Raw genomic sequence first — 53,770 nt, forward strand, 5'->3', positions numbered from 1 at the left:
TAATACTTTTAATGGAAACCCTAATAAACGGCACATGCTACAAAGGGTGCTTCATAGGTTACATCACTCAAACTTTCCAGTCTACACATCTGATCCCAGTAATTGCCCCTGTGATGTGGTAGAAGATAGCTGGAAGGGCAAGATCATGCAAGAATGGCATGAGCCATTCATTGTCACAAGAAAGGTATGGCAGCCAGGTATGATGGTAAGCAAACCCTGCCAGCTAGCATGAACAGAATTACTTGAATTTAGGACTTGTTTTGTTTGAGGGATGGTGACTTGGTGGGCACAACTTGAAAATATATTTTTTTAGTATTCAATATAAAGGAATGTTTTTAAAAACTGGGTTGTGAATCCCTGCAATAAAATTGCATGTGACATTTTTAGCATATTTAACTGGCAACAAAAATCTAAACCACTTATTAAAATAAAATAAAACATGACTGTTAAAACATATCTATTTAACTTTATTTGCATTTTGCTGGTACCAATTTTTCACTATTATAAGTATCACTGTGGTGAACATCCTCATAATATCATTTATTTTGTGTAACTCTGGTTACTTCTTTAGGGTTAAAATATTTTAAACCCCTACTTACACATTGCCAAACTGCCTTCTGGAAGACTCCTAATTTATACTGCGGCAAACTCTTTACAAAAGTTTTCATTTTATAATTTCATAGTCAACACTGGACTGGCTGCCTTCCTTTCTTCTTCCCTCCCTCCTTCTCTTCCTTCTTTCCCTCTCTCTTCCTTCCTTTTCCTTTTTTTTTTTCCTCTTTCTTTCTTATTTATCAGTTTGATGGGTTTACAATAGCAACTATTCTGTTTACATTTACTTACTAATTAAGTTGATCCTTTATATGTTTTATGGCTACTTTTAAATTTTTGTGGGTTTTTCTAAAATGCTTAAGGAATTTTAACATTTATTTTTAAGTCTCTGTATTTTATGTCAACACTGTCTATATGTATATGTAGAAAATATTTTGAAAGTTTGCTAATTTGATATATGTATACATACACTTATATGTATACAGATAGTTGTTATCATTATGGAATTCAGTATTCAAATTTTTGTGTTGTGAGTTCTCCATTTTTATAATCGATTATGAAATTTAACCCGGGAATCATATGAATATTCATCCATATTTGTTCTTGCTGCTTTAGGTTTAAAATTTTATATGGCACTTATTTTTCATTCTAGAATTTATTCTGCTGTATGCTGTCCTGTAAGGCTTTAGTTTTTCTCCCAAAGTAAGTAACCAACTGCTTCAGATAATTTTCAAATCGTGTTTACTATTGAATTGAGATGTCATCTTTATCACATAATAAATGCACATTTATGAACATTTTCTCTTGGCTTCTCACTCTGGTCCATAAATCAGTCTGTATATTCCTGCACCAATACCTCCTTATTTGCACTAGTGATATTTTAACATCATTTATTTCATAATGTTGCAATCTATCTTTCCAGAAATTTGCCACAGATAAAAAAGTTTGGAGTTCACCTTCAAATAGGCTGTTGTGGTTTTAAAATTTGTCTACAGATTTTTTAATACTCCTTCCTTTACAAGGTGGAGCCCAATACCCTCCCTTTGAGTGGGGCTGTACTTCTAGCAAATAGAATGTGGCAGAAGTGATACCCTCTGACTTCTGAGGCTCGGTCATAAACTAGATTGTGGCTGCAAGCTCTTCCTCATATTATTCACTCTGGGATAAGCTCCCATGTCCTGAGAAAGATCAAGAAGCCCTCTGGAGAGGTCCATGCGGTGAGGAACTGAGGCCTTTTGCCAACAGCCACGTGAGTGGACCATCTTGGGCACAGGTCCTGCAGTCCCAGTCAAGCCTTCAGATGACTACATCTCTAGCTGACATTCTGACTGCTACCTCCTGAAACACTCTAAGCCAAAACTACCCAGAGAAGCTGCTCCCAGACTCCTGATCCTCCAAAGCTTCATGAGATAATATATGGTTTGAATTTTAAGCTGCTCCGTTTTGAAGTAATTGTGCAGCAATAGGTCACTAACACAGCGTGTTAGTGAACATAGCCCCCACCACCTTGGGGGTGATTGGAATGAACACAGCCTCATGACAAGCTGCATTGTAGGGGGATTTTACATGCACGTGGCCTACAGTCCACCACGGAAATCAGGGCATGTCCTTACCAAAGATAAGCTCCAAAATTCCAAAGCTTTCCCAGGTCTCCTCTGATTCTGTCTCATCCTGACATACCATGATATAAACACAGATAGTGGGGCTAGTGGTGACTATTTGAAGGGAGAAAAACTTTTATCCTGTAAGGTTTGACTTTTGTTTCAAGAGGTTTCTTCACTGATCTTACCCAAAAAGCCTTGTCTCCTATCCCTTGGCCCCTGCGGGAACTTATTTTCCAAAAATAACTGTGGTGACACAACCCCTCCCATGTGTTCTCCTCATATTGTGATTTTAACACTCTTCCCATTCATAGGTGGGGTCCATCTGTCCTCCCCCAAATTTGGGGGGGCCTAGGGCATAAGTGATGCTATAGAACTTTTAAGACTAGGTCATAAAAAGGGGATACACTTGGTGAAGGGGGGAGCCTAGTAAACATAATGTCCTTCATGTAATTGTAGATTAATGATACCAAAATTAAAAAATAAAAAAATAATAATAATAAATAGGGGGATACACCTCCAAGTGGCCCTTCTGGGACACTTGCTCTTAGACCCCAGCCCCCATGCTGTGCATAAAGCAAGAAACCACAGAGAAAAGCCCACCCGGAAGTGCTCTGGCTGAAAAAATCACTGAGGTCCCAGCTGACAGGTAGCACCAACTGCCAGATAGAGTGAGACTTCACATGATTCCAGCAACTAAGCAGTGCTACCTGGAGCAGAGATAAGCTGTTCCCACGGTGTCCTGGCTGAACTGCAGATTCATTAGTGAAATAAATCAGTATTATTTTAATCCACTGAGTTTGGGACAGTTTGTTTTATGTATTAGAAAACTGCAACATCCCAAGTTAACCATCAAAGTCCTCAGTGTCTTGTGCTTTACATTATGGGCAACTTAACTCACTTAATGAGAAAGAAACAAAAGAAACCTTAATGTAGGCATCTCCTCAATCAGTTTTTCTGTGTCAAGTGGCCACTAATCGATGAGAGGAGCAAGTGTGCCTGAGTTCTTAAATATCCTTTTACTTTATGTCGGGCTTCTGCATGGTTGTTAATAGAATGCCTCGAGACTTTTCATAGTGTTCATGGAATTTTGGTTAATTTTCAGATTTTGTTGAACAAGTCTCTCTTCCTTTTGCAAGGTTTGATCAAAAAAAGAGAGACAGCCACAGTCCCTCAGGAGAGCAGTCTCAGCAAACAGTCTCAATCTTTCTTTGCTTTCCCCGACTGCCCCAGGAAAAAGCCAGAAACCAGAAGCTAACCTACCCCCCCTCACTTAGGTGTGGGGAAACATGGAAATCTAATTCCCGAAACATGCTACCAGTAAGCCTTGCTAGCACAGGGAGTTAGTCAACAGAGGCTGCTTCAACTTTCATAGGACTTCCTCCCTTCTTCCCTATGTTCTTCTTAGTCCTCCTGTGATCGCATTTCCCCATTTCTTTGGCACCAGCCATTGCCAGTAAAATGGGTAAGGATGTATTGTGAATGGGATTCTGCCACCCAACCCTGTTCTGGTGATTCTGTAAGAACTACAGGAAACCAAGGCACAGAGATACTAAAGGGCACCTGAAGAGGACCTGGACCTCCAAGGTGTGTGAACACAATTCCCAGTTAATTTTTTATTTTGGCGTTTCTTTTCTGTGTATCGGTTTATGATGAAAAGAACTAAAAAATGTTTGAACACTTAAGTGTTGAAGTAGACAAAGTGGTGAGAATAAAATGCTGAATAAGGAATATATAGCTTCTTCCCTCAATCACTTATCCTCAGTGGGAGGGGCCCACAAAGGTGGGAGTCATCACCCCTTTCCTGGGTTGTAGATAAATGATGAGGGGAATAGCTTTCTAGGCCCTCATCCCTGCCCTGCAATGGTCAGAGAATGAAAAGGAAATAATGCAAGCAATGGCACTGTGAGTTCCCCAAACCCCTTACCAGTTGAGGAATAAAGTGTGCACCAAAACTGGTCTTCTTCTTTTATTCTCCAATGCCATGAATACCCTGGAAAGCCACCATATTTTGTCACCTCTAAAAGACAGCCAACCTCATACTAATACAAGAAGGATGTCCCTATAAGCCATCCCACTGTCAAGGCCTGGAGCACTGAGCTGCCCTTCTGGGAGCCATGGCAGAAGAGTGGGCCTGCACGTTCTCTCACTCATTCCTCATTCTCCTTTTAATGACCCTTCACCGTTTCACCTAGTGAAATTTCCTTTTCATCTTTAAATGGTATAAAAACAGATACTTAACCTTTAAAATATTTTCTCCTTATACTGTCCGAATTCATTTTGGATACCCCCAGTGTTCACACATACATTGTGGTTGGCTGAGAAAATGCCTCCCCTTACCCCCCAGAGATGTCCATGTCCTGGAGCCTCTGAATCTCAGAACCTCTATGTTACTTTACATGGTGAAAGGGATTTTGCAGATATGATTAAGGAACCTGAGATGGGGAGATTATCCTGGACTATCCAGGTGCACCCACTATTATCACAAGAGTCTTGGTATGAGGGACACAGGAGGGAGGGAGAGAAAAATTAATGAGAGGAGAGTTAGAAAGGGGGAAGGAGAGATTTTGGAACATGCTATGCTGCTGGCTTTGATGATGGAGGATGGGGCCACAAGGCAAGGAATGCAAGCCAACTCTAGAAGCTAAAGAAACTTAAGAAAACAGATTCTTTCCTAGAGCCTCCAGAAGGACCAGTACTGTAACCCATTGGACTCTGACCTCCAGAACCAGAATAAACTTGTGTTGTTTCAAACCACTAAGTTGTGGCAATTTGTTACAGCAGCAACAGGAAATTAATATACTACAGTTCAGCACTTAACTCGTACTAATCAACTATCCAGTTCTTGCTCAGGACATTTTATGTAACAGATTCTCAACTTTTTACATAACAGATTGTCCACAAATATGTACTGAATTGAATCTTCTGAAAAAATTAGTGTTCAATATACATGTTTGTTGAAACGTGATTTTCAGCGACTCATTCAAATATATTACAAGCATGTGTCAAAGATTTATTTCATCAGTGAAAGAACCTACAGAGTGGTAAAACTGATTCAAAAGAGAAAGTAAGAAACCATCAGTTATACATAGTAGGAAAAAAATGCTGGGATTGTGATCCAAAAGTTAAATATGCAGTTAATGTCTGGCAGGGCAATAAAACTGTTCCCTTTGGGATTATCTCTTCTACCAAAATGAAATCATCTCCACCAAACAAAAATAATTTGCAACTTATCAGTCTTCCACAAATTAACATCTAACTTTACTGACTCTAGGACTTAAACAGTAAATACTAAGTCCAACAAAGGTACCTCCCCCTGGAACTTCAAATGACCTTTCAGCTGGATTGTCAGATAATGCTCTTATTTTAATGTTGAAAAGGCACACAAAATCTTTTTTCCTATTTCCAAGTTGTATCTAATTTTTCAAAACAGACTTGTTCTGGCTGTCTATTAGTGAGTAATAAACTACTCCAAAATCTTACAGCTTAAAGCCATAACCATTTTATTATATATCACATTATTATGGTTCAGGAATCTGGGAAAGGCTCAGTTGAGTGATTCTTCTGCTCCACATGGTGTTGCATGGTGTTGCTCAGTGATTTTCAGCTCATGCTGAGCCAGTCTAGAGAGGCCAAGACAGTTTTGTTCACTTGTCTGGTGTCTTTACTGGGATAGCTAGTAAACTGGATTTGGCTGGATTCCTCCCCCTTTCATGTCTCAGGGTCTTTCCACGTGATCTCTTCAGCAACGTAACTGGGCATCTTATATGGACTAATACTGTCACTCTTCTTGAAGACTACATGCAGAACTGGCATAGTTATCACCTCCCCCATAATCCATCTGTCAAAGTAGTCAAAGTCCAGTCCAGATTCATGGAGAGAAAGAACAAAAATCCACCTCTTGATGGGAGAACTGTCAAAGAATCTACAGCCTTGTTTAATCCACCACAAGTTTTACCCTGTGAATTTTTATTTCCATGATATTGCTTATCTTTTTGTCCTGATATCTGTAGCACTGAAGGTTTCCGTAACTTTCTGGGACATTTGCCATAACACGGTTGACTATGTGAGAGATGAGCCTCTGGGCAGCCCACTGCTCTTTTTCCTCCCTACAACCCTTGGCAAGCATTCATGGACAATGTCTTAAAGCAATGCTTATCAAAGTAGAACCAATAACATCAGTATCACCTGGGAACTTGTCATAAACACAGTTAATTCTCAGGTCCCACTTCAGAGCTACTGAATCAGAAACTCTGTGTTGGGGCCCAGCAGTCCGTGTTTAAACAAGCCCTCTTGGTGATGTAGAGACATGGATTTAGAGTTGTACGTTACTTAATGAAAATTAGTACCATCTGAAACTAGTCTCACAAGAAAGTGTTTTATGTTTCCTACATATTAAAAAATTAAAGTTTTACAATTATTAAAAAAATGTAGAACCTGTAAATACCACCATGGATTATTTGCATTTCACAGAAAAAGGACAGACAACACCAAAGAATGCCCAGTGGCTTTCTCTAATTGGTGCCCTCTCTCAGCTGTGAAAGTCCTCTTCCACCTACCCCCTCCTACAAACAGGAAGGACTACTCTTTCAGCCTACTCAAGGAACGCTCTCCAGAGCTGTCATACCTTATTTCTAAAGAGTCACTTGTGCAAAGAACTGGTACCCTATCCATCTTTAAAATGGGCCTGTGACACAACTTAAAAAAAAAAAACATTATTCCTTCAAAGAGACTCCCATAACTTTGTTGATCCTCTCCACCTTGTTTTCTGTTTCTTTGATTTTGTATTTCATTATTTCTTTCCTTCCACTTTCTTCAGCTTTATCCCATTCATTTATATTCAGGCTTTCCAATTTTCTTATATACACTGCCTTAGCTATACCCCAAAAATCTTGATATGTTGATAAATGATAAACATTCTGTTCTAAATATTTTCAACTTTCCATTATGTTTTGTTTCTTACGTAGTTTGTGAATTAGATTTTTTTCAAATTTCTCATTTTGAACATAATGATCAGAAAACATGACCTGCATTATCAAGGATCAGCAAACTTTCTGTAGATGATCAGATAGTAAATATTTTAGGCTTTTTGACCAAATGGTCTCCATTTTTAAGTACTCACCTCCACCTTTGTTGCCCTAAAGCAACCAAAGACAGCATGTTAATAAATTAGGGTAGCTGTAGTCCAACATAACTTGACTTACAGCAAGTAACTGGCCATATTCAGCCAAGGACCACAGTTTCCCAATCCTTGTCTATATGCCACCAATAAGTTGGTCATTGTTGCTGTTATCTAGAGCTCGTTTTGTAACTTTCCATGCATGCTTGAAACCATCATCTTACCCTTGTGCTGCTCCACTCTTTAAAAGTTCAGGCCTGGAAAAAGATGGCAGCGTGAGAGGATTGACAGAGGCTTCCTCCTAAAACTGGATACAATTAGAAAATTTGATTGGTGCAACTAATCCTGAGAGAGCAACAGGAAAGAGGATGCGTCAGACTGCACACACCTGGAGAAAAGAGCAGACCTCACAGAACCAGGTAACGTACCAGAGCTGTGGCTCCATGGGACCCGAGCCCTTAACCAACCCAGCTCACCAGCGGGAGGAAGAGAAATGGAGCAGGGAGGGAGTGGAATGCTTGGGACTGCTGAATACCTAGCTTTGGAGATCTGCTCTGGGAGCACAAACCTACATTTCATGGTGCTTTCTTGAGACTCGCATGACTACTGGGTTGGAAAGTTAATACAGGCAGAGTTCCTGGGCAGACGGATTCCGGCTGCTTGTGGAAAGCATGGATTCATATCTGGATGCTCTGGGACAAAAACTTATACCTGTGTAACCAGCCCACTGGCTCAGGCAGTGGAGACAGGCACAGCAGCAGGGAGGCGGGGAACAGCTCTTTCCTACGCCAAGTACCGCTCCCCTGCGGCCCCCGACATTGCTTCCTCCCTACAACCCTTGGCAAGCATTCATGGAGCTTCTGGACACTAGAGGGCGCCATATAAAAACATGAAAGGCCAAAGGAACCTTGTCCAGAGTAAAATTGTTAATACAGCTCCCGAGAAAGATTTAAATGATATGGACCTTGTGACTCTTCCTGAAAGGGAGTTCAAAGTAAAAATCATTAACATCCTAATGAAGGTACGGAAAGACATCCAAGAACTCAGGAATGAATTCAGTTCAGAGATTCAATCGTTAAAGAACACGATGGAGAGTATTAAAAGCAGGTTGGATATGGTGGAGGAGACAATAAATGAAATAGAAACTAGAGAAGAGGAATACAAAGAAGCTGAGGCACAGAGAGAAAAAAGGATGTCTAAAAATGAAAGAATATTGAGAGAACTGAGAGGCCAATCCAAGCGGAACAATATTCGCATTATAGGGATACCAGAAGAAGAAGAAGAAGAAGAGAGAGAAAGGGATAGAAAGTGTCTTTGAGGAGGTAGTTGCTGAAAACTTCCCCAATCTGGGGAAGAAGATAGTCTCTCAGGCCATGGAGATCCACAGATCCCCCTACACAAGGGACCCAAGGAAGACAACAGCAAGACACATAGTAATTAAAATGGGAAAGATCAATGATAAGGACAGACTGTTAAAAGCAGCCAGAGACAGAAATAAGACCACATACAAAGGAAAGCCCATCAGGCTAACATCAGACTTCTCAGCAGAAACCTTACAGGCCAGAAGGGAGTGGCATGATGTACTTAATGCCATGAAGCAGAAGGGCCTGGAACCAAGATTACTTTATCTGACAAGATTATCATTTAAATTTGAAGGAGGGATTAAATAATTTCCAGATAAGCAAAAGATGAGAGAATTTACCTCCCACAGACCATCTCTGCAGTCTATTTTGGAGGGACTGCTATAGATGGAAGTGTTCCTAGGGTTAGACAGCTATCACCACAGGTAGTAAAATCACAGTAGGGAGGGTGGAGCAGCTGATTGCAAGACAAATGCATAATTAAATTGACTATCCCCAAAGTCAATCAAGGGATAGAGAAAAAGTATAGAATTTGATACCTAATATATAAAGAATGAAGGAGGAAGAAAAAGGAGGAGAAATAGAAAAGAACCTTTAGATTGTGTTTGTAACAGCATACTAAGTGAGTTAAGCTAGACTCTTAGATAGTAAGGAAAGTAAACTGGAACCTTTGATAACCACAAATCTAAAGGCTGAAATGGCAATAAGTACATACCTATCAATAATCACCCTAAATGTAAATGGACTGAATGCACCAATCAAAATACATAGAGTCACTGAATGGATAAAAAAACAAGACCCATCTATATGCTGCTTCCAAGAGACTCACCTCAAACCCAAAGACATGCACAGACTAAAAGTCAGGGGATGGAAAAAGATATTTCATGCAAACAATAGGGAGAAAAAAGCAGGTGTTGCAGTCCTAGTATCAGACAAAATAGAGTTCAAAACAAAGAAAGTAACAAGAGATAAAGAAGGACACTACATAATGATAAACGGCTCAGTCCAACAAGAAGATATAACAATTATAAATATATATGCACCCAACACAGGAGCAACAGCATATGTGAAACAAATACTAACAGAACTAAAGGAGGAAATAGACTGCAATGCATTCATTTTAGGAGACTTCAACACACCATTCACTCCAAAGGACAGATCCACCAGACAGAAAATAAGTAAGGACACAGAGGCACTGAACAACACACTAGAACAGATGGACCTAATAGACATCTACAGAACTCTACACCCAAAAGCAACAGGATACACATTCTTCTCAAGTGCACATGGAACATTCTCCAGAATAGACCACATACTAGGCCACAAAGAGAGCCTCAGAAAATTCCAAAAGATTGAAATCCTACCAACCAACTTTTCAGACCACAAAGGTATAAAACTAGAAATAAATTGTACAAAGGAAGCAAAAAGGCTCACAAACACATGGAGGCTTAACAACACACTTCTAAATAGTCAATGTTCTAAATAATCAACGACCAAATTAAAATGGAGATGCAGCAATATAGGAAATAAATGAAAACAACACAAAGCCCCAACTTCTGTGGGACGCAGCAAAAGCAGTCTTATGAGGAAAGTATATAGCAATCCGGGCATATTTAAAGAAGGAAGAAAGAACCCAAATGAATAGTCTAATGTCGCAATTATCAAAATTGGAAAAAGAAGAACAAATGAGGCTTAAAGTCAGCAGAAGGAGGGACATAATAAAGATCAGAGAAGAAATAAATAAAATTGAGAAGAATAAAACAATAGAAAAAAATCAATGAAACCAAGAGCTGGTTCTTTGAGAAAATAAACAAAATAGATAAGCCTCTAGCCAGACTTATTAAGAGAAAAAGAGAATCAACACACATCAACAGAATCAGAAACGAGAAAGGAAACATGATGATGGACCCAACAGAAATATAAAGAATTATTAGAGACTACTATGAAAACCTATATGCTAAGAAGCTGGAAAACCTAGAAAAAATGGACAACTTCCTAGAAAAATACAACCTTCCAAGACTGACCAAGGAAGAAACACAAAATCTAAACAAACCAACTACCAGCAAAGAAATTGAAGCGGTAATCAAAATACTACCCAAGAAAAAAACCCCTGGGCCAGATGGATTTACCTTGGAATTTTATCAGACATACAGAGAAGATATAATAGCCATTGTCCTTTAAGTTTTCCAAAAAATAGAAGAGGAGGGAACACTCCCAAACACATTCTATGAAGCCAACATCACCCTAATACCAAAACCAGGCAAAGACCCCACCAAAAAAGAAAATTACAGACCTATATTCCTGATGAACGTAGATGCAAAAATACTCAATAAAATATTAGCAAACCGAATGCAAAAATATATCAAAAGGATCATACACCATGACCAAGTGGGATTCATCCCAGGGATGCAAGGATGGTACAACATTCGAAAATCCATCAACATCATCCACCACACCAACAAAAAGAAAGACAAAAACCACATGATTATCTCCATAGATGCTGAAAAAGCATTCAACAAAATTCAACATCCACTCATGATAAAAACTCTCAGCAAAATGGGTATAGAGGGCAAGTACCTCAACATAATAATGGCCATATACGATAAACACACAGCCAACATCATACTGAACAGTGAGAAGCTGAAAGCTTTTCCTCTGAGATCGGGAACAAGACAGGGATGCCCACTCTCCCCACTGTTATTTAACATAGTACTGGAGGTCCTAGCCATGGCAATTAGACAAAACAAAGAAATACAAGGAATCCAGATTGGTAAAGAAGAAGTTAAACTCAACAGGATATACATTCTTCTCAAGTGCACATGGAACATTCTCCAGAATAGACCACATACTAGGTCACAAAGAGAGCCTCAGAAAATTCCAAAAGATTGAAATCCTACCAACCAACTTTTCAGACCACAAAGGCATAAAACTAGAAATAAACTGTACAAAGAAAGCAAAGAGGCTCACAAACACAGGGAGGCTTAACAACACGCTCCTAAATAATCAATGGATCAATGACCAAATCAAAATGGAGATCCAGCAATATATGGAAACAAATAACAACAACAACACTAAGCCCCAACTTCTGTGGGACACAGCAAAAGCAGACTTAAGAGGAAAGTATATAGCAATCCAAGCATATTTTAAAAAGGAAGAGCAAACCCAAATGAATGGTCTAATGTCACAATTATCGAAATTGGAAAAAGAAGAACAGATGAGGCCTAAGGTCAGCAGAAGGAGGGACATAATAAAGATCAGAGAAGAAATAAATAAAATTGAGAAGAATAAAACAATAGCAAAAATCAATGAAACCAAGAGCTGGTTCTTCGAGAAAATAAACAAAATAGATAAGCCTCTAGCCAGACTTATTAAGAAGAAAAGAGAGTCAACACAAATCAACAGTATCAGAAACGAGAAAGGAAAAATCACGACGGACCCCACAGAAATACAAAGAATTATTAGAGAATACTATGAAAACCTATATGCTAACAAGCTGGGAAACCTAGGAGAAATGGACAACTTCCTAGAAAAATACAACCTTCCAAGATTGACCCAGAAACAAACAGAAAATCTAAACAGACCAATTACCAGCAACAAAACTGAAGCGGTAATCAAAAAACTACCAAACAACAAAACCCCCGGGCCAGATGGATTTACCTCGGAATTTTATCAGACATACAGGGAAGACATAATACCCATTCTCCTTAAAGATTTCCAAAAAATAGAGGAGGAGGGGATACTCCCAAACTCATTCTATGAAGCCAACATCACCCTAATACCAAAACCAGGCAAAGACACCACCAAAAAAGAAAACTACAGACCAATATCCCTGATGAAAGTGGATGCAAAAATACTCAACAAAATATTAGCAAAACGAATTAAAAAATACATCAAAAGGATCATACACCATGACCAAGTGGGATTCATCCCAGGGATGCAAGTATGGTACAACATTCGAAAGTCCATCAACATCATCCACCACATCAACAAAAAGAAAGACAAAAACCACATGATCATCTCCATAGATGCTGAAAAAGCATTTGACAAAGTTCAACATCCATTCATGATAAAAACTCTCAGCAAAATGGGAATAGAGGGCAAGTACCTCAACATAATAAAGGCCATCTATGATAAACCCACAGCCAACATTATATTGAACAGTGAGAAGCTGAAAGCATTTCCTCTGAGACCGGGAACTAGACAGGGATGCCCACTCTCTCCACTGTTATTTAACATAGTACTGGAGGTCCTAGCCATGGCAATCAGGCAAAACAAAGAAATACAAGGAATCCAGATTGGTAAAGAAGAAGTTAAACTGTCACTATTTGCAGAAGACATGATACTGTACATAAAAAACCCTAAAGACTCCACCCCAAAACTACTAGAACTGATATCGGAATACAGCAAAGTTGCAGGATACAAAATCAACACACAGAAATCTGTGGCTTTCCTATATACTAACAATGAACCAACAGAAAGAGAAATCAGGAAAACAACTCCATTCACAATTGCATCAAAAAAAATAAAATACCTAGGAATAAACCTAACCAAAGAAGTGAAAGACTTATACTCTGAAAACTACAAGTCACTCTTAAGAGAAATTAAAGGGGACACTAACAGATGGAAACTCATCCCATGCTCATGGCTAGGAAGAATTAATATCATCAAAATGGCCATCCTGCCCAAAGCAATATACAGATTTGATGCAATCCCTATGAAACTACCAGCAACATTCTTCAATGAACTGGAACAAATAATTCAAAAATTCATATGGAAACACCAAAGACCCCTGAATAGCCAAAACAATCCTTAGAAAGAAGAATAAAGTAGCGGGGATCTCACTCCCCAACTTCAAACTCTACTATAAAGCCATAGTAATCAAGACAATTTGGTACTGGCACAAGAGCAGAGCCACAGACCAATGGAACAGACTAGATAATCCAGATATTAACCCAGACATATATGGTCAATTAATATTTGATAAAGGAGCCATGGACATACAATGGCGAAATGACAGTCTCTTCAACAGGTGGTGCTGGCAAAACTGGACAGCTACATGTAGGAGAATGAAACTGGACCATTGTCTAACCCCATATATAAAAGTAAACTCAAAATGGATCAAAGACCTGAATGTAAGTCATGAAACCATTAAACTCTTGGAAGAAAACATAGGCAAAAACCTCTTAGACATAAACGTGAGTGACCTCTTCTTGAACATATCTCCCCGGGCAAGGAAAACAACAGCAAAAATGAACAAGTGGGACTATATTAAGCTGAAAAGCTTCTGTACAGCAAAAGACACCATCAATAGAACAAAAAGGATCCCTACAGTATGGGAGAATATATTTGAAAATGACACATCCGATAAAGGCTTGACGTCCAGAATATATAAGGAGCTCTCACGCCTCAACAAACAAAAAACAAATAACCCAATTAAAAAATGGGCAGAGGAACTGAACAGACAGTTCTCCAAAAAAGAAATACAGATGGCCAACAGACACATGAAAAGATGCTCCACATCGCTAATTATCAGAGAAATGCAAATTAAAACTACAATGAGGTATCACCTCACACCAGTAAGGATGGCTGCCATCCAAAAGACAAACAACAACAAATGTTGGCGAGGCTGTGGAGAAAGGGGAACCCTCCTACACTGCTGGTGGGAATGTAAGTTAGTTCAACCACTGTGGAAAGCAGTATGGAGGTACACCAAAATGCTCAAAACAGACCTACCATTTGACTCAGGAATTGCACTCCTAGGAATTTACCCTAAGAATGCAGCAATCAAGTATGAGAAAGATCAGTGCACCCCTATGTTTATCGCAGCACTATTTACAATAGCCAAGAATTGGAAGCAACCTAAATGTCCATCGATAGATGAATGGATAAAGAAGATGTGGTACATATACACAATGGAATACTATTCAGCCATAAGAAAAGGGCAAATCCAATCATTTGCAGCAACATGGATGGAGCTAGAGGGTATTATGCTCAGTGAAACAAGCCAAGCGGAGAAAGAGAAATACCAAATGAATTCACTTATCTGTGGAGTATAAGAACAAAGGAAAAACTGAAGGAACAAAACAGCAGCAGAATCACAGGTCTCAAGAATGGACTAACAGGTACCAAAGGGAAAGGGACTGGGGAGGATGGGTGGGTGGGGAAGGATCGGGGGGCAGAAGTGGGGGGGTATTAAGATTAACATGCATAGGGGGGTAGGAGAAAAGGGAGGGCTGTACAACACAGAGAAGGCAAGTAGTGATTCTACAACATTTTGCTATGCTGATGGACAGTGACTGTAAAGGGGTTTATAGGGGAGACCTGGTATAGGGGAGAGCCTAGTAAACATAATATTCATCATGTAAGTGTAGATTAGTGATACCAAAAACAAAACAAAACAAAACAAAACAGAAAGGGCAGTTCCTGTGTGGTAACCTCCAATGAGTTCTACACAAGGGTATAAAGGGCATATAAAAGTGTAGGCAAAGGGTCTGTTTGCGTTTATACAGAAGATCAGAGCCTAATTGGGCTACCCCGAAAATGAACTAAGATACGATATGAAAGAGAACTTCCAACATCAGCACTCTCTGGAAGACTCATGCCAGAAGATGATCATCAAAAAACCCCAACAAAGATCCACGCACTGCTACAGCTGTAGGTGCACTCATCCCACCAGCTCCTGGACTTGCCATGGGAATGAAGGAGATATCTAAGCTGGCCTGTGCATACAGTAAAACAACAAATTTGACTGGATCTATACTGTTGGAACTCAACCAAGAATTAGGAGAAGTGCAAATTGTAGCACTCCAAAATCTTACAACTACAGACTATTTACTGTTAAAAGAACATAAGGGATGTGAACATTCCCCAGGAATGGGTTGTTTTAATTTGTCTGATTTCTCTCAGACTGTTCAAGTTCAGTTGGACAATATCCACCATATCATAGATAAGTTTTCACAAATGCCTAAGGTGCCTAACTGGTTCTCTTGGTTTCACTGGAGATGGCTGGTAATTACAGATATGCTTTGGTTATGTAACTATACTCCTATTATGTTAATGTGTGTGCGCAATTTAAGTAGTAGCTTAAAACCTATACATGCTGAAGTTACTCTACAAGAAGATATGTCAAAGAAATAATCAATCTTCCCATGTTTTCTGCCACCTGCTACTTCTATAGCTTTTCTTCTTCCTTCCTAATTACAACCCTTAAATAGAATTCGTGCCTCATATCAAATTTACCGAGTATCATAATTCTTCCAAGTGGTAAAGATACCTCAAGACAAATGCTGGGCATAGAAGCTACAGGGCATAAATATGCAAAGAAATAAAAAGCTAACCATTTCAAACAATAAGGCTTCTCTCTCACTTACCAACCTAACATTTCCCTGTATGGCCCCACAAGATGACTGGTTAGCCAGAGACGGGTAAGATTCCTCAAGGGAGGAACAACCTAAGACAGGCACAGTCGCAGGGGGGTCATCAGGTGAGAAATTGGGGATCAACAGAGGTGTGGCTTAGAACCTCACGCCCCCGTTCTGAGAGAAATCTTCTGCATACGTGGATGTTTTATTGCCCTTGTCTAGCTTGGATTAACACATAGTCTATAGGCACACACCTGATCATCTACATTTGCTCTCTTACAACACTAAACTATGTTTTCTACCTTTATCTTGTATCTACCTACCACTTCAGCATTTTATTAAAAATAATAATAATAAAGAGAGAAATGTGGTATCCACAAATAAATCAAGTATAAAAACCAAATGAGTATTCATATTTGAACTGACTGTTTAGAGTTCATAATGCATGAGCAAAACCGAAAGTTTCTGTGATGACTGCCCTTGTACTGTTCACTATGTAACTTATTCATTATGTAAGAATTTGTTCTCCATGTAAGAACTTGTTTGTTATGCCTCAGAAGATTGGAGACTGACGAAAATTAGGCTTGTTGTGTATTAATGATTGTGCATTGAGCATTGACTCCCCTATACAGAATTTTATTGTTGTTAACAACCATTTGATCAATAAATATGAGAGATGCCCTCACAAAAAAAAAAAAAAAAAAAGGACTGACTTCCAATGGTAAAATAAATAAGTAACCGGGATGTAATGTATAGCATAAGGAATATAGTCAAGATATTGTAACAGCTTGGTAGGGTGATAGCTGGAACCTAGAATTATGTATATAAATGTTTTATCACTGTGTTGTACACTTGAAACTAATGTAATACTGTGCGTCAACTACCCTTCAATAAAAAATAATTATCTAAAAAAAGAAGAAGTTAAACTGTGACTATTTGCAGATGACATGATATTGTACATAAAAAACCCTAAAGATGCCACTCCAAAACTACTAGAGCTAATATCGGAATTCAGTAAAGTTGCAGGATACAAAATTAACACACAGAAATCTGTGGCTTTCCTATACACTAACAATAAACTAATAGAAAGAGAAATCAGAAAGACAAATCCATTCACAATAGCATCAAAAAGAATAAAATACCTAGGAATAAACCTAACCAAGGAAGTGAAAGACCTATACCCTGAAAACTATAAGACACTCTTAAGAGAAATTAAAGAGGTCACTAACAAATGGAAACTCATCCCATGCTCTTGGCTAGGAAGAATTAATATCATCAAAATGGCCATCCTGCCCAAAGCAATATACAGATTTGATGCAATCCCTATCAAATTACCAGCAGCTTTCTTCAATGAACTGGAACAAATAGTTCAAAAATTCATATGGAAACACCAAAGACCCCGAATAGCCAAAGCAATCCTGAAGAGGAAGAATAAAGTAGGGAGGATCTCACTCCCCAACTTCAAGCTCTACTACAAAGCCACAGTAATCAAGACAATTTGGTACTGGCACAGGAACAGAGCCACAGACCAATGGAACAGAATAGAGACTCCAAACATTAACCCAAACATATATGGTCAACTAATATTCGATAAAGGGACCATGGACATACAATGGGGAAATGACAGTCTCTTCAACAGATGGTGCTGGCAAAACTGGACAGGTATATTTAAGAGAATGAAACTGGATCACTGTCTTACCCCATACACAAAAGTAAATTCGAAATGGATCAAAGACTTGAATCTAAGTCATGAAACCACAAAACTCTTAGAAAAAAACATAGGCAAAAATCTCTTAGACATAAACATGAGTGACATCTTCTTGAACATATCTCCCTGGGCAAGGGAAACAAATGCAAAAAAGAACAAATGGGACTATATCAAGCTGAAAACCTTCTGTATAGCAAAGGACACCATCAATAGAACAAAAAGGTATCCTACAGTATTAGAGAATATATTTGTAAATGACAGATCCGTTAAAGGGTTGACATCCAAAACATATAAAGAGCTCACACACCTCAACAAACAAAAAGCAAATAATCCAATTAAAAAATGGGCAGAGGAGCTGAACAGACAGTTCTCCAAAGAAGAAATTCAGATGGCCAACAGACACATGAAAAGATGCTCCACATCGCTTGTCATCAGAGAAATTCAAATTAAAATCACAATGAGATATCACCTCACACCAGTAAGGATGGCTACCATCCAAAAGACAAATAACAACAAATGTTGGCGAGGTTGTGGAGAAAGGGGAACCCTCCTACACTGCTTGTGGGAATGTAAATTAGTTCAACCATTGTGGAAAGCAATATGGAGGTTCCTCAAAATGCTCAAAATAGACTTACCATTTGACCCAGGAATTCCACTTCTAGGAATTTACCCCAAGAATGCAGCACTCCAGTTTGAAAAAAACTGATGCACCCCTATGTTTATCGCTGCACTATTTACAATAGCCAAGATATGGAAGCAACCTAAATGCCCATCAGTAGGTGAATGGATAAAGAAGATGTGGTACATATACACAATGGAATATTACGCAGCCATAAGAAAAAAACAAATCCTACCATTCGCAACAACATGGATGGAGCTAGAGGGTATTATGCTCAGTGTAATAAGCCAGGCGGAGAAAGACAAGTACCAAATGATTTCACTCATATGTGGAGTATAAGAACAAAAGAAAACTGAAGGAACAAAACAGCAGCAGAAGCACAGAACCCAAGAATGGACTGATAGTTACCAAAGGGAAAGGGGCTGGGGAGGACACTGGGAAGGGAGGGATAAGGGCGGGAAGAAAGAAAGGGGGCATTACGATGAGCATGTATGGTGTTGGGGGGGCACGGGGAGGGCTGTGCAACACAGAGAATACGGGTAGTGATTTTATAGCATCTTACTATGTTGAAGGACAGTGACTGTGAATGGGGATGTGGGGAGGGCTTGGTGAAGGGGGGAGCCTAGTAAACATAATGTCGTTCATGTAATTGTAGATTAATGATATCAAAATAAAATAAAATAAAAAATAAAAAGAAATACAAAGAATCCAGATTGGTAAAGAAGAAGTTAAACTATCACTACTTGCAGATGACATGATATTGTACATAAAACACCCTAAAGACTCCTCTCCAAAACTACTAGAACTGATAACGGAATACAGCAAAGTTGCAGGATACAAAATAAACACACAGAAATCTGTGGCTTTCCTATACACTAACAATGAGCCAATAGAAAGATAAATCAGGAAAACAAATCCATTCACAATTGCATCAAAAGAATAAAATACCTAGGAATAAACCTAACCAAAGAAGTGAAAGACCTATACCCTGAAAACTATAAGACACTCTTAAGAGAAATTAAAGAGGACACTAACAAATGGAAACTCATCCCATGCTCCTGGCTACGAAGAACTAATACCATCAAAATGGCCATCCTGCCCAAAGCAATATACAGATTTGATGCAATCCCTGTCAAGTTACCAACAACATTCTTCAAAGAAAGGGAACAAATAGTTCAAAAATTCATATGGAAACACCAAAGACCCCGAATAGCCAAAGCAATCCTGAGGAGGAAGAATAACGTGGCGGGGATCTCACTCCCCAACTTCAAGCTCTACTATAAAGCCATAGTAATCAAGACAATTTGGTACTGGCACAAAAACAGAGCCACAGACCAGTGGAACAGATTAGAGACTTCAGACATTAACACAAACATATATGGTCAACTAATATTCGATAAAGGGGCCATGGACATACAATGGGGAAATGACAGTCTCTTCAACAGATGGTGCTGGCAAAACTGAACAGCTACATGTAAGAGAATGAAACTGGACCGTCTAACCCCATACACAAAAGAAAATTCAAAATGGATCAAAGATCTGAATGTAAGCCATGAAACCATTAAACTCTTAGAAAAAAAAAGAGGCAAAAATCTCTTGGACATGAACATTAGCAACTTCTTCATGAATATTCTTAATGAATATTAAAAAATGGGCAGAGGAGCCGAACAGTTCTCTAAAGAAGAAATTCAGATGGCCAACAGACACATGAAAAGATGCTCCACATCGCTAGTTATCAGAGAAATGCAAATTAAAACCACAATGAGATATCACCTCACACCAGTAAGGATGGCTACCATCCAAAAGACAAACAACAACAAATGTTGGCGAGGTTGTGGATAAAGGGGAACCCTCCTACACTGCTTGTGGGAATGTAAATTAGTTCAACCATTGTGGAAAGCAATATGGAGGTTCCTCAAAATGCTCAAAATAGACTTACCATTTGGCCCAGGAATTCCACTTCTAGGAATTTATCCTAAGGATGCAGCACTCCTGTTTGAAAAAGACAGATGCACCCCTGTGTTTATTGCAGCACTATTTACAATAGCCAAGATATGGACGCAACCTAAGTGTCCATCAGTAGATGAATGTATAAAGAAGATTGGTACATACACACAATGGAATATTATTCAGCCATAAGAAGAAAACAAATCCTACCTTTTGCAACAACATGGATGGAGCTAGAGGGTATTATGCTCAGTGAAATAAGCCAAGCAGAGAAAGACAAAAACCAAATGATTTCACTCATCTGTGGAGTATAAGAACAAAAGAAAAACTGAAGGAACAAAACAGCAGCAGAATCACAGAACCCAAGAATGGACTAACAGTTACCAAAGGGAAAGAGACTGGGGAGAATGGGAGGGTAGGGAAGGATTAGGGCGGGGAAGAAGAAAGGGGGTATTATGATTAGCATATATAATGTGGGGGGTGGGGGAAAGGGGAGGGCTTTGCAACACAGAGAAGACAAGTAGTGATTCTACAACATCTTACTATGCTGATGGACAGTGACTGTAATGGGGTGTGTTGGGGACTTCGGGTAGGGGAGAGCCTAGTAAACATAATGTTTTTCATGTAACTGTAGATTAATGATAACAAAAAAAAAGTTCAGGCCTGGCACGCGTACGTATTTGCTTTTGTTAAAAATTGTCACAGTGATTCAGAAATTGGGTTTGGGGATCAGATACACCTCAGCTGCCAGCTTTGCCACTTACCACTGGGTGGTTTGGGGCAAAATGCTAAACATCTCTAATCCTCAGTGTCGTGATTTACAGAGAAAATAATAGTACCTACCTCACAGAGTTGGCATAAGGAAGGATTCAATGAAATAATCCATAGAAAACACCTAGCAGAGTGGCAGGCAGACTTCAATTGTTGTTACTAGAATTAGCACCATCATGCCACTGAAGCAGTATTCTGTGAGGCAGGAATCGTTAAACCTATTTTATAAATAAATTAAGACTCAGACACGTCTAGATAACTTGCCCAAAATTTTACAGCCAGTGACAAAGCATTGATTCTCACCCAGCATTTCTATTTCCAAATCAAAGTGTCCAGTACTCAGGCTCTGACTAATCCAGTCACACTAACATTTAAGGAATTTACTGTATGCCATTCCTAGGCGAGGCTGCATTTTAAGACACCTGGAGAAAGGAGTTGCGAAATGCTCAGGAATTCTAGGTGGTGCAAACAGTCTTACGGGGAAGGAGCTCGTTCCTTGAGCTCAACGGGACGAAAGGGCATAGGAGGTGCTAGCGGAGGTAACATGGCACTATACAGGGTCCTGGCACCGGGGCGCCTGGACAGACACCGTTCTGGACTCGAGGCTCCAGGGAAGTGGTGTCGCCCAGCGGCGCCCCCAGGCTGGCGCTCCCCAGCTCCCATGACCTTGCCCGCCGGCCGTGCTGCCCTTTTGTGCTCTCCCGCTCCCCGTGCCCGCAGCGCCTGGCGCCTAAAAATATCACCCTGGGTGAATCTCCTGGAACACGCAGTCGAAATTTTTTAAATGGGCGCCGTCATCACTTAGAGACATAATTCACAGCCCCGACCTGCTGGTGATTCAGCGAGTGAAATGCCGCTGAAAGTGGCGACGGATTCTGCCCCTTTTCGATGGCCTGAACTTTTCATTTGTTTCCCCTCCACCCTGCGAATATCATATATCGTGAGGAATGCGAGCAGCCCGAAGACCGCACTGGACGCAGGAAAAACAGCCTGGGAATCTCCATTACTCCGGGCCCGGGCTCAGCCCCGCACTCTTCAAAGCCAAACCCTGTGACAATCACAAGGGTTTTCTCCGCCCCGTTAGGGACGGAAAACTCGTGACTCTGACAAGCGCGCGGGGCTGGCGCAGAGAAGCCGGGGGCGGAGCCACGAGTCGGTTCGCGAAGAAGGCACTGACGGGCAACGCGTGCGCAGTAGCTCGCCACGGGACGTCCTTCCCGCCGCTGAGACTAGGAAGCGGGACGCCAAATCTGTCCCCGCGCAGCCGCCGCCGCCGTCGGCCGCCGAGCGGGGCGGCTGCCCTCCCTGAGGCGTGTCTGTTCACGTTCCCACGCACGCTCCGGCGTACGGCGGCGGCCCGGGATCGTGAGCCGGCGGAGACCCGCGCGCGTAGGAGCCGGGAGACTCAACGTTTCTTCCCTCCCTCCCCCATTCCCCTCCCCGCTCCCTCCCCTCCCAAGAATGTTCCGCTACGAGGTGAGCAGTTGCGACCGGAAGTGGCGCCTCCCTCTCTCCCGCGCCCCCTTTCCTCTCACACTCCCGCGGGTCTGTCCCGTGCTCCAGGAGGGACGTTGAGGAGAGGCCGGGTCGCGGGTTTCATCCGTGGGCTGTGAGCTGGCTTCAGGGGGCGGGACTGCCCTTTCAGTTGACGCTAGGGCGAGTTGGCCTCTCTTTTGGGGCGGGGAGGGCCCGTTAAGTGCCGTAACTAGAGTGCCGGCCACCCCTGCCGGGAGGAGCCGCAGACACGAGAGCCTTGCGCCCACCCGGCGGCTCTTACAGAGGAAAAGTCACTCTGGGAAAGATGTTTCCCGCGCTGGGCGCGGAACCACCTCCGCTCCAATTACACACAAGGGGGTTACGGGGGCCTGGTCTTGCCCTTTGACTGTGACCGGAGATTGTTTACTAAAGGGCTCCGAGTTGGGAGGGGGCGTGTCCAGCATAAGTTCCTCCTGGGCGAGTGAAGGGAAACCGTGGGTTTGGTGGTGATCCCGGGAATGTAGCAATAGTCCTGACCCTGTCACTAATTCACTGAATGACCTTGAGCGACTTCTTAATTTCTGGACATAAAGTTTCTGGACTTGTAGAATGAAAGGGCTGGTCTAAGTAGTCTGTAAGAGTCTAATTTTTAAAAGCAGTGATTTGATTAAGTGGATCTTTGTGATTTGGAAGGGAATGTTGCTGAAAGTTGTCTCTGATGGGGAGACAATTGCATCCTTGTTTTGGGTAAGTTTGGGAGGGCTTAAGATGGGTAGAATGGCCCATTGGCCTAGCCTTTCCTTTGGGAGCAAGTTTGCTAAGAGGTAGGTTAGCAAGATGTATTACAAACCTACTTATCGAGATAGTGTGAAATTCCGATTCGGAAGCCTTTGAGGTTTGGGGACATATACACTTCGTACTTGATGGGAATGGTTCAAGACCAAACTGTGTAAACATGGAGAGAGATAATGAGATGTGGTAGGCGGAGTTGCCAAGAGAAAAGGAAACTTGAGAAATAAATAGGTGAAAACTGAAGTGGAGGGGAGAATCATTAAAAATAGAACACCACACCAGAGTTGTTAAGGTGGTATCTAGCATTTTTTAGCAATCCGCAATCTTTGCTTCATTTGATCCTCACCTCTCTGAGGTAGGTGGTATTGTCCCTTCATTACCACTTAAGAAACCAAGGCTTAATTAGAGCCTGAGACACAATAGGTACTCAAGAAGTATTTGATGAATTAATCAGAAAGAATGAGACTTTCCCAAGTTCAAAAACTTGTAAGAGTGGAGCCAGAACATGAACTTGTTATATCACAGTCTTCTAGAATTCACTTAATTGTGGTTGAAAATTTAGCTTTCTGTTTTAACAAGAGTTTGGGCCCTTAGGAAGCAAAAGAGGAGAAGGATGGAAAATGAAGAAAAAGCATTAAAAGGGAATAATAAAATAGCTGAAAAGCTGATGTGAAAATGGGGAAGATGAGAATTTTGTTGAAAAATATACATAAAACCCAAGCAAGATAATAAAGTGTTTATTTTTAGTTGTCTTTACTATTCCAGTCAGTGATGTAAAGGAAGTTGTGGGCCTAATTTCTTGATTGCATGAGGAAATGGTATTCTCAGATTCTTGATAGAGAAATGGAATGTTTGGGGGGGAAGGTTAAACGAAAAAAGGGCTAGGAAAGAGAAACTGAAAGGAGATACTGATGTCCGGGATATTGGGGGATAGAAAAAAATGCCATCTTTGCAAAAGGTCATACTGTTCTGTTGCTTGGGAAGGTAAGATAATGTTTCTTAAATGAGGGTGTGAACTTTATGAATCTCTTACCTTTTTTCTCTTTTTCTTAGTCTTTGGAGGATTGTCCTTTGGATGAAGATGAAGATGCATTTCAAGGTCTGGGAGAGGAAGATGAAGAGATTGATCAATTCAATGATGATACATTTGGAGCAGGTGCAGTTGGTAAGTGACATCTTTGTCTTATGTCATCTTGATCTCTTGATCTTTTCAAATGCTCTCATTTATAAGTGCTTTGTCGAAATAGGAGTAATCTCATTCACAGATTTGGCAGAATATTCTATTCTTGATCCCAGAATAGTCCAGTCTTCACTGAAAGTATCTACCCTGCTTGTCTGGACCTCTTTTTGCCACACTTGTAAAACCAGATATTCTCTAAGCCCTATCCCTTTGCTATATGACCTTTATAGGTTGATACTCTTAAGTAATTCAAAATGGACATTTTACAAAGGTTTAAAATAATCTAAAAGAGAGAAGTTATTCTTTGTGGAACATGTTTAGGAAAACTTGTTTAGTGGGTTAGGAGAAAACTTGGATTCAGGAATGTATGTTTTAAAATTCAGTTATCAATGATATATTGCGTGACCTACTGTATTGTCTTATAGTATCTTCAATAAAGTAAAAAGCTTTTTATCCAAAGAATTATGGTGGTAGAAGAAAGTCTTCATCTGTTAGAAAAGTACTGTGCACAAATGAAATTTTCCCATCCCTGGATGTAGATAAATATTCTAAGAGGTGGAAAGAGTTAAAAAGTTAAAGCACCAAACTAAGCTTATAGGACACAGACTTAAAATTACTGATATGGGAAATTAGGGAGCAAGCTTATATGATAATGTTCAAGAATTAGAGATCCTAGAACAAGTATACTAATAAGTTAAAATTGGACTACACTTTTAAGAAAATGGATAGGTAGTCGAGTCAATGCAAATACTTTTGCTTTTGCTATAGCTGTTGGTGTTAAAAAGCAGCAATAACTGGGTATGTTGGGACATGTGATTTCTTTGGAATCATAACACTTCTGTCTATGCAACAAATATTCAAAGTTAAGGGAGAAGAGGAAATTTTGCAGTAGTGTGTAATCCCAAGATAATTGATTATCAAAAATAAATGAGGTCTTTAAAGTGTTATGATGGTTCCTGGCTTTGTAATGATGCAAACAGCTTAAATTAATTAAAACTTCACTGAGTTAAATGATCCGGCAAAAATGAGAAAGTATACTGTTGTCAAGTAGGGTATACAAAATTCAGGGGAGATCTAAAACTGCCACTATTGGGAGCAGCAGCAGAAGTGGTTAAGGTAGAAGCTGGGCTCAGTACAGAAGGAAACCAAAGCCCTTTTGGATGATAGCCACAGCTTAAGAGGTGAGATCATCCAAGAGGATGACATGATCTAAAATGCTATTCTCTCTCCATGGAGATCACAGCAAAAGGGAGGTAGAATAGAATTTAAAAAGCAGGAAACTGATGTGATTTGCAAATTGTTTTGGAAGTTAAATTAGTAATAACCTATAGAAGACAACAGAAGCTGTAAACAATGTGTGCTTGTTTCTAGAACTCTTTCTTTTTAAAATACTGTACTGACAGCATGTTTTGGCAGATTCCTCAGTATTAAAGTGAGGTTGATGGAATTGGTTATAGATGTGTTAAGATGAGGCAGCATAGTAATATGTCCTCAGTTTTGAACCTGGACAGAAGAGAAATAGTCTTGCCTTCTTGGCTTCCTGAGTACTGTGGACAGTCTTCTTTTCTGAATTTCTTTGTTCCAAAATGGGGAAAATATTGCCTTAGAGTTAATAAGGATGTTAGAATGTGCTGACTTCTATTTTTAAATGATGGGAAAAAGAAAAGTACACAGAAGTTGAAAAAGTAAAAGAACAGATAGTAAAAAAAATAATAAAGGCAGTGAAATAGCATATGGTTTAGCCCACTTTGTGCCCTGGGGTGTAGGAGTGATAAGAAGGATTTCATGGTCAAAAAAGTTAATAATGGAGAAAAGATTTCCAAATGTGAACCCTTTCCATTGACAATATAACATACAGAATTATAAAGCAAAAATCATCTTGATATAAAAACTATATGGGTTTATAAAAAGAAAATTGTTTTCTAAGTCAACCTGTGACTTGTTTTGTATACCTCTACGGATAGATACAGCTGGTACAGAGAATTTAAACCAGGAGGTAAAATGGCAGAACTTCAAAATGTTTTGGTTTGATGTTTTTTAATTCAATGAATGAATGTCTTGAGAATACCTGTTAGTATAGTAGCTGTTTTAAGTCCCTGGCTACAGATGCTCTGATGTCACCTTTCCTGAAGAAGCTAGTCCTTGACTTCTGCATGGAAAAATACTTGCATCATCTTATGGCAGTAATGAGCCACAGTAATCTCAACTCATTCTCTAAAAATAAAAACTTACACTTCAAAGTGCTTATTACATGCTAGGCACCATTCTAAAGGCTTTACATATATTATTAATCCTCACAGCAACCTTGTGAAGTAGGTAGGTACTGTTATCCTCATTTTAACAAACGATGAAGGAAAGTGCCAGAGAGGTTAAGTAACTATAAATACAATTAGTGTAAACTATCAGTTCTGTTTAAACAGTCTTTGGGGAATCTTTGGGAATCTCCTACCTCCACTTGAAAGGGCTCCCCATTCTCTCCGCTTCCCTTTTATTAATAGCTGCTATAATCTTCAGGTACTGAGATTGCCTTAAAATTAATTCACCTCTACTTCCTTTTCATTTTGTTTTTGTTTTAAAATATTGCTGAGACAGTCTTCAGGGGAATATTAGAAGTGTAAGTTTATATAAGCAGCCAGGAATTTAGCAACCCACTTCTGGGCATATAGGTAATTAGTTGAAGGAAAACAGTTACCTCTTTCTCTTCATTTCTCTGTTACTCTTTTGTCTTCCCTTTATCATTTCAACTAGTGTGGATTGAGGGTCAAGTATTTGGCATATCTGAGTAACTATTTTTAGGTCATTTGAAAAGAATACAGAGTAAAGTATCCTCTGGCATGCATCTCTGCCATACTGCTTCAGATGATTTTTCACAAAAGCAAGAAAAATCCAAAATGATGATGGTAATTTCTAGCATAGATTCCTTTGCTTACTTGTTTGGAAAAGTGTAATCAGTTCGCTACAGAGCCATTCTCATAGAATATGGCTATTTAGCCAGTGTTTTTTAAATGTATCACTAAGGACAAATAGACTTTGGTAGAGTTATTCATCTGATAGAGTTAATAAACATGAGTATGGAAAGTGGTGAATGAAACAATGCAAATTAGAACTCTGCTGCATTAGAATCAATCCATTAACAAATTCTTAAATTGGAGAAATGTAAGAAAATCCCTTAATTCAGGATTATAGACTCCTATTTTTTTTGCATTGCTAAGTTAGTAAAATTGCAAAAAATAATTTGTCCTTTAAAAACTTGTTCAGCTTATTCTTAGCAAAGATGATACAAATATTAATGTCACAGTTGATTTTTAATTACACTATTCTTAAAATAAGTGATAATTCAAAAAATACTATAATTTTCATCTTTTTCCCTTTACCACAAGTAAACGGATACATTCAGATCTACCACAGTGTCCAAAGACTAGACAGTGGTTCTGATCAATCCAAATTGTAAACTTGGAAATCCCACTTCCCTTGCTTTTTGGAACACTACTGTTATGTGGTACATTGTTATGTAATAAAAATAGCAAATTTTAAATGTTTATAATCTGATCCTGAAGGGGACTTAAATATTTAAGATGTTATGGTATGTGTAATATTCATTACTGTATTAATAGTTACATTGAAAGTTTGCAAATAATCCAAATTTCCAATATCAGTAAGGGATAAATTAAATTTGTTTAGCAGAATAAAATCTTAAATAGATATTAAAAAGAAGATGATATTAATCATTTATGTGTATATATGTTCATAAAAAGGTATCTAAGATATATTGCTTAAATAAAAAGAAACAGGTTAAACTTTATAGTTTGCAATTTGAGAAGTTAATATACTTGTGGAATTATGGGGACTTTCACTTTCTAAGTTACATATTTGTGTGATTTTTTTGAGTTTTTTAACAAATGTGTATTTTCTTTGTCAGCAGAGAAAAAAACAAAGATAATTTTATCAAGTTGTACATGAGCCTTACAGAAAATAGTCAATAATCTAAATCTTTTTTTTGTTTTTAAGTAGCTACCATGTATTATAGCCTTAGTATATATCAAGTACCTTTCTTTTCCCTTGTCCTGGTGCCTCCAGTTCTTCCTTCTCTTTCCTTTTAATGAGGTATATAGAAAAATTATTTGGGGAGTTTTGTCACTGAAGACACTTTTTCAGACTTTTGTGTTTACATATTAGTTATAAAGGACATTAGCTGTTACCCTCTCTGTTGAGTTTTATAGGACCTACAAAAGAAAAACTAAAGTAAGAGTAAAATATATAACATTTACAAAAGAATAATGAGGGGTTTTTGTGTGTGTGTGTGTTTTTCCCTTAAGTTTTTTTTTTTTTGGTATCATTAATCTACAATTACATGAAATGAGGGTTTTTGTGGGTTTGAAAGTCGTACATGTTTAGATGAGGTGAAGGTAGAATTAAAATGAAGAAGTTATTCAAAGAAAGCTTCCTTGAAGAGGAAATGCTTGAATGCTGAGCTTGAATGCTGAAAGGAGCAAAAGGGTGAGTAGAGCTTTGGTGATAGAAGCAGAATGGACTGATGGCACCAAGGAGGACTGGCATGAGAGCAGTGATGGGCATCTAGTTCCAGAGAAGCTGACAAAGGGTTCTGAGGATTTTCATCTATGCTGTAGCGGGACTAAAAACAATGCTGTATCAGCATGGCAACAAGACTGAGCTACAGACTGTAGAGTAGCATGCAGCAATAGCAAAGACTGACCCAGGTCCAGGTCAGCATCACCTTTGTGTACTGCAGTGGCCATCTGGCAGGCCTCCATGCTTCTGTCATTCCTGCCCCTTTTCAGTGTTCTCAACACAGCAACCAGACTGTTGCTTTCAAAAAGTCAAGCCACATCAAAACTTGCAGTGGCCCTCCATTTCCATCCAAACCCAGAAAACCCTGCAGGAGCTCCCTCCTAGTACCTTGCTGACTTCATTTTCTTCTACTCTCCCACCTTGATCATTCTATTCCAGACACAGTCCTTGCTGTTTCTCAGAATTATCAGTCTGTCATCTTAAGGTCCTTCTATGACTGTCCCTCTGCCTGGAGCACTCTTGTCCCAGATATCCACAGGACTGACTGTCTGATTCTTGAATCTTTGCTCAAACGTTAACCTTTCAATGATCTCTTCTACTCCATAATTCTGTGGCTTTTCATCTTCTAATATATTGTCTTATGTACTTATTCATGTCTTATGTACTTATTTAATGTCTTATGTACATTAAACCAACAGGTTGTAATGTACATATCTATCACCAGTCTGAAAATTGGTTTCAGAATATATAGAGTTTGGACACCATTGATCATGTACTAAGCTATTATTCTACATGCTTGTATTTTATTCCTGGTATGGTGTTACTTGTTTTTAATAGTGAAAAGCCCTTCTTAATACACTGCTTAGTTTAAACTTTATTTCATGTCTGTAAGTAGAAATTTAACTTCCCACCTGTCTTCTGGAGTTGGAATTATTCATTTGGTTAACAGAGGGATTTTGTTTTTTAGTTCCCATATGAACTATGTTTCTTGTTTATGGTTTCCTTATAGATGATGATTGGCAGGAAGCACATGAGCGCCTGGCTGAATTGGAAGAGAAGCTACCGATGACAGTTAACGAACAAACAGGCAATGGAGAAAGGGATGAGATGGACTTGTTGGGTGACCACGAGGAAAACCTTGCAGAAAGGCTCAGTAAGATGGTGATTGAAAATGAATTAGAAGATCCAGCTATCATGAGGGCAGTACAGACCAGGCCAGTTTTGCAAGTGAGTAAGTTACTCTGATTTGAGAATTATAGCAGACTAATAATTAAGTGAAGCATTGAGCTTTGCCATTTTATCTCATGAACCATCCTAAAAGAAATACATATGCCATGGAAGAGTAATACAGTACCATATGATAGCAATTCTAGAGATAAGGTTGTGGAGTAATGTATATTCTGGAGCATTATAATTTCTTATTCTCAGCAGTTGAGACTGTTTTGGGGCCTTGTTCACCAAAAGCAGGTAAGTCGCCCAGGGAGCCTACATGGTTCCAGACTTTGTGTATATGTTTTCCTTTTTTGTCAGCCCCAACCAGTTAGTCTCAATTCCAGCATCTGGGATGGATCTGAAGTTCTCAGGCGAATCCGAGGACCACTGCTTGCTCAGGTATTAAACATTTTCTTTTTGTATAGAATTCCTAATATCCAAAAAGTCCATGTTATCTTCTGTTGTCATTCTTTCCTTATTGAAACAATGTAGAGATGTATTTCATTTGCCAGTATTGTGCTAATTACCTCATCCAGCTCTCGTTGCTGTACCTGTTGGGTGCACACTTCCTCAACCTGCATGGTAAACTTGACTGTGCTTTATCTTGAAAAGGTTGAAAGAGAGCCATTGGAACTCAGATTTGTCAGTTAAGATTTGGATTACTTAAAAATTCGTTTTGAGGCAGAACTATAGGGACAGAGAACAGATCAGTGTTTGCCAGTATTTGGGGTGGTGGGAGGGGTTGACTACAAAGGGACAATACAAAGGAACTTAGGGGAACAATGAAAGTGTTCTGTATCTTAATTATAGTGGTAGATGCATGACTGGGCATTTACCAAAACTCAGAGAACTGTTTACCAAAGAGTAAATTTACTGGATGTAAAATAAAAATAAATGAAACTTTTAAAGAGCATTTTTCAAGATATTTTTGGCATCTGTGGAGATTATTAAAACATTTCAAGTTGCTGATTTCTCTCTCTCTTTTAACTACTTCCTCAATTAGGAAATGCCAACCGTGTCTGTATTAGAATATGCCTTGCCTCAGAGGCCCCCACAGGGCCCTGAAGATGATCGGGACCTTTCTGAACGTGCATTACCAAGGCGGTCAACTTCACCTGTCATTGGGAGTCCTCCTGTTCGAGCGGTCCCTATCGGCACCCCACCTAAGCAGGTGGCTGTACCCAGCTTCAACCAACAGGTACCTCCCATTAACAGGAACTCAGCCCAGGATATTGGGAATCTGGGCAAAATTATTTGGGAAATTGGTGATGCTGGGTGGAGGGTGGAAGTGTCGTGTAGGCTTTAGATGAGTAAGAAGATAGCCAGTTAGAGAAGTTAGTGCAAATAAGAGACACACTTCTAGTGCCCTTTGCTGGTGCTGCTCCTATTGACGCTGCCTCTTAACTGGGGGAGAAAAAGGTAGTTAACCACATACAGTGTATATATCCTTTTTAAAGTGTTTTGCTGGCTGCCCAAAACATTGGCAGAGAGGTAACTGAAAGCTGGGGGGAGTGGGGACACCCAGCATTGTCCACATCCCTTTTTACCTTTAAGATATCCCTGCTTTCCCTAGAGCCTGTGCAGTCCTGTTCCATAGACTTTCCTCCACCTGAAACCAGCAGCTGAAAAAGGAAGGCCAATTTGGAAGGTATGGGGGGAGGGTGGTGTTGGTATGGCCTAGTTAGGCTCAATATCCAATGAAATGGTGGAGTCACATTGTGTCACCAAAGAGCTGAGCATGACGGCCATATCACAGGGGCTTTAGAACAGGACTTAGTTAATCCTCCAGCTTTCTTATCATTCCTTCTCCCTCACTGCTACCAAAATATATCCTCTTGGAGAGAATTTGCAAGTCAGAATATCTGCTGGAACCTCCCTCAGATAGCATGGAAGGGTGGGGATAACTGGAGAATTAGCTAAATCTTCCTCGGTTAAAATTTGCACAGTGGGTGATACTCCTGAGAGGAAGTGACCTAAGGTTCTAGTGTAAACCCATAGCCATAGCAGTGTGCTTAGAAGAGGGCTTTGCATTGAGTTCTGTGTTTCTACCAGTACTTGAGGGGAGGGAGTGTAGGTGGAGGAAAAACTGACTTCACTGAGTGTAGTTGTATATATGTTTGTCCTGATAGATTCTGTGTCCGAAGCCTGTCCATGTTCGGCCCCCAATGCCACCACGCTATCCTGCTCCCTATGGTGAGAGGATGTCTCCAAACCAGCTGTGCGCTGTCCCGGTATGTCACTTCACAGCCTAATGAAAATGTCAAGTATATGTTTTCCAGTCATCACCATTTGTAGACATCTCCTAAATTATACACATTTTTTATAATTTCTGGATCTTATGGTCCATCATGTTCAGTTATTTCTTACCTGAACTCTTTTCTTACCTTTAAAAATCTAAACTCAGCCAGATCATCTGGTTTCCTGCTCTTTCAGTCTCTCATCTACTGTTCTCTTTTTCATGTTCATGATCATACTTCTTCCTCATTTCCAGCTTCCTGATTACTCTTTTATCTTCCTTCAGTGGACAGCTTGACTGTACAGTTTGAGTGTTTATATATCAAGTTTATTTTGCATTCCTAGAGTTCCCTTATTATTAATTTACCTGTTTCACAGTATGAATATAATTGTTTTTTTTCTTTTCCTTAGAATTCTTCCCTTCTGGGTCACCCTTTCCCTCCTAGTGTTCCTCCTGTTCTCAGCCCCCTCCAGAGAGCACAGCTTCTGGGAGGAGCACAGGTAAGCCTGTGGTTTGCTGACCTGTAGAGAGGTCTCTTACTTTCCTAAGATTCACTAGAGGACATCCCCCCTTTGACTATTTATCAGTCTACTGCCTTTTCTGTTTTTCCTTTACTTTTGCAAACAAAGTCATTGATGGAAACAGTATTTACTTTTCTGTAGGTAAAAGCAAGGGGCTTGCTGCTTAACTAAATCTGAGATCTTGTCTCTCTTTGTAGCTGCAGCCTGGACGGATGTCTCCCAGCCAGTTTGCACGTGTCCCTGGATTTGTTGGTAGTCCACTTGCTGCCATGAATCCCAAGTTGCTGCAAGGGCGAGTTGGGCAGATGCTTCCCCCAACACCAGGCTTCCGTGCCTTCTTTAGTGCTCCACCCCCTGCTACACCACCACCTCCTCAGCAGCCCCCCTCTGGCCCAGGACCTCACCTGCAAAACCTAAGGTTATACAAACAAATGCCACTGTTTATCCATTGTTGGCCAAGTCTCTTGATCATTGAGGTTCAGTGTTACTGTAGCTTCTTGATATTTGCAAGGGATATATTTTGAGATGTTACTGGATCCTCAGGTTGCTGAACAGAGTAATATTGGCAGTCTCCAGGCTTTCTTATGAATCATACTCCCTCAAGTCACATGTGTCCTGTATATATTTGCATATTGTTCATCTGTTGCCTCTTTTTATTTCTTCTAACGTTTCTCATGTCTCACTTTATATCCACGTTACAAACATACACATACTTACATATGCACAAAGTACTTATTACTTAATGAGAATTACCTAAGGAACAGATCTCAGTACTGAGTAGTCAGTTAATATCTGTGCTAGCCAAGTTGTTCACTTCTACTCTGGTTTGTAACAGAGGTGTTCAAGTTCCTGCTTCAGCAAAATTGTGTTTTATTACATACCATATTGTAACAGGGTTCTCCAGAGAAACAGAACCAATAGGATGTGTGTGTGTGTGTATAAAATAGATTTATTTTAAGGAATTGGCTTATGTGATTATGGGGGGCTGGCGAGTCTGAAATCCATAGGAAAGGCCAGCAGGCTATAAATTCAGGTAAGAGTTGAAGTTGTAGTCTTGAATCTGAAATTTTTAGGGTAGGCTGGCCGTCTGGAAACTCAGGCAGGACTTCTGTGTTCCACTGTCAAGCCAAAATTCCTTTTCTGGAAAACCTGTTTTTGCTCTTAAGGCCTTCAGCTGACTGGGTGAGGTCCACCCACATAATTGAAGGTCATCTCTTTTTCTCTTATATTCAATCAGTTATAAATGTTAATGGCATCTACAAAATATCTTGACACCAACATCTAGACTAATGTTTGACCAAACAACTGGGTACTATAGCCTAGCCAAGTTGACATAAAATTAACCATCACACGTATATTTTCAGTGTCCTTCTCAAATAGTTGAAACTAAGTACGTTCAATCTATTTAGATACTTCTGTTCAACAGAAGCTAAAAGAAAAACTATACTGCTTTACTGTTAATTCACTCAAATTTTATGATCCTTCTCTTAGGAGTTAAGAATTAGCCCTTACAGAAGACATATAAAAATACAGTTGTGTTTTCTTTCTGAACTTAGTCTAGACTTTAACATTCCCTTGGGTGATTGTATGAAATTATCCTGTACTAATAATTTTCTTGAAAACTCCAAGTCATCAGAACTATAGAATTAAAAACTTTTTCCTTTTCTTCTTAGAACTCAGGCCCCTATGTTTAGACCAGACACAACTCACCTTCATCCACAGCACCGTCGACTCTTGCATCAGAGACAGCAACAGAATAGAAAGTAAGTAGTCATCCTGCTCCTTTGTGGTTTCTTAATTCAGCTTTTAATTTTGACAGTGTAGTTGAATAAGGTGTTTTCCAAGTTACCATAATTCTACTGATCATTAACCAGAAATACAGTTTAGATGTGATTTGATTTTTGGCTGAGGAAGGGGTTGTCAACATTTTATATTCATTTCTTGTAGAGTTCTTAACCATACTCTTAATTACCTTTTATCATCGCAGCTCAGAGATAATCTTGAAATACAGTAGCTAGCCTTACATTTGGTTCTTATATGAAGCCAACAGTTATCTATTTCTGCATCTAATTTTTTAATCTTCAGTCAGCAATACCAATATATATTTATATATGTAGTCCCAGCTGTGTACGAGGCACTTTCTTAAATTTGGGGTATTGAAAGAAAAACAAGATATGTCAAATTCCTGCCATGGAACTGATTTTCTGTAATCATTCATACATATAAAATAAGAAAATTAAATATAACTTTCAGGCTTCTTCAACCTTCAGTTTTATAGTTCTGTGGTGTAATTCCTTACTTTAAGTGAAGAACTAGAATATTTTTTTGCAGGGAAAAAAATACATGCTCTCTTAAAACAAGACACAAAAGGTACAAAACATAAAGGAAAAGATTGATACATTTGACTACTGTTAAAATATGAAACTTCTAGTGCCTATAGTTAATATGGTGGTGTATACTTTAAATTTGTTAAGAGGGTAGATCTCAGGTTAAATGTTTAAAAAAAAACAGGGACACAGGCAGATGTTGGGTATATCTCTGTTACCTTAATTGTGGTGATGGTATTAAAAGTGTTTGCATAAGTCCAAACTTTCCAAAGTGTATGCATTAAATATGTGGATTTTTCCTGTATATTAATTATACCTCAACAAAGCTGTTAAAAACTTACCAATATTTTTAAAATGTGTGAACTAATATATAGCAAAAGATACCATATACAAACATGCAGTTTCCAATAGCAGAAACCTACGTGGCTCATAAAAATGAAAAGATTTTCAAGCACACTTACAATTAGAAAAATAAAGATTAAATGAGATAACCATTTTACATCATCAGGCTAAAGTTGAAGTGGCTCAACACTGTCATTGTTGGCAAGAATGGAGTATAGAGCATCTCTCTAGAGAATTTGGAAGTAAATAATAAGGTTGAAAATGTGGATACACCACATCATAGCAGTTCTACCTTTTAGAATATACCTGGGTATGTTATCAATGTGGATTAATATGAAAAGCATAATATTGAGTAAGAAGCAAGGAGCAGAAGTATATGTCTAGTACCATGTATGTAAAACTTAAAGGCATGATGGAATAATACTGTATAACATTTAAAGATGTACACACAAATAATAAAAGTGTTAAAACCTTTCAGGGAGAATACCTACCAAGGTCAGGATAATGGTTCCTCTGGGAAGGAAGGGAAGCTGAAAAATAGGACCCAGAGGGGTACAAGAGGGCCTTCAACTGTAAATGGGACAGTAGTTGCTGTAATAATCCTTTTTTAAAGTCTGAAGCAAATTTGGCCAAGTAAGTTTTTTTTCTTAAGTGTAGGTAGTGGATAATGGACATTTATTAGAGTATTTGCCGAGTTTTCCTTTACACTTGAAGTACTTTGTGATTTTCAACAAGTTTAAAAAAAAGTACACAGACTGGGAGTCAAATTGACCTGTGTTCAGATCTCTTGCTCTCTCCACCAAGTGTACAGCTTTGGACAAGTTACTTGATCTTTCATGGCCTTGGTTTATTGTATTAAGTTGAAAAGATAAAACTACTTACCTCATAGGGTTATTGAAGGACTTATACAAAAGTACATGGGTGAAAGTGCTTAGCATATGGTAAGGCACTGTATCTCAGGTTTATTTCCTTTATGTATTGCATAGCTCTTTGCTTTCATATTCTGTTAACATTTAGTTCTTTTTCATGCCTCTTTTAACAAAAGCAAATAATTTTTTTTATTGGCCTGTTTTGTTCCTGTATTGTTATAAGGCAGAGTTACAGTACCCACTTGGAGTGAATGTGGCATATGTTTGTTTTCAGTCAGCATCGAACTCTCAATGGTGCAGGAGATAGAGGAAGTCACCGGATAAGTCATCAAGATCATCTCCGAAAGGATCCATATGCCAATCTCATGTTGCAGCGAGAAAAGGACTGGGTCTCTAAAATCCAGATGATGCAGCTGCAAAGCACTGATCCCTACCTGGATGATTTTTATTACCAGGTAAATACTGTGTGCTCTTTTTGAGGATAACAGTTTAATCCCTCACTCTGGTGGAGGCACTCGTTTAAAAATTGGTAGAACTAAGTATTGATAGAATTGTCTTTTGAGGTAGTCTTCAAGTGGAAAAGAATTGACTAGGCAAATTTTGTCCTCTTTACAAGTTGGAGAGCCTCTCACACTAGTCACTGAAAGGTTTGTGTGTGTGCCTTTTAGTTCTTACACAAAGAGGCTGTTGGACCAACATGTTTAGATCCCTCTGGCATGAGTAATCTGGTTCTTCCAATTAAGATTTGCAGTCGAACTTTAAAGATATTTCCATTGATTTCTGGCTTTTCTGAAGGCTTGGCTTTTTTGATAAAGTAAATCTATAGCAGTCTAACAAAATTTAGTTATCAGTACATTTATAGAGTTTGAGTTATTACTGCCACTAGTTTAATTATTTAATGATAAAGAACAGCCATATTCTATGCTTGTGTTACAACTGAAATGATCTACTCGTGCGGTAGAATTACTTTGAAAAACTGGAGAAATTGTCAGCTGCTGAAGAAGTGCATGGTGAAGGCCCTAAGAAGGAACGCACCAAGCTCATTACCCCTCAGGTGGCCAAGCTGGAGCATGCCTACAAGCCAGGTAAGGCACTTAACCCCAGGCCCATAATAAGAAATTTGACATACTGCTGATACGATAAAATATGAACAATTGTATAGGTGATTGGAGAAAAATGCTTGAAACTGCTTTATGAAGTACCATTGTCTTTAATAAATAAAGATCAGCCATTATTAAAGCACGGAATGAATAGTTTAGCAGATGACTTTTTAGATCCTTTTTTACTTGAGATTCCATAACTATAAAACCTGTTAATAATTTCTAGTATCCTTAAAACAGATAAAAGGGAAATACTTCAGATTATTATTTGATTATCACCAGCCCAAAAATGGTAAAGGATAGATTTTTAAAGATTGCTTTTATATAATACATAGATTTTTGTAATAAATTTTTAGATGGAGGAAAGAGTAGAGAATATAAAAATCCCTTTTGTAAGTTGCCTGCCTGCATTGCTGAGTGTTTATTTATTGGAAATGTTTTGTCCTTGCAGTGCAGTTTGAGGGCTCTCTGGGGAAGCTTACTGTCTCCAGTGTGAATAATCCGCGAAAAATGATTGATGCTGTTGTGACATCTCGGAGTGAGGATGATGTAAGTTCAGCAGAAGTGTGTGTTTAAGAAATTCTGGGTCATCACTGCTTCTCTTGGGGTCATTGTGGAATAGAATCAGGCATAATGGAGTTTATCATCTTAGCTGGTAGCTTCTCATCTGGCCTGTCATGGCATTCTGGTTTTCTGCAGATGTGTCAAGTATTTAACACCTTCATCTCTAAGGCAGCCAGGTAGGACCTGGGGTGGCAGAAATGTTACAACTGGGTAACTAGCTGCAAACAGAATCAGCTATTTACTACAGTTTTAAAAATTAACATTTCCCATGTGTTTTAAGATTATCCTATAGTATTTTCTACATTCCACAATTACCTTTGGCCTGTCTATGAGTTCAGTTTAGTTGTTTGTGTGTGGGGAGGTGATTCAGTCAATTCTGTACCTTGGTCCACAAGAGACAAAGTTTTTGATGATTAACTTTCAAACAGTCAAGATTCTCAAAGTATTGTCACAAATGGAATTATATACGCACACTTAGAAAATTATTTTTAACAGAGGTAAAGAGTTCACAATGAGTAGTCTTGTCTTTTTTTTAGGAGACAAAAGAAAAACAAGTTCGGGACAAGAGACGAAAAACCCTTGTCATAATTGAGAAAGTAAGTTTCAGAACTTGTTGGTATAGTATCAAAAAAGGAGTTGTCAAATGTACCTATGTGAAAGAAGTGAAAAAGTAACCCGTCAGTCGTGTTCTGTGAGTTTAATTAATGAATGTGTTCTTGTTAAGTACCTATTGTGTACCAGAGCACACTAGAAAGGAATGTGGACCTCCTCAGCTATGGAAAGAACACTGCAGTTAGTTAGAAGTACTTGGTTTTCATCTGAGTTTATTCATTTAACAGATGAGTGTCTTGGAGCTGGTCACCTTTCTAAGAAAATGTAAAAAAAAAATGGCATTGTTCCACAATACATCTATTGGGCACTCCCTGGGTGCTGGGTGCTAAGAGAAATGAGGTAATACATAGACAGCTAGAGTTTGTAGAGTATAAATACCATGTTGCAAGGCCTTAGAGCATAGTGATTAAGAGCTCAGACTCGAACCAGGCTGCAAATCATGTCTTTTTACATTTCTCAGTTTCTTGACTTGAGGCAAGTAACTTAACCTTTCTATGCTGTCTTCAGTTTCTACATCTGTGAAAATGGAGATGATGTGCTATATACAGTATCTTACTGGGCTGTAATGAGTACTTAGTGACTGAGTACTTAGATTGAGGGCAAAGTGCTTAGAACAGTGCGGGCACCCAGCAGTAAATTCTACCATTATGTAAACGTAGGCGTCACCTGGACCGTTAGTGTGCGCTGTTGGTATTACTGTGCTTTTGGTGCTGACGGCAAAGTGTGTGATGATTTCATTATCACCTTCTGGATTAGACACAGAGGAGGGACAAGGAACGTTATTGAAAGAGTTCTTAACATTATTTCACACCTTTTATCTCTCAATCTTACTACAATGCATTTCCACTTGTCTTTTCCTGGTGGTCCTAAACTGTGAAGTTACTTATCTCATACTCTGCAACCCTGACGTAGCATTCTGTGGTCTGCTTTGTGCCCCCCTTAGACCTATAGTTTACTCCTTGATGTGGAGGATTATGAAAGGCGTTATCTCCTAAGTCTAGAAGAAGAACGACCTGCCCTGATGAATGAAAGAAAGCACAAAATCTGTAGCATGTATGACAACTTAAGGGGGAAATTGCCTGGACAAGAGAGGTAAGAATTGGGCACTTTGAGGAAAACATGAGACTAGCAGGACTCCTTACTCACTGAACCCAGCTATGGACACTTCTGCTTTTTCCTTCCTTACCATCCCAGTAAGCTCAAGGTCTGTCCTGTTAGCCTAACTCAAATGCCATTTCATATGAAACATTTCATAATCCTTCCAAGCCAGGAAAAAATATCCCTTCATCCTGAATTCATTTATTCAGTGAATACCTATTCAGTATCTAGTAGGGGCTGTGCTTGGCACAGAGATACAGTGGGGAACATTATTTGGTTTCTGTTTTTGAGTTTCCAGATTTTATTTGGTATATGCTTACTAGCATGTTTAACCTTGTAATCTTTGTATACTTTCTTTCCTACAAAAATGGAAAGTGTGAACATTTATACTTCCTTGAAATTTGCATGGAATGCTGGAAACCAGTCAATCTTACAGTGGAGACTAAGTTCCTTACTACATCTTTTTTCTGTCACTGTCTCTCCCCAGCCCTGTATCTGGAACAGAATGATGCTAATAGTAAATGTTCTGTAAACCCCAATGAATTAGGCGAATGCAAGAGGACTGTGTCCCTTTCCCTTTGCCCATTCAAGAGAATTAATGATTCTTCTAAGCAAAGAATCTAAGCCAGAACATATGCAAAACAGCACAATAAGAAGAGGCACCTTCTTTTCAACACTTCTCTTTTGGAGTTTGTCTGACAGGCAACTAGTTGAATAAATATGGGTTCATCCACTGATTGGAATGTTACACATCCATTAAAGTGTATGTAGTTGATGTATATTCATTGAAAAAGTGTCGCAGGATGTTGAGTGGAAAAAAAAAAACAGGTGACAGAGCCGTTTGAATTCTGTGGGCTTTTTTTTTTTCTTAAAAGGAAAAAATATGCAATACAGAGCAAAAGTCTCTAGAATGATAGCACTAATAATAAATTAACCTTGGGCTTATTTGTTTACTATGTTTTCAGATTTTGCTGCATTAACCGTGTTTTATATTTATGTAGCTACTTGAAAGTTAAAGGAAATTAATGCATATCCTTTAACCAAGTTGTTTTAACATACAATTTGTGAAATGATGATTCTCTACATTTTTGAAACTTGAAACATTACTTTTTGGTTGAGTCTTATAGAAGAAATTTTATTTTATAGTACAGATAATTACAGAGTGAAAATGAATGCAGTATATTCATTCAGTAAGAAGAAAAGAGGATTTTTGACATTGTTCTGGCTGATCTAAGTAAGCAAACCTATTTTTCTTCCTCTGCAGGCCAAGTGATGACCACTTTGTGCAGATCATGTGTATACGAAAAGGGAAGAGAATGGTTGCCCGCATTCTTCCCTTCCTCTCCACAGAGCAGGCAGCTGACATTCTCATGACAACAGCCAGGAATCTCCCTTTTCTTATCAAGAAGGATGCGCAAGATGAGGTGATCTACTATGGGGGCATCTTTCCTTTGGGTGCTCATAGTTGATAAGATCTCTAGAATCCAGATTTCTCTTCCTCTCCTCTTTCCTTCTGTGTTTTGTCTGACATTTCATCAGTATGATTTGATTATTTAAAGCAACACTTTAATCCAGGGCTATATTTTTAATCCCATTTTTGGTTCAACAGACCTTGTTCCTAAACATGAGGAAAGCAATAATTTCATCTTACTTGGTGGAGTTGTGATGCTCTGTTCTGTATTGTAATTACTTGGGGAGCATCTCTTTCCCAAACATGCTGATTCAGAACTTACAGTGGAACGATCAGGGCTTCTCTGTCAATAACAAGGCACCCAGCTGAATCTGATGCTCACTAAATTTGCAAACTTATGGTTACTTTGCTGGATATAAAGTATCACTCATGGGGCAGTTACCAGTAATTTAACATTGGCCTATATAGACTTGTTTGAATGATATCTCACAGGAATTGAGCCAGTGCTTGTAAGTAACTTTTATCACAGTCTAAAGGAGGCTGGAATTTGAAACATGAGAATCAAGATTACAAGTTAACTCTTCCTAAGATTTGCTCTTAGCTTACCCTCCTCATAACAGTTGAAAAGAGTAGCAGAATTTAGAATAGTCTTAGACATTCAAAGCAAGAAGTCGATGAGTGTAACATAAAGGGCTAGTATTATTAAGTGTAAGATTCAAAATAATATAATTTATGAGAGTGAGCCTATTATTGTAGACTAAAAGTTAAGTAATAACCAACTGGTAATAGTACCGTGAAAACAAATGATGCCAAGATTCCTAAGTGGTATGGTAGGAAAGAGTTGAAAATTACTCCTTTTGAAATAATAAGCTGAAATTTAGTATATGCAGGAGAAATGAGTATGAAGCTTTGGGTTCATCATCAGAAAAATGACATGGTATTGAGACAAGTACATATTTTTAATATTTCAAGAATAAAAAATTAGTTGGAGGAAAGTTGAAGGATTTGAGGTTTATCCTAGAAAATAGAAGATAAGATTAAAGTAATAGCTACTTTATAGCATATAAATTATAAGCAGTGAGGCAGGCACTCTTCGTCATAGGATCAGAGGAACTAAGCAATGGAAACAAGTTTGAGAAACTTTATTCATTTGGCAAATATTTATTCAGCACCTCTGTATAACAGGCACTATTTTAAGGTCCTAGAACAGGAGCACCTAATTCTAGGTGCTAGGAGCCAGGAACTCAAAGATGCTTGCCTTAGTGGAGCTTACCTGCTAGAGAGCGTCTGTATATGTATTTACTTGATTAAATATAGAGGCTAAGTTTTTGCTGGTATGTGTTAAGAGTGATAGAACATCTCTAAATTTCCTGACATAATAGCTTGCCCCAGGTCTGAGGCATTAAGTATACAAGGTTATCTGGAATATCGTGTGCCAGAAAGCAAGAAAGCTACCAGATTACTAGGGTCCTATGTAAAAGATGGAAAAAATCAACTTGAAGGGACTCCTGTTGGCCAAAAGTGGGATAATTTGCACCCGAAAGAAAAATTATGGCAGTGGATTGAAATATATCAAATATATTTAATTTAATGAGTTCATAATGGTACCAAAAGATATGTTAATCACCTTGAGATATTGCTAAACCATCAACTCATTATTCTGAAAACTAGTAAATAAAGGAAAAGAATCAAGCCTTTATCCTGCCTGCCTGCTCATTAACAACCAAAAATCCTGGTAACTAGAGAGTTGATAATACAAAGTTCTTTAGATAGAAGAATTTCAGTAATGTGCAGTAAATGAAAAGAAATTAGAAAATTAGAAAATGACAATTTTACAACTCCTAATGGAAAAGCAAGCAATCATCAATGCAGACAGCAGTCATCACTATTGCTAAAGGCATTTAGGTAGTAGAGGAGATGGGGAACTTTACATGGTCGGAGCAGGCTGACAGTACCTGACCCACTGATCACTGTTCCCACCGGGAAGGGGACAGCTAGACTGTGCTCCGTGACGCGACGCAGCAGGAAGCACACAGCTCTCTCCACGGAGCCTTCTTCCTCTCCACCCACTCCCCCATTGAACTTGAATCTAATCAAACCTCTAATTCTCATCATCAGTTTTTATTTATTATTTCACCCCAAGAGTTGGAACTAGCCAGGATCAACTGGGACAAATAACCCAGTTTCTTCAACAAACAAATGGCATGAGAAAAGGAGGTGAGCAGTGGCAAAGGACCTGTTAACAGATTTTAGAAGCTCTACCAGCAAAATGCAGTATATTGATCTGGTCTGAATCATGATTAGAATAAATCAGCTGCTAAAAGACATTCCTGAGTCATTGGAGAAATGTGAATTTGGAGTACATATTGGGTTATACTAAGGAATCACTGCTAAGCATTAGGTGCAGTGATAATGTGAGAGATTCTGTTAAAGATATAAGCTGAACTAGTTACGGATAAACTGGTATAGGAGGAACATAAGTTTCATAAGATGGACAAAATGTTGATCATTAAATTGTTGAAGTTGGGTGGTGGAGAACCAGACTACGTTATGCTGTTCTTTATACTTTTGTATATATTTAAAAATGCTTTAGTTTTTAAAGCTTTGTATAATTTAGAGTAGTAGATCACAAAAAGTCTACTCCCATCTAAAGTAATACCAGCCATCACTTTTTACACCATGGGCACTGCATGCTAGAAGCAGTCTTCAATGTCTTTCATGCGTTACAACCTAGTATATTGGAAGCTCTGTACTTTCATTTTCTAGGCTGGCCCTCATGACTAAAAGAAATGAATAAAGCAGGCTAGAATTCAACAGCCCTGGATTCAGGTTTTGGCTACCAACTATGTAACTCTGAACACGGGGCTTCTGATCGCTTAGCTTCTCTAATAGTTTATAAAAATCGGGTTATCATTTTTCCATTTCCTCACTGAGCTTTTATAAAGCAAGATACAATTAAGTTGGAAAATACTTCTTAGTAATTCTGTAGCACTCAGAATTTTCCTTAGACTGCTTCTCACACTATTCAGATGGTCAATCTACTTGTTTCTTCTCCACTGTACTTTAGGTCTCTGAGGGTCTGTCCTGTCTACCTCTTACTTTTAGCACATAGTGCTTGGCACATTGTAGGCATTTACATATTTGTGGGATGAATTAAAATACTAGTGTTTTGTCATGAATCTTGCAGTGTGTTAGAGAAGTGATTTTACACCCTTGGTTCACAAAGTCCTGACATTTCCTATGCAATTGAGTTGAAAAATCTCAGTAGGTACCTGAGAACCTATTGTTACAACACTATTAGTATCTGCTAGACTTGGCAGCCCTTTTTTGTTCCATTTTGCTTGAGGCAGTTGAGCATACAGATGATCATCCCCCATCCACTCCCACTGTTGGAGGATGTTGGATAATGTTGCAGGTTATAATGCTCTCACTTGGTTTTTTGTAGGTGCTGCCATGCTTATTGAGTCCCTTCTCTCTCCTCCTCTATCACCTTCCATCAGTGACTGTCACCAGCCTTCTGCAACAGCTAATGAACCTACCTCAGAGCGCAGCTGCACCAGCACCCTGCAGTCCTCACCTCACCGCTGTGCTCCAGAACAAGGTGGGCTTGCCCTCCTATGTCCTTGAACTTTGCGAGGCTTCTAGGTTGGAGTTACAGATAAAATATTGGCTGTCACAGCTGGGGCAACTTGTAAAAGAGGCATTTGTCACTCAGGTGTTAGATGAATGTTCTAGTAACAGAAGCTAGAAATAAAATAGTAGTTTCAACAAAATAAAATTTGATCTATCTTATGGAATAAATCTGGTATAGTATCTCCACAGTGTGGTCAGGGAGGTAGGCTCCTTGAGTTTGCCTTCTCTACCATCCTTGGCAGTGGCTGCCATGCCCGTGGCCTCTCGGGGACCATGATGGTTGTCAAATTCAAGGCTTCACTTTGCATCAGGAAGAGAGATACATGCACAGAGCCAAATGGTGTGGACTAGCTGTCTCCTGTTTGGACTTAATGTCTCCTGTTTGGACTTAATCTCAGTAGCCAGGTCTTAGTCACACATCATATCCAACCTCAGAGAAGTCTGGAAAATATCTTTCAGTTCACACCATTGTTACTGCAAACAAAAGCAGTTATGATGTGAGGAAGAAAGCATATTAGGTAGATAAGGTAGCAGTTTCTATCATAAGACTATAAATAGTAGAACATCCCATTTCATATTTCACTTACATTGGGTTAAAAATCCAGAGGCTTATAGGGAAAGCATAATAAATAAAGAAGAAAGAATGTAAGCCTTTAGATTCCAAATCTGTTACCCTGAACAGGGTATTTCACTTTGCAGAGCCACAGTTTCCTGATTCATAATGTGGAGGTGATGAGGTTAACTTGAGAGTTGTCCTGTTAGATGAGACAGCAGCTGTGAATAGTCAGTATAATGCCTGGTACATAGGTGGCATTCACAATGGGCCATCATTACAGTGGAGGGAAAAAGTGGTCTCCAGGCCTTCTCCTTCACACCTGGAAACCTGCTTGAGCATGACTGAAGGGCAGTACATCAGTGGCCAAGAGGTGACAGTGCCTCAGGGGCCATCAGATGGAGGTTCTGGGGTAATCGGTTATGCCTTCCATGTTGTTTGACTCTTAGTTCAGTTTTGATAAAGGCAATAGAAAACCATAAGATGAGACAAGAGATGACATAGCGCAGTGTTGTTTTTCTGTCAGTGACATGAGGGACATGAAAGGAGGTTTCCTTTCCTTGAGGTGAACTCAAGAGAGGTAGGATGGAATCCTAAAATAGCCCCACATACCGTTTATGATCAATTATAGCTATGAGTCATACACTGAACTTCATATTACCCCTTTTTCTTTTCATTCTGTGCCCCTTGAGACTCCGTCTTTCCTGCTTTTACTGCCCACCAAACAATCTAATGAAACAAATCTTTGTATGTTTCAATCTCTAAAGCATGTTGCTAAATTTTAATAATCCCAGATATGGTGAATATATGTTTATCTTTTCTCTCTTAATTTTTTAGACTCCTGTTAATATTCTGTGTAAGCTTTTATATTTCCAGATAGGTGTGTCCTTTTTTAAGGAAATTTTTTTTCATACCATGATTGTTTCTGTTACCTTTCTTTGTGCATTTTCCCACAGGTCTTAACACCTTTTTTCTTAATTTAGTATTTTTAAAATCTTATTCAGTGTTTTTTCTTTTTCCATGAACTGTAATTTTCTGTATCAGTATTTATCTCCATTTGACTCTTAATCCATTTGTTTTATTAAATTGGAGAAAAGCTAAATCCCACATTATCTATGATAGGAAAAACTACCTTTTCATCTCAAAGTGGGGTTGGGAGGCAGAGAGGACACTGAGCACTGGGATTCGTCTGTTCCCATTGACTCTGCTTTTTGTTGCTGTGCCAGGAGCAAGAAACAGCCTCGTAGCTCATGGTTGTCTGATTTTCACCTATTTCTCAGAAAAGCTCAACAGTGGGGTAATTTTAATTTAGTGCCATTCCTCATCTGGCACTGGGATCCCCCAAGCAGTGGTGGGGGCGAGATGCAGTGTTGAGATTGATTCTGTTTCCTCTTATAGTTTGGCCTGTCACTACTCCTTGTCATCCTGAGCCGTGGGGAAGACCTACAGAGTTCAGACCCTGCTACAGAATCGGCGCAAAACAACCAGTGGTCAGTCTAGGCTGTGTTTCTTCTTTTCAGTTCATTCAGATAATCTTTTCATTCTTTTTCTCATGGTTATTTGTTTTCCCTGTCAGGACGGAGGTGATGTTCATGGCAACCCGAGAGCTTCTGCGGATTCCCCAAGCAGCCCTGGCCAAACCAATCTCTATGCCCACAAACCTAGTATCCCTCTTTTCTCGCTATGTTGACCGACAGAAACTGAACTTGCTGGAAACAAAGCTGCAGTAAGTTTGAAACAGGAGAGTTCCACATCTCACAAAAGTTGGCACTTTAGAAGTTAATGATAAGAAGGTCAGGGGGGGGCATAAAACTGAATTTAATGGAAGAGACTAACAATTTCTATCGGATACATGAGTATCTAAATATAAAACACAGGACCGGGTGCAGCTGCACCCTCATCATTGCTATGTGCTAAAGGTAGAGAGGGATCTTAGGTGTTTTGTTAGAATTCTTATAAGGGTGTAACTTTAATGCAAAAGATTGCCTTCTGTTTTAACTCATTTATACAAACAAGTTTCCTATCTCTCTTTATACCCATAGGCTAGTTCAGGGGATACGATAAAAGATCTCCAAATGTGTCCTGTACCTCCTTTTCGCTGCCACCTGCACTGCTGCCACCACCAATGGAGTGTTTGTAATGAGGGAGGAAAGGTGGCTTACTCCCCAAAGTCTCTTGGGGGACCGATTCCTGTTCACAGGGTTTGTCTCTAAATGCCAGGTATTTCCCTACTGCTCTGTGAAACTTGGCTGGGTGATCCCTCTGCTGGTTTCTTCTTTCCATCTATGTTACAGTTCTGCATGTCCTACTTTTACTCAATTCTTCTCAATTTTGCATTTTCTTTGCCCTAGAGACACAAATACAATCTCTCCCCTTATCCCACTACCACTGCTCCAGCTCGGAGTAGATGTCGCCTGCCAAAGCTTTCCTCCCCTCATCCTGCTGAAGTCTTTTTTCATTGCCCCATATTAATATGACTATAGGAGAGCCAGTTAAGTAGAAATCAGTATGTATATGCGTGTGTGTGTTTGTGTATGTTCGTGTGTCTCAACACACATAGACACACACCACTACGTACATTTATGTGGTCTCCTGAGGATCCTTAAAGAATGAATTTTAGATTGAGACATATCCCTCCTCTGAACACAAACCAGCTGATATATTTTTAATCTGTTTATAGTCCATCTTGTAATTAATTTGGGGGGTTCTACTTGTTTTAATATAAATAGAGGGTGTGCAGCACATTAATAAAGTCAGAATTCTTAATTGGCTGATACCCAGCTCTAGGCTGAGAAGTCCTTTTTCTCCTCCTCATGTGTCTTCTCTTTGTTTCTGTCCACCTCAGTGGAAACAACACACGGTTAAGCCTTTTTTCTCACTACATCTACAGTGTACTTAAGCCTGTCCCCTCAAGTACATGCAAGATGCCCAAAATGATCCTAACCTAGAGCCTGCTTCCACAGTGTAACTTTTGCACACTTGCTGTCTTCCTGAGATGACTTCAGTAAGCCATGCTTTTACTTACCTCTTCCCTGTTTTTATTTGGTATTATGGGTCGAAACCTCCAAATGTAACCACGCAAGCTAAGCTTGGCTTGTTGTTGCTCTTCAGTCTCCCCTACACCATGAGCAGAACTGCTGTCCTGCTTTGTCTCACCCAAGTCCCTTTCCCAGGCAGCCAGGGGCCTGGGTTTGCAGCCCAGCAGGGACAGCCCCCGTGATTCTTTCCACTTACCTTCTTCCACTCAGCAACCAAGATGAGGGCTTTGATGTCTAGTGATTACAGCCCTCAAGAAAAGTTCACCTGAATTAATCTTTCCTGAGTGTCCTGATAGACTTTTTGCTATTCATACCTTTTCAAGTGTAGTGGGTGGGACAGGTTATATTTAAAGAGAAGAAACATTTTGCACATATATGTGTTGTACAACAGTAAAATCCTCTCCTCTGTTACAACCAGCTGTCCTTGTTTCTGTGTCCATTTCTTTCCATTTCTGTAGCCCCAGGCTGCACCAGCTGTTCCCAGTGACATTACTTATCTACTGACCATTTCCACCATGCACCTTTCCTACCTTCCCTTCACAAATAATCAAGTGAACACTTGATTATTCTTGTTTTCTGTGCTTTATCTTTTTTCTTCAGTTCTAATTAATTAAAAAAGTTTCTAAATTTACATTTTTATAGGGTATTGTAAATAAATGAATTGTATACTTGAAAAAAATGTGTGCCTACTTCTACTTGTTACTTCTGAACATGATTTTTGGTTTCTGGTTTGTTTAGATAGACTGGCAAACTTCTTGGTGTTGGGGATTGGTAAGGATATTACTGTTTTAGTCTTTTTATTTTGTTGGAAACATCTTTTGTTTATATGGTAACCTTCCTTTAAAAACCTAGGGTGCTTTCAGTTCCCCCACCTCACATTTCAGCTACAAAACAATTATAAATTGTAGCTGATACCCTATAGTTCATCTTCTCCATCCCTTCTATCTCTAGACATATGTGGCTATTTTAAGAGCTTTGTGTCACCCAGTTTGGCCTTCAGCTGCCCTGAGAGTTAGCTCTGACACCTCACATTTCATCTCCTCAAGAGAGATGGGGAAAGTTGGTAATTCTTCAGCATAAATTTATGCTAATTTCAGACTTGAATATATTATTCTCAGAAGCCCAAAATGATTCAGCTCTCTCCCCTTTTCTCTACCATGGTGGTGTATGTGGTTGACTCTTTTCCTCGCCACATTTTCTCACTAGTCTTTCAGGGTCAAGCAATTCCTGGCCAAGGAACAAAAGCAGGATTGTCCCATTCCCCAGTGGATTCAGATGGAAATGGAATAAAATCTGGTACAACTCCCAAGAAGAGACCCTAAAGAAGACAGAAGGTGGATCTCTAAGGACTCGCAGGAAATGGCACACATGTTTATGCTGTGTCCAGGTCACTAGCATCTTAACCATATCAGGCTGTTATCACTACAGTCTGGACAGTTGGAACATGTGTCACTGGAAAAACGATTTTTCTCTTTATTTCTATGCTTCTCCACTAGTGGACTGGTTCAATAAGAAATATGTGAGGCCTTTGGTTTGGGAAAACAAAAGATTGAGCAAACAAGAAAGGCAAATAAAAGTCTAAAATGCTAAAGAGGGAGGGGGATAATTTAACATGTAAGTAGGGTGCGTACTTACAGTTTATTTTTTCCTGATGAGTGGACAGGCTCCTTGGGGTTAAATAGCTTACTTGAGGTGACACAGCTAGTGTGCAGTAGAACAGGGGACTCACAAAGGATATTCTCATTCCTGTGAGGGAGTAAAACTGTCATCTCATAAGATTTATTCTCACCTCTTAGATGAAAGAACAGAAGTGAAGACAAGATCCTGTGGTTCACATGCAAGGGGGGCTGAAGCTCGGAGAGAGCATGATGGTCCCATGGCTGGTTAGTGGAAAGCCAAGGGAGGAACTCAGGTTTGCAAGCCCTCTGCTCCCCTCTAGATTATGATTCTTTACCACAGTCTAAGAAATATTGGTCCTAGTCCAGAAAACAAATGTTCTGTTTCTCATGAGAAAAGACTGAGTTGAAGAAATAAATCCTTCTACTTTATGAATATAACAATAGCTGACAATAACTACAAACTGATTTTTGAGTTATGTAGTATATATGAAATAAGTGTTTGTTCTAGGTGCTTAAAGGGTTTTTTTAGACTCAGTAACCAAAGACAGCAATATCAACCTCCCAGCTAATGTATGTCCAAAATAAATTAGGTGATGCATTAAAATAATTTATGATATGGCACAGCATTGAAAACAGATCAGTGTATGTAATCTTATATAAAATAAGACCCTGACAAAAAATAGATAACAGACTTGTGAATAATTTTCACAAAAGAAATGCAAGTAATATTAAGTTCACCTCCACAAGTAATCCAGAGAGTATTTTTTTAACCTATCAAATTAACATCTTTTAAAATAATACTAGTGAGAATTTGGGGCTACCACTCACACTGGTGGGGTAAGTTCCTAAATTTCTGTAAAATGCTTTGGCAATGTGAAGAGCTTCAGAAATATTCATAGCCTTTAACTGACTAATTTGGCTTTAGAAATCTAAGAAAAGAGTCAACAGTAATGATAACTTACCACCACAGCATTGTTTATAATAGAAAAATTAGGAATAACCTGAATGCCCAACATCACAATGGCTAAGTAAATAATTATCCATGTATCATGGACAATTAGGCAGAATATTTAATCAAGGCAAGTATTTATGATACCGTATTAGGGAAAAGTGTGAAATTCAAAAGCTTTGAATCCAATTCCTTTTTAAGAAAACGCATATACAGTTGAACACCATGGGTTTGAACTGTGCAGGTCCACTTGTGGATGTTTTTCAATAAATACATTGGAAAACTTGGGAAGTTAGCAACAACTTGAAAAAACATTTTTCTCTAGTTTTATTGTAAGAATAGTACATAACATACAATATGTAATACATAGGATATACAAAATATGTGTTATCTGTTCATAAATAAAGCTGGTCAACAGTAGGTCATTAAGTTTGGGGAGTCAAAGTTATATACTGATTTTTGACCATGGACGGTTTCATCATCCCAGCCCCTAGGTGGTTCAAGGGCCAGCTGTATAATAAAAATATATATATATTGGGAAGATATCTTCTGAAAGGTTACTGGTACCTGTCCAGTAGGTGTGGGAACAGGGGGAGCGTTCTTTTGCTCTTCAGTATTTTCCAAATTTTCTATAGAGAAAATGCTTATATTCTTAGAAGAAATATTTTTAAATAAAAAATTGTTTTTGAAGAATTTACACAAAATATTAAGAATATATTGTTAAGTGTAAAATAGGTTCTGTATATGTGTTTGACTTAATCCGTAAGGAGGAAAAAATGCAATCAAAGGCGATCAAAAAACAGTGGTTGCCTTCAGGGGGAGAAATGGAGGATTTTGGGTGTAGGTGTTTGTTCCTGCTTTTCATATTGTCCAAATGGTCTTTAACAAACATTCATTGCTATTATAACCAAGAGAGGGGTTATTGTCTAAAAACTAAAAGTAGTAGCCCTCTATTTTCTAGTGAGAAACTAAGTTCTGGCAGGGCAAAGTTGTCTGATCTAGTTGTGCCTGACTTCAGAGCCATTCATTTGATTTTGTAGCAGATGAATGTGCTAGAGGTCTGAAAAAGTCAAGTGAAAGCAAGCCAGTTCCCCTGAGAGGTGGTTAGGAATTCCATTACTGAATATTTAAGGTGAGGAATTCTGTTGAGGAATCAAGTAACCACTTTGGTTAGTCCAAGCTGTGACTCCCAGTAAGCTTTCATACTGACACTAAACTGCATTTTTTCCAAGCCTACTATGGAATCAAGATAATTCCCAGCTCCATCTCCAGGAAGATCCGCTCTGGTCTGAGTGTCAGCCAGCGGGTTGCTGAAGTTGTCCTGCCAATCAGGAAGGCCAAGATGTGACTGAATTTCCTCCAGAGAGCGGATGCCAACTCCCATCTACCTTCCAAGGGCAGCAAAGTCCAGCATGTAAAACATAGAAGTGGGGAGTTGAAGGCTTCTCACATTTTTCTTCTTCACCCAGCGATGTTTAAATATATTAATACTGTGGTCTTTGGGGAGTTAATATGTGGGTTTTTAGAGAAACAGGTCTTCAATCTGAGAACTCAGGATCTTAAAGTCACCTAATAGCATTTTTTGACCCTTTTCCTTCTTTCAGCAGAGGCACAGTTCTGAATAGTTCTCAGGTCTCATAACAGCCTCTGCTTTGCTTTTTACTTTGCAAATGTTGCTCATAAGGCAACATTCATTCCAGGGAGCTTACTAATTTGTTTTTCATTGTGACTCCAAGCTTCCCTGCTGAGCCACATTCATCCTCCAAGGCAATATTAATCTAAATCAGACTTGAGAGCTGGGAAATAGAAGGGAGCTAGATAATCAGCATTATGTGTACTTTCCTAGTTGTGAATAGAGTATCTTAAATTGCTCAGATTTTATACCAATAAAGAACCAGAGAGAAATCTGCATGTGATTTACAAAGAAAAAATATCTCAAATGCACCCCTAGAAAAACCACTGCTAACAGTGTATTGTCCTCCAAGTAACTTCTCTACGCATATGCATACATAATTATATTTTTACTTTTCTTCTCATGATACATCATGGACATCTTTTTGTCACTATATATAAGAGCTACCCTGTTTTGCCCGTGGTTGTATAGTGTTCCACTGTGCCATTGCAGCATAATTTATTTAACTGCTGCCCTATTGATAGAATTTGATCTTTAGATACTTTTGTCATTGTTCAACTGTGAACAAAGGTAAAGCCACAATAGCATGTTACAGCTATTTTATAGTGTATAAAGAAAACTTAATTTCCAATTCGTCCTCTCTATAACCTTTTGAAATAGGATGGGCAGGTATAATTGTACAGTACCAAAACTGTAGATGAACATGACTATCCAGCTAGTAAGGGCTAAAGCTGGCATTTAAACCTTAAGTTTTAAGCTCCATGTCTAGTCCCAGCTACAAGAGGGCTCTTGCTCCAGGACCCGTGCTTTATACAGGAGCGGCTGAAAAGCTGCAAGCACTTAAGGACACATCTTCAAATTCTTCTGATTGGATTTTAATATCTTTATTTTAAGCAGGCAAATTAAGCAATTGGCTCTCAGTAATGTCAAAAAAAAAAAAAAGCAATTCAGGTCGCAATTATCCATGTCAATTGCAATATGTAAGGATCAGAGTTACAGGAAAGCTGCTGTCAGGCACTTGTATAGTTCTTTGGCT

General features: G+C 39.0%; 1 protein-coding gene and 1 long non-coding RNA gene across 4 annotated transcripts; one reads left to right on the forward strand and one right to left on the reverse strand.

Moving 5' to 3' along the window:
- Nucleotides 1-5,734: 5,734 nt before the first annotated feature.
- Nucleotides 5,735-22,125, reverse strand: LOC130684809 (uncharacterized). Its single transcript, XR_008999168.1, has 3 exons — nucleotides 21,867-22,125; nucleotides 21,112-21,257; nucleotides 5,735-5,776 (listed from the first exon to the last, which is right to left on the reverse strand). It is a non-coding gene; the product is annotated as an uncharacterized LOC130684809 (long non-coding RNA).
- A 153-nt stretch (nucleotides 22,126-22,278) lies between these two features.
- PATL1 (PAT1 homolog 1, processing body mRNA decay factor) lies at nucleotides 22,279-49,212 on the forward strand. 3 transcript variants are annotated; one of them, XM_036880364.2, is made up of 19 exons: nucleotides 22,279-22,515; nucleotides 24,361-24,472; nucleotides 30,027-30,244; nucleotides 30,548-30,628; nucleotides 31,233-31,427; nucleotides 32,359-32,460; nucleotides 32,876-32,965; nucleotides 33,184-33,404; nucleotides 34,660-34,749; nucleotides 36,799-36,979; nucleotides 37,486-37,609; nucleotides 38,076-38,173; nucleotides 38,725-38,784; nucleotides 39,744-39,892; nucleotides 41,163-41,322; nucleotides 44,755-44,910; nucleotides 46,894-46,985; nucleotides 47,072-47,221; nucleotides 47,538-49,212. In XM_036880364.2, the coding sequence occupies exons 1-19, from the start codon at nucleotides 22,501-22,503 to the stop codon at nucleotides 47,557-47,559; spliced, it is 2,316 nt and encodes a 771-aa protein (XP_036736259.2). In that variant the 5' UTR covers nucleotides 22,279-22,500; the 3' UTR covers nucleotides 47,560-49,212. The 3 variants fall into 3 exon arrangements, with proteins under 3 accessions (XP_036736259.2, XP_057363027.1, XP_036736258.2); XM_036880363.2 differs by lacking the exon at nucleotides 22,279-22,515 and adding an exon at nucleotides 22,660-23,262; XM_057507044.1 differs by lacking the exons at nucleotides 22,279-22,515; nucleotides 46,894-46,985; nucleotides 47,072-47,221; nucleotides 47,538-49,212 and adding an exon at nucleotides 22,656-23,262 and having other exon boundaries at nucleotides 44,810-44,916.
- The last annotated feature ends 4,558 nt before the right edge of the window (nucleotides 49,213-53,770 follow it).

This window comes from Manis pentadactyla, chromosome 9 (genome assembly GCF_030020395.1).
Source record: "Manis pentadactyla isolate mManPen7 chromosome 9, mManPen7.hap1, whole genome shotgun sequence".
Classification (NCBI taxonomy): domain Eukaryota; kingdom Metazoa; phylum Chordata; class Mammalia; order Pholidota; family Manidae; genus Manis; species Manis pentadactyla.

Bases quoted from the DNA above. Each gene is read 5' to 3' on its own strand.
- PATL1 (XM_036880363.2), top strand. From the start codon at position 23,212: ATGTTGCTGAAAGTTGTCTCTGATGGGGAGACAATTGCATCCTTGTTT. The intron at 30,245-30,547 runs GTGAGTAAGTTA...CTTTTTTGTCAG, and splicing joins AGACCAGGCCAGTTTTGCAA to CCCCAACCAGTTAGTCTCAA. The intron at 38,785-39,743 runs GTAAGTTTCAGA...TGCCCCCCTTAG, and splicing joins CCCTTGTCATAATTGAGAAA to ACCTATAGTTTACTCCTTGA.